The sequence below is a fragment of the Camarhynchus parvulus genome, chromosome 4 (assembly GCF_901933205.1).
Source record: "Camarhynchus parvulus chromosome 4, STF_HiC, whole genome shotgun sequence".
NCBI classification, from domain to species: domain Eukaryota; kingdom Metazoa; phylum Chordata; class Aves; order Passeriformes; family Thraupidae; genus Camarhynchus; species Camarhynchus parvulus.
The window spans coordinates 14,013,868-14,085,956 of record NC_044574.1 but is presented as its reverse complement, the minus strand read 5'-3'; the positions used below and the strand labels follow the sequence as shown (position 1 = coordinate 14,085,956).

At 38.4% G+C, this 72,089-nt stretch overlaps 1 protein-coding gene across 1 annotated transcript; it reads left to right on the top strand.

Moving 5' to 3' along the window:
- Window positions 1–14,746: 14,746 nt before the first annotated feature.
- Window positions 14,747–26,024, top strand: HS3ST1 (heparan sulfate-glucosamine 3-sulfotransferase 1). The gene is made up of 2 exons (XM_030947648.1): window positions 14,747–14,838; window positions 23,373–26,024. Exon 2 carries the CDS (start codon window positions 23,501–23,503, stop codon window positions 24,461–24,463), a length of 963 nt encoding a protein of 320 aa, XP_030803508.1. The 5' UTR covers window positions 14,747–14,838; window positions 23,373–23,500; the 3' UTR covers window positions 24,464–26,024.
- Window positions 26,025–72,089: the final 46,065 nt, after the last annotated feature.

The following is a 72,089-nucleotide window of genomic DNA, read 5'->3' as shown; positions in this document are numbered from 1 at the left end:
CTAAAAGAGATAATTCATTATTTGTGAGGAATGTAAAACACAAAAGAAAGGTCTTCAATGCAAAACAAAAAGCAATGGGAATGACAAAGGGCTATATATGACCCAAAGGAATTATGCATTGTCCAGTCTATTGTTGTATTCTTTCTCTGTCAGTCTGGTTCACATTCACCATTTTAGTCTTGGGGATTTTTTCCAGGATGCTGTTATAATTATTTTACATCAATCAAGGAAAAAAATATTAAAAAGAGGAGTGTAAGAGTAAGTAATTTATGTCATCAAATAAAATCTTTTCTGTCTCAAACGTGAAACAAACCCTTTTTGGCTGCAAGTGTCAAGGTCAGAATTACATTTTGTTTAGTTATTTACTTTCATCCTTTACACTGACAAGTGCAAAAGACAACCTTCTGAAGCAAAATGAATGCAACACTATTTATGTTCCAAAACAAAATGGAAGATAGCAATTCTTACTGCCAGAATTTCTCTGATTTGAAAAAATATATCCTAAATCTGTATTAATTTACAAGCTCTAGTGCAAGTTTTGTTAATGCTAAAATATTTTAAAATCTATTCTGAGTGGCTGATAAATTATAATCCATGTAAATTTACCATGATTATTGCTGGTCAACTTCCTGGAAATACTCTAGAATTTTTTTTTGGAAAGACTTCAAGAGGGGAAGTTATCACCATTTGCTTGTCCCATTCATTTCTCTAGCATCCTAAATTGGCCATCAGCGTACACACACAGCAGTCCAAACAGACCTTTAGTTTGAATCATTACAGATGTTCTTATGTTCTCAGTATTTAAGATAATTGCTTTAGAGAAGAAAGGATATGGCTTTCCTAATAAGTTTGTGTTTTGTTTCAAAACAGCAGTGGCAGTGCCATTCTCTTTTTTAATCTGTTTTGCATTGCTTAGCGCAATATTTTGCACTTTGAATGTAAACAGATTGCCCTTTGATGTCAGGACTAATTCCTTGCATGTTGATGGAGCAGAATATCAGAGATGAAATCAATCATATGGCTCTGAGACAAGAATCCATCTGTACCATCATGTTAATTTGAGAACATATTTGGAGCCAAGATAAAACATAACACTGCATGGAGCTAAACATCAAGCTGATCAGCAGAGACACAACAAATGCCACTGAAGTCCAAAGAAAATGAAATCAGTGAGAAAATTGAATCAAGTTGTCCAGTAGTATTTCTTTATAGCACTACAAACATGTGTGTTGCATGCATAAGCTCATACATTAGAAAAATAATAAACTGTGAAAATTTTTCAGACATACCACAGTTGAGTTTCAGTGCAAGTATTAAAGGGCATTAGATTTTGGCACTGTTTCTTTGGATCTGACATGGAAGCAACTCACCCAACCTCAGCATAAAATAATTCAAGCCTAAAAAGTTGCTCCTTCTGTCTATTGGAGTAGGGTACTTTGTTGACAAGAACTGTTGGCATATGAACTTTAGTTAATCCAATAGGATAAGGGAGTAACTTAGTCATAGAAATAGACGAGTACATTGAGTGTAAAATACATGTCAAGAATTGTGACTGTGTCTTTGTGGAAAGCCTTTGAGATGGGCTGATTGTGAGCTCCAGTACCAGAGATGTGTTGGGTGCTGAGGAAGGTTGACCAAAACTTTCTCTACCCAGTGAGAGGACTCCCTCAGTCCCCCACTGTGATTAGGATGAGACTGGACTAGGCAGAAAATATGTGAGAAAAATCACAGCATGGTAAATCTCAACAGAAACTAACTTTTAATGAATTGGTCAAATCCATAGAAATGATGTTCTCCATCTGTTTTAAAAAATAGGTAATATTCTTCATGTCACTTAACTTGTTCCGAACACTGTGTGGGAGAACACAGAAGAAATATTAAACTAAGCTAGGAGTATTTCATAACATTTTGTGGCATCTCCTCTCAGTAAATTGTACTGCCTACTGTAGTTCTTCACATAGTTGCATTTTATGCTGCATTCCTAAAAAGCCACATGACACTTGCCTTTGGGTCAAATTCATAATCACTCAACAGTAGCATGCATTCATTCAGCTACTAGCAGAAATGACAGAATGTTTTTCCAGTAGTATTCTAGTGGAAGTAATCTACAGAACTGGGGAAATAGGCATGGAGAGCTCTAAGTCAAATACAGATTCAAATACAGACAGCTGAAAAAGACAGACCTATGTATCTTCACTGAAGATTCATCAGTTCAGAAAGACAAACATTAATTGTTAGCTGGTCATCATGATTCCTTGATTGTAACTAAGGAGCTACAGATAAAGAATCAGATAATTGAAATGTGTTTCATATTTCACAGCAGTTTTGTTCTGCTTTGGCCTCTAGAGCTGAACTATTCCTTTTCCTCTTGCACCACGTGTCCAAAGCAGTACTGCCTGGATCTTGTAGGCAGCTGGGAATATCACTTTGGGAACAGGTAAAACCCACTTCGCAATTTTTTGCATGGCCTGCCTAAAGCCACAAGTGGGTGGAGCACTCTTCATCCTCTGCCATGCAATCAGCTCAGCTTGTCGAACATAAGAAATCATAAGAGTGGAAAAAAAAGTGACCTCTGTTAGGATCCAGTCTACCTAACCACAGTTCCTGAAGGTATTCTAATAAAGTATACGAAATTGTTTTATTTCATATAGTCATGAACTTGCATAATTGCATGGAAGCCTGGAGTTGAAGGAGATGCTCCCTTTGCTTTTCCTTAGATGTGGGATGACTCAACAAAACCTGAAATTCTGCTATCTTCAGCATTGTTCAAAGATGTGATACAGGAGGAACATGTCAGCATGAGGAAGACAATAGATGCAGAACATAAACTGAACACAAAATGGCTGAAAATATTTTTCTATGCCTCTTTCCAAAAGTAACCAAGGAAGTGTTTACAAGGCACCTATTATGGGGTGCCAGCAGGTCAAAGTATTATACCTAAAGGGAGGGTGAAAAGAAGACAGAACCAGGTTCTTTCCAGTGGTGACCAATGACAGGATAAATTAATACCCAGGAGGTTCCCTCTGAACATCAGGAAACACTTTTTTACTGTGAGGGTGACTGAGTACTGAACAGATTGTCCAAAGAGCTTGTGGAGTGCCCAGCCTTGCAGATACTCAAAAGACGTCTGGATATGGTCCTGGGCAACTGTCTGTATGTGGCTCTGCTTGAGCAGGGGATGGGGACCAGATGACCTCCAGAGGTTCCTTCCAAATTTAAGCATTCTATGATTCTGTGACAAATATGAAGGAAATCTATTTCTTAAACCTACGTTTGAAAAATCTTGGCTTGGTGGAGCAATTTAGAAATAATTTCCCTGCAGTCAATGAACTACATGGGAAAAAAGATCAGAACCAGACTGTATGTTGTGGTTCCATTGTATCAGACTGGTAGCCAAGTTAAAAAAAAATTGTAAAGCAATTGCTTGAATAAATGATCAATGCTATTTGCAAGGAATTTGCATGTTTTAAAGTCTACAGTTATCACTAATGCATTAAATTGGTTTCTTCCTCTAGTATTAATGGCAGTGTTGAAAGATGTGTTCTGGGAGACTAGTCACCCCACCAAGAAAAACACAGAACCTTCTCTGGTGCTCTTTCTCTCTTGTTATTCTTCTCTGGTGCTGTTTATCTCCTATGTTATTTCATAACAAAGGCACCTATTTCTATCCTAAGGAGTTGAATTCCACTAGAACTAGAAATGGCACACACCTGAGCTAAGAGATCAACATTTTCTGCACAGCAGCTGTGTAGTCACCACAGATTACTTCTGCACCACTCCAGGACTGAGCAATGCAGCCCAGAGACCACTGACATCCCAAGAGGACAGGTGGGGTATTTAACCTATGCACTGAGACAAGGATTCAGTCCCAAATGCTGATTTTATTTTCTTGACTTTTAACTAGGCTTGTCTGACCTTCTGTGTCTAAAGAATTTGAATAAACGTCTTTTCTATAGGAGCTATATACTCCCTGCACATCTGACAGCACAGTTTTACTGCAAATGTTTCCATCTCCTTTTAAAAGCAGGTCATTTGTCTAGTTGAATCAGACTTACATAAGACACAGCTTACTGGGGAAGCAAATGTGCATTAGCACTCTTTTATTAATGAGTTCTACACAATGGGACTCAACCATTCTTTCTGCTGTTCTCCTAGAGAACTGAAAACAGGCAACAGGTTTAAAGCAACTTTCTAACCAAGTTGCACCTCATTAACAGGTGCAACTTAATGGGTGCAATTAATAGGTATTTTTAGCTTTTGTAGTGAGACTGCTTAAAAGTACACTTTAATTAACTCCAGGTAATTTCTGCTTACTCTTCTCTTAATTTGATTTAGAAAAAAGATCATGTGAGCTGATGCTCACATCAGGAAGTCTTTACTTGCAACTTTTTAAGCAAATATACAAAGAGACAAAAATAGATTTTATATTTTAAAAAAAAGTCTTTCTAATAATATTTTCATTATTCAGGAATTTACATAAAATATAAATATTTATATATACAATTATTTACATATGGATATATTAGCCAGACACACTTTAGTAATGAAATATGCTACAGTACACACCAGGACCCATGGACAGAAAAAGCAACCTAGAAAATGTAAATACTAGAAAATATTCTTAGCAGAAATCAGAAATATGTAATTAGATCAATTTTTTAAAAACATCTCAGACTTTGATGAGCAATTTAAATAGGTTTTAGCTCTGTGGGTAAAAAAATCAGCCTTAATAATGACTATTTTAAGTATAGAATACTTTTCTGCTGAAAAATATCTAAGCAGGGGTTTAAGAAAGAAATATGGCAGACTAATGTGACAGAAATGGTTCCTATAATAAAGCAAGATAGGAAAGGAGGATCCTATAGTAAAGCAATAGGCCAAGCTGAGAACTGACTGTACCTGAAAAAATGTCAACGGAAAGAAAATCACAGAAATCAGGGAGGTGATAGAATGCCAAATAAGGTAGACATAGCATAGTCTGCCCAAGAGGTTTGCACTGAATAAATAACTTGTATGCAAACAACTAAAATCACAAGAATTAGCAGAAGAATGTGGCAGTTGACCAGGCTCTGGCTTTGGGCAGGCTGCACTAGATTACACAAGATTCCTCTCAACCTGAGCTGCTATTGATCTAGATGGGAATTCATGTTTATGATGGTGCCCCAAACCCAGAATATTTGTATAAAGATGACTTATAAATAAAGTTGTAATTGTTTTTATTACATAGTCCCCTTCATCAATCCATTTGGTGATTAGCAGGATGAATTATGAAGAGGTGGAACCTTGTATTCTCAAAAGTACAGTCTGGATCATAGTAAGACTTTGATAACTCAAGGCCTACCTATGATAAAAGTATTGGTCCCTCAGCACCCCTGACACCCACACTCTTCTTGTGCTTTCTCCTTCCAGCATCTCTGAGCTGTGCTGTCTCCTGCTCATTACACATCTCTGAAATTCAGCCCCTACTCTTCAGAGGAAATTATATCAGAAGCAGCAATTCCCAATATTTGGGTGTGTTTACCTCATTTGTCACCCTTCCTTTACTATGGCTCTGCTGCAACGTAAGGACAAGATTAGTTTCTTTGGATTGCAAAACTGGAGTAAAAGACATATGAAACAATTATCCTAGCACAAAACTTTTCAAACAGTAGGTCTAGAAATGTGTTAAGAGATGTAAAATTTATATTAGTCAGACATAGACACCTTTATTTCCTGGTAGCTGCTGAGGAAGGCTCATGATGAGTCTGAGCCACTGGTCATTTCTTTTCCTGAACTATGTGAGTTAAGATGCTTCTGTCTTGTCTGTATTGAAGAACAGTAGGTGGAATGAGAGGTTTCAGGTGTTTACACAAAGACACAAGCGCCTAAAAACGCAGCTGAATTTTAAAATTGCCATATCTTATCAAATACTGCCTTGGAGCAAACTGGTTACTATTCATATACAAACAGCTATTTGAATAGCCTATCTTACAATCAGTGCAATATATCTTACCCCTCTTACACTGAGGGAGAGAAGCTGGAAGGAAGAAAATACAGAGAGAGATAAAAAACAATCTATTTTTTTCTTTGGGAATTTTTTGTCCAAAAAACCACTGAATTACTTGAATTAAAATGCATTTTCCCTCTTTTTCTATAGTAATCATTACACTGAGACATATGCAACAGAGAAGCAAGAACAACAATGGCAGGGAAGGAAAAGACTTTTCAGGAAAAAGCTGCAGGTTATTCTTGTATTAAACGCTTTCACATATATATATATATATGTATATGTATATGTATACATGTATATATATAATATTCAATCATGTTAGATTTGGCTTTTAATTATAAAGTTGGGATCAACCTTCTTTTCTGTCATTGAAAGAACTGAACTGGTTCATACAGTAAGTCCCCAACGAGGATCCCAGGAACAGCTTTCTTATACAGCCAGTGCACAACCAAGGGCACTACCACCTCTAACAACCTTTACCATATTGAAATTGGTCCCAATTAGAATCAGATCAATACCTGAATTGGGCCAGAAAAACCAAGTGTTACCCTAAGAGACTGAGCAGGAAGCAGTTGTGGGTTTGGGCTCCTTTCCCATCCCATAAAGGAAGTCTGAATGGCACTAACCCTGAGCACATAATAAAAGCTCTTTCACCCATCCAGCGGGACTGCCTTTCAGTCAGCATAGCCCCATGAAAGGCACACTGCTACAGGCTTAGACAGACAAGGGTCACTCCATCTTTGTGATGATTTTGATACTTCCAAACAAAGCTTCCACCAACTACCATTCAATATTTAACAATTCCAAGGGCTGGATTCCTGCCGAATGAAGACTTGCAACCAGGGAGCCAGGATAATTTAGGAATCCCACCTGTGCAGCCAGCCCCCAGGATGCTGAGGACCTGGGGAAAAAATCAATCCAAGAAACCAGGAAGGTCTAGGCAGAATTTCACAAATAACTCTTTCCTTCAATCTCCAGCAAAACCAGTTGAAACAGTAATTTGACTACGTGATTTGGGGCAGTACTTCAGCTGAATCTATCTAAAAAGTTTTCATCTGTACTTCCAAAAAGGCCCATAAAGAATTGGTGTCAGCCCTATCCCTCAGTGTCTAGGTAACCTGGATCCATCTCTGGAGACATCAAAGAACCAGACTCAGAAAGGTAGCAAGTTTCATTAAAGCTGTATTTTCTAGTAAACAGATAAAAGATTTGCTTTTCATTGTTTCTAACAAGTGAAATAGGGAATAAATGTTCTTCCCCTATAGCTACAGAAATTTGAAACAAGTCCAAATAGCTTCTCTATTGAATTTACAAAAGCAGCAGCTCCAAGCTCATAAAAATATATCACTGTGAAGCCTACAAATACAGCTTCATTTTATTACTCTTACAACGATAATTTGGAGCAATAAATATTTTATACTGAACTTGTATTCTGTCTGCAACATGGGTCATCTAATTTCCTCAGACTTCACTCTGCATTTCAGGTTTCACAACCCAGTTGGTCTGTGCCTGGAAATCCTGATGGTGTTACTGGCAGTTACATGCAACAAAGGCAAACACAGACCAGCCCACATTACATGGGTGGCCTTTTATGAAAGCCTGGGTCATGCTTTCTTTTTCTCTATTAAATGTACTTTGCTCTGCAAGGTCAGTTGATTTCCACTGAATCACTTGCAAACGTAGGCAGCACTTTGAATCATAGTGCCACAGCTGAGTGTTCAGGTTTAGAGTCCACCACAGGAAAAAAAAAAACCAACTAACAAATTCTTTTAAAAGCAACAGTGGCCTTCAAGGAACACAGTCATACTGGATATCTTCTGTAGGTGAAAGCATTCAACCTTGAGGTCTGTCTAATAAAGGCTACAAAGCATCTGTGTGTCTGGGTATGTTCTTTTCATCTAAGGTAATCATATCCCTACTGGAGCTACCACAAGCAGCTTGAACATCTTTTTGGTGTTAAGAGCAATGACAGCTTTTTTTAGGCTTCTAGTCCATTTAGTGATGTTACATTCTATTTGAAATAAGAAAACACCCTGCAGTCAAAAGGTATTTTTCCTGTATTATAAACCAAGGGGACAGACGACCACACAGTGGGTCCCAGTCTTGGCCCTGAGCAGGTAAAAACTGCACACTGTCCACGGGAAGGATGGCTTCAAAGTGTCCCATCACTTCCTACTGCTCCTGAAAACACATGGTATGATCCACCTCCTGCTGATTGCACGAATGAAAAGTGGGCCATGGCCTTGCCTCTCTTGAATGCCTTTAAATCCAGCAGACATCCCAGAGAGCTGCAGTGCTATCTGCCTCTGTCTAGGCGTGAGCTGTGTACAGCACACATTCTGATTCCTGATTCCCTGCCCATGTCACACACTAAAGGCTGAGTAAAGGCTAACCCTCAACAATACACTGCAGTACCAGAAGAAATATGTTTGTATTTACTACCTCATGAAGGTTTTCATTTGAGTTGCAGAGTATAAATTCAACAGAAAGTTGTTTCTTCACCTAAGCAAGAATGTCAGTAGAGTACAACTCAAACTGAGCATGCAGGTCAGTTCTGGCCTATTACTATTAAGTTCTCACAAACCATGCAACTTTTGCACAACAGGGATTTGCTTCTAAAGAAAGCAATAGATATACACACACACAAAGTATCAAACCCAGTACAAACCAAACAAAAAAACCCATTCAAACAAATAAAACCAAAAAATCCATCTGGTATAATATATTCCATCAGGCAGCAGGCACAGAAAAACAAAGAGGGGTAGAACAAATGCAGAACGGTTGTTTCCATCACAGCAATGCCTTCTAAAAACTGAGAGGGAAACTGTCATTCTGAAGATCACAAATACCTGTCATTAATATCTTTCTCTTAAAATAACCCAGGGCAAATCATTCCTAATTTAGAGTAGCCTGAAGACTGAACAATGGACTAACCTTTCTTATAGAGACCTTCTGGCAATTTCTTTACATTTGCACAAGGCTGGTAGGAAAAAAAAATTCAGCTCTCAGGCTGAAGGTATAATAAACCCAAATAATACAAGAAGCTTTTTGACATTGAGAGATGTCTGAAATTGCAAGTCTGGAAGCATAATAATGCTTAAATGGGAAGGCAACCTGTTGTTTACACTACTTCCTTCCACCATCTTTAGCATTTTTTCTGGATTTGAAACTGCACAGCAGGACACAGACGCATGGATTGCTGTCACCTGCTCTGAGCAAAAGGGTCTGTGTGCTGCTAGCAATTTCCAATGGATATAATAGCATTTGACTTTTCCCTTCTGATTTCAAGTGGCTAAGTACCACTGAAAAAATGGATCCTGACTTTTTCTCACCAGCTCCCAGCCACAAGGGATTCTTCCCAGGGTAGTTTGCACAAAACTATCAAGAAAAGATTCTCTTTGCTGGTGGTTTTCTCCTGCTTTAGCAAGCTCAGCTGCCTAACTGAGTCCAGCAGCAGCAAGGTGAGGATGAGGAAAGTCATGTACCTGCCTTTTCAGCACTTGCAAGCTCTGCTGCCTTTGCAAGGCTCTGCTAGCCTTAGGATGTCACCCAGAACAGAAAGGTGGGAAATCCTGTGCAGCTGCAACCCTGCTGGACTCACACAGCTGTTTGGGAAGATGACATTGCAAAAATTATCATTTTATACCTATTCCTTTCTCTTTATATAGCAATACCTTGAAAGGGGGACCCTACATTCTCAGTCTTCATTGCTTGCAAAGCTATGACAAATCTGACATGGAACTGGAATTTAAATCTTATCCATTTTCAAGTTACCACTAATCTTTTTCTTCCTTTACTTTGTTATAACCAGCGTTCTTCAGATCATGTAAAAACCATGATTCAGAGTCTTGAATCACCAAGTGATAATCTGTTTCTTATTGCAAACAACACTACAGTTAGGGAAAGGAAAAGTATAAAAGTTTATGCTGAACTACAGAATTTTGACAGGCCTCTTTCTTACAGCAGTATAAACCTCCATGCTCAGTATTCAACTCCTGGAGATAAAGTACCAACCTGAGAATGTTTGACTAAAGAAAATGAATTAGAAGGCCATGGCATCACTGCATGCTTCACGGAGATCATTTTAAATAAAAGTCTAAACTGAGATATGAGGCAGGGCTGTAAGGAATCTTCAGACTAAGCCTTTATTTATTTCTTTGGAAGTGTTCAATATTATCACTTAATTATAATTTATCCTCTCTTTTCACTGTAAGGTTCCTCTCTGCATGCTTCACTTCCATCTTGCTTTCATAAGTTCATCTATACTGCAAGCTCTCACTCATTCTCTGTAGTTAAATCATCCCTGAAAATATTTTTAGGAGATTAGGCTTTTTAGATTTTCCTTGCACCTCCTTCAGTATTGTACCTAGACTAGTCTGGTCCTTCTCACATAGTTCCTTTCCATCTGCTACATTTTCGTTCTTTTCCTTGCATTTTATTGCTTAATCTAAGGTGTGAACTTAATTTTAAAATATACTGGACCATAGGGAGGATATATGGTAGTGGCGGCTCTCAGCCTGGACCACGATATTACATCTCCTCAATATTACTAAATGCACCATCACTGCTTCTGGGAAGCAGCACTTCCCAGCACTGGACACCTGACAAGCAAACTCAGCTGACAAAAAGTTTAGAGATTAGCCTTTTGCATTTTTGTTCAAATCTGCTACCCATCCAGAATTAGTCTCATTCCCACAGTTTCTTTCCCTATTTCAGTTGTGCCTTCTACTGTCAGCAACCAACCTGCTTTTTCCACCTCATGGACAGCTCTTCTCTTCAGAGGTAGTTCACCTGTGCAAAGGCTGGCTTATAACCTCACACTCCCAACCACAAACCTCTTTCCATACTTCCCTACCCTCTTCATTCCTTTGCTTTTCTAGTCAAAATGGTGCCTTACTCATGTCCTTACACTCTGGCCCTAAGTTAGACACATTTTCTGTAAATTTTGTTCCTGAAGTAACACACCTTTTATTTCCTGAATTTAAAATAACATTAAAATGTATACCTATTTAATTGTATTTTAAAATTCTACAGCTGAATTCCATTAGCTGACTGGATAACACCACTAATTCCTCCCTGATTTCCCTAGAGTATTCCCTGGTGACAAAATAGAAACCTGTGAGTCTGAATTCTTAAGTCATATCTGCATTACTTCAACCTGACAAACGTAAATTTTGTTGCATAACAGGCAGCTCCAACATACACCATACACAGAAAGCTCTAACTACTTCTTCAATTAAAACATTTTCATGTCTTTGCTCTTTCAGCTACTTTCCACCTCTGCATCTCCAAAACGCCTATTGTGAGAAGCACAGTGTTTGAAATAAAGTATTCAAATCCCTCTGATGCTTATGACAGCACGAATCCAATGCTCCCCAGGTTGTACTGGGAGCTGCTTCAGCCAGCTCCAGGGCTGAGCCAGCAGTAAAGCCATCTCCAGCGCTGGCTGAGAGGCACTGGGGTCTGTCCTGGGAGCCACAGTGCTTCCAGTGAGTCACCACCTTCTCCTTCCTTGCTGTGCAGCCATCCCACCTCTGCTGTCCTCCTGTCTCTAATACGGATCCTGTCCTCAGCTCAATCCCCAAATTATTCAATCTTGGCTCTGAATCATTTGCCATCTCCTCCAGCAGAGTTTTTTCCTCTAAGCAGGCTCACATTTAATTTAATCTTCGGGCAGAACAGCCTTCCTTTTGCTTGTATGGCACATGTCAGTCATTCAGGATATGCCAGAACCCCATTTTTCACATCTTCATTTTTGGACTATTGAGAGAAGCATAAATAAGTATTGGCAATGTTGCACTGATAATTTTCATTTCCTTTCTCATTCTTTTGGCTTTAAGAAGCCTCATTTCCCTTTTCTAAATTAGTCATTACTCAATTAGCAAAATAAAAATATGGCACTGTTGACTCAATGTCACTCTCTCTTACCACTTTACCCACAGCTGAGGAGAAACTACCACCATCATGTCAAATAAATCTCCTTTGAGGAAATTACAAATTTGCTTGATAAAGAGAAGTGTGAAGGCAAAATACTCTCATAAGGCATCAGATTTAGCGGCTTGGAACATCTGAATTTAAAAAGTAAGGATAACACAACAATGAAAGGTACTTGAAATAGCTTAAGAACTGCACAACCAGTAAATCTTGAAACCTTATTGGCAATTGGGATTCATTATCAAAGCATTTTAAGCATCAGTATTGTACTCACTGATGAGATCTTGTGGAAAGTGAAGAAAAGTAATTAAATCTAAACTTTCTTGAGCCTTTCTGTGAGACGCTGCAAGAGATCACTTTGTTTAGCTTATTAAAAAGGAAAAAGAATACTGAGAAATGACCTAATTAGAATAAGAAAGTATGTTTTTGGGCAAAACATATCTTTAATCTACCTGGGAAGGTGATAATATAAAACAGTGGCTTGAAGTTACCCTTAGATACCTTCAGATAAAAGGGTACACAGATGCTGTTATTATTTTGACACCAAAGATAGTTCATGATTGGAACAATAAAGAAATTATGTCTTTTTCATCTTTTGATTCTTTTATATCAAGACTGGGTATTAAACATGAAATGAGTATTATGAAATCTGATCTATAGATCACATGGAAGAAACAGTGATCCCTTATGACTGAACTATGCAGGTCTATAGCTGAACAACATTTAAGTTTTTTGGTTTTAACCTGTTTCCAAGACAATCAAAACCCACAGTCATGACATAAATATCAGGGTTAAACAGCAAGGCTAATCACAAATGAATGTATTTCTCTACTAGACTCTCAGATTTATAATAAAACATATGGAAAGGTATAAAAATACGAAGTAAAAAGACAGTATTATTGTTTTGCGTTTTTTCAGTAAATACTCTTGTGAAATACTCTATTTTTAAAAAATTAAAAGTAAAGTATTTATACATATCTCTTGGTGCTAAAGCAACTACACTGCTATGGTATAGTACACTTAAATATAGAAAACAAATGTTAAATATGCAAAACCATTAAATAAAATACATTTATAGTTATACCATCCTATTTTTCTTTAAGTACTTACATTTGTTTCTTGAAAACCTTTAACAAAATTCTACTTGGAGATACTCTTTTAAAAACATAATTGAGTACTCTTCACTCCTCAGATGTTCTGTTACATATTTAAGGCTGGAGGTAAATGGCTGTAAACAAAATAACTCCACAAACACAGCTATTTCCTCTAATCCACTTGAAATTGCTGGTGATACTTTAATAAACATATCATCTTTGTCTGCTTCCCCCAACAGAAAACAGAGTTCCATAATTGGTGGCTTTGCCTCCTGTTATATTATCAGTGCAGGCCAAGGCTGAAGGTAAAGGATATAAGAAAATTTACAACATGAATATTTGTGCATAACACTAGCGCACTAAGTTGGGTTTTGGTGCAGCGAGTAAGTGTGACCCAACATTCCCACAGCCCAGCACTCCAGGAGTAAATGAGGTGTGAGCAGGTCACAGCCCATGGTTAAAGAAGATACATCCCTGCTGAGAGGGTCAAGAAGGTGTAACCACCTGATAAACAACACTGCTCAATGGATGAGGAGATTGAAAAAAAACACTTTTTTGCCACAGCCTTCAATGGCAACCATTCTTCCCATACTTCTGTCATGGATGGACAGCAGGATGGGGACTGGGGGAACAAAGTACCTCCCACTGTAAGTACAAATCACATTTGTCACCACTTGAAGAACCTGAGCATACACAACTTTGTGGAACCTGATGAGATACATCCCAGAGTCCTGACAGAATTGTCTGAACTACATCACTTCAGGCAAAAAACCCTAAGACCTGTGTACAACCAGTGCTAACAGACTTTCTACCTACCTGTGTCAGATCTGTTAAACTACAAGGAATTTATCAAAATCAACTGAGAATTTAATTTTTTTAAATTTATTTGGGCCTATATTTTGCTCACAGTAAATTTCAAGAGTTTGTCTGTTGAAATAATGAATGCAGTATGTTAATGCCAGTTTAAACTCATTTTGTCTTAAAAAAAAAACACAGTTCAGTTTATGGTAAATAAAGATCTATTTCAATAAATTAATCCTAGGACTTAAATCCCCAGAAGGTCTTTTCTCCACTGCTCTTGAGGAACAGTATTTCAGTCGTTCCAGACATCCATACTGCTTCAAATTCATCTGTCTGAACAGAAAGCATTTCAGGAGGAAAAAAAAAATAAGAGCCATTTTGTAAAGTCCCAAGAAAGTAAACAAGAAGTAGAAAAAGTAAATACAAGTACTATAAGTCTGTTATTCATGCAACCTCGCATGGGTGGTATTTTTATAAGTACAGGAAGGAGGCAATCGAAGGACTTGGACTCCTTGATCCTTGGGCGTCCCTTCTGGACTCACTGATCCTTGTGCGTCCCTTCCAAATAAAGATATTCTAGGATTTTTATGGAGGCGAGGGCAGGTGCGTTTGCTGCGCACAGCCGTTCCTTTCCCCGCACCTGCGGCACTATTTGGGCGAAGCCCGTTTACAGCCCGTCCTGTGTTCGCAGCCACGCACACCCGGGCTCAGGGGCCGCAGCCTCGCTGCCCGCACCCGGAGCGGCGCTCGCAGCCCGCGGGCCGGGCGGGGCCTGGCCGTGACGCGGGCCGGGCGGGGCCCTACAAACGAGCCGGCGCCAGGCTCGGGCTGCGGCGCTGCCGGCCGGGCGAGGCGGGCGACAGCGGGCGCTCGCAGCCCCTCGCAGCCCCTCGCAGCCCCTCGCAGCCCCCCGCACCCCCGCACGCCGCCGCCGGGCGCGCTGCCCCGGACGCCGCCGCCACCCGCGGGCGCCCATGGAAGAGCGGGGCGAGCGCTGCCCCCCGGCCCCGCGCCCCGGCGGTGAGTGAGGCGGGTGCCGCGGAGGGGAGCGGCGCGCCGGGCCGGGCGCTGCCCTGGCCGTGTGGGAAGTTCGGGGTGGGCGAGGGTGCCGGCGGTCGTGGGTGGGCTCTGCCGCCCCCGGGGAGCGCTGGCGCTGCCGCCCGGCGCCGCCGCCCGCCCGGCACCTGCTGCCGGCAGGTGGGAGCCCCGCGGCCGCGGCAGGAGAGCGCCGCTGTGGGGCTGCGGAGCGTCTGCCCGGCCCGGCGGTACCGGAGAGCTGTCCCCAGCCTCGGCAGGGACGCGCCGACCTGCCTCAGCCCTCCGGACTCAACGGAGCCAGGCTCTGGGAGGCAGCGCTGTCGGTGGGGGTGGGAGAGAAAGCGGGGGGAGCAGCAAAGTGCTCGGCAGCGCCTGGCCAGGTGCGGCTTCTGGGCACTTTCTTCATCTTCCTTCTCTTGTGGCAAGATGACAAGCACAAGTGAGGGCAGAGTGGTGGGGCTGTGGAAGCGGGGCGCCTGCCTGACGGGAGAACACTCGCAAAAGCTCTGCTGAGCATCTTCGATCCACTCGCTCCCTCACATAATGCTGGAGCCGGCGGGATGCAGCGTGCTGAGCTGGAACCTGTGAGCTGCGTAGGGCTGGGGGCAAAGTGGTCCTTGGGGCTTGGCAGGAGGGCACAAAGCCTTAATTCGAGCTCGTTTCTGTTTTGAAGGACTGGCACCCTAGAGTAGTACAGCAAAGGCTTGGTTACTGCAGTTCTCGGTGTGCTTTCCTAGGATAAAGGTGTGTGCAGTTCAAGTCTTTTGGGGGTAAAAGGATGCTGAGAGGGAGAGGTGGTAGCCTGCAGACGGAAGAGTTTGGATTTGGTCTCATCTTCTAGCCAGACATTTAAAAGATCAGGAGGGGGCACGCAGCTGAGTACCGGCAGTTCAATCGCCTCAGCTGACTGGTAATTAAAGTACATTATTCTCCTTCCTTTCTCTGTCAGTGCAGTGGGTTAAGGGCTTTCCGAGTTTCAAGACTGTTCCTCTTTGGATTTTGGTGTGGAAAGAAAAAATACCTGTGAAGTTCTAGGAATATCGTGCTTAAATGGCATGGGGATAGAATGTCTGCAGGGAGCATCTTTCTGGCATGAGAGATCCATGCAGTGCCCACTCCACTGAGGGAGAGCCTCTGCAGTATGTATGGCAAATGGAACATAGTAGTACACGTACCGTTTGGTGAATGCCTATACATTCTCTGGCTATCAAGCTTAATTTGTAAGTATAAATATAATAACTGTTGCAATTTACATCTGCCAGCATTTGTTACACTCTCGAATAAGTGAGTTTCGCACATTGCTCAGAAGAGAGCTCCTGTCAGTCAGAGCACAGTCACTGACATCAACTTCAGCTCTTTCTTGTACATCCACCCTTTCAGGACCCACCCTCTTTTTTTCTCTTCTTTCAAAAACGCAGAGGGTTTTGATACTACATAGCCAAAATCACCTCTAGTAGGTCAGCAGGAAGATTATGCATCTGAAGCAAGGCCAGCTGTTTGTTGCAGTGGAGAGACCCTAATTTGACTGAGCAAATTCCAGCCTGAGGATTGCCAGGTTCCCGTCTGTGTCCCTCCCCTTGTCAGGATACTACCTTGGTTCTTCTGAACTAGCCATATGCTTGCACAGGCATTACAGAAAAACAGAGCGGATGGAAAACACTTTCCAATACATGCATGTATGTACAGATAAATACAACTCATGCTTTTCATTAGAGGAAATCAAAAAATGTTTCTATTAGTCTCACTAACCTAGGATCTCTCCCTTCCCTCATCCAGAAATGCCACTGACAGCGCATAAGATATCAGGGCCCAAAAATATGTCAGAGCTGATGGATTTCCATGAAAACTTTTGATAATGAGAAAAACAAAACTGCAATATGCTAAGACAGACCAAGATGGGAGATCCTGCTGGTCATCTCATTTGTCACTCCAGAGCACGAGGGTTCCCTCCAGGTCACTGTGTAGAGCTTTGCTTAGTAAATGGATTGGTTTAGCTAAGTCTAATACAGTGATGACCTCACCAGTATTCACCCTGTTCCAATGTTATTCTGAAGGCAGGAGAGTGGAAGACACAGAAGTCTACTTGGAATATGAACTAAATGACTGTTATGAGGTGTGGAGATTTTTTTGTTGTTGTTTTTATTTTTGTTGTAAATTACTGGTATTTGAAACAGGGTTTACATCCCTGTGTAAGAGGCAAGAAATTGCCTGGCAGAGGATATGAAAGTGGGATTGATTGGTCTCCTGTGTTCCCTATTTTAATACATGCAGTTAAGGTGAGCCTTTGTCCTGAGAGGGGGCAAGACAGGACAGAGCCATCTTTTCACACATGCTGTTTTCTTGGGGACAGCTTTGATGAATTAGGAAGCAACTCTATTAACTGTGCAATAGATTTCTGCTTCCTAATTAGAATGTGACCCATTTTGCTTGGAAAGTGGGGTGGGGAGTAATTTCTGGATTTTGAATTGAGCATTTGGGTTTATGGAGGGGGTAGAGGAGGCAGTGATACAGTATACCCTCTTTACAAAAAAAATTGAATCCTGACAGGTATTTTAAAAGATTGCTAGAAGGGGTTAAGGGGATTCCATATTACTATTCAGTACAAAAAATTTTGTGCATCCTGAGCTTTTCAGGTTATTTTTATTCTGGTGTAATGTCCCTTTTTTTTTTTTTTACCTGCATGAGATTCTCTGAAATCTAGGGTATTTTCTCTTCTAACACTTTTTATGATCTCTTGCCATGAAAGATTCGAATGGTCCCTTCTGGCCTTAAGAAAGAGAGCATGTTATATATAACCATAGTCTATTGTAAATTTGCTACCTTACTGCTCACACTGGAGCTGAACTCCTTTAGAAGTCATGAACTGGTGGCCTATCTAATTTGCATAAACTCTGTTTATCACAGCAGGTGCAGAAATGCAGCAGATTTCAGCCAAAAATACTTCCTACTAAGTCAGCCTTTCTCATTTTGTGAAGTTCCCCTTCCCAAAATTTAACAGCCTTTTAAAGTGTATTTCTGAAGTTTTAGTGCTGATAGACAGTATCTCATTTTAACAGCACTAAAATTATTATTAGATTTCTTAACATCTGACTATAAAAGTTAAAGCCATGGTTTAATCTTTGCTGGTTGTGCAGCAGTTTTTATGTAATTTGGGAAATGTACATATCATCTAGGCACTGGAGGACAGGTTTATACAGTTGCATGTAGTTTCATGTCTCTTCTTAATGTGCAAATGAGTTTTTTGATATTTCATGGTGTGATCGATAGTTTATAATTTTAGAGACCTTCAGTAGTATGTAGTTCTATTTCCTTTACTTACCTCTTTCCTTCCACCTATCTCTGTAGCACTCACTAATGTAGGAAAGTATTTGTAGTTTATTACTGGAAACTATAATTCAAGCATTTCATTGGCAAATGTTCTTTAAAACTTTTGTTAAAATGGGACTAAAAACCACAAGTGTATGCAGTAGGAAGCATAGGAAGAATTTCTTCATGGAGAGGGCATTGTGATACAGTTTAATAGATAAAAATAAAAAAATGCAGAATATATTTTCAAGAAAAAACTCATTTAATAAATTGAATTAAATTTAAAAATAATAATAAAAAAAACTTGCTCCCTTTCCTTTCCTGCTCTTGGCTGAGCTTTAAGTGGTAGCTGTACTGGGAATTTTTATGTTACCAGGGTACAAAGTGGCACTTGAGCTAATATAAACAACTAAGCAATACATCTTGTGGTGGACAGAGTCTACTATTAGAGGATAGGAATATACTGTTCATATCAATGAGTTCTTGAAGGATTTCAAGTACACTGTAGTTGCTATAGTTCAGTTTGTTTTAAAGCACATCACTGAATACAAATGTTCAGTTTTATCAGTCTAGGAAGTTGGTTATCTCAATTAGGGGAATTTTTTTACCAAGAGAAGAAGCCAGCATAGCAGATGTGTGAGTTGTACTGCACAGCTTGGTTTAACCAGCAATGTTAGTCTTATATTTTGGAGTAATGTGTACCCAAATATGTGCAAGGGAAAATACAGTCCACAAACTGTCCTGAGGTTGTATCACATCAGCAAAACTGAGTATTCTTTATAAGAACAGAGTGTCTCACTCAGATTTTCAGCTCTAATCTCCCTCTACAGACAAACTTCAGCAAGTGAAGTATAGTTCTCATTCAGTCTAGACTGTATTTTTAGATGGCTGTGCAGAGATCTCTCCAGTGAAGGGATTCAGTTCTGCAAGGCAATAAAGTGAGGCCATCTGAAACTTAACCTGTTTGTCCACAGTCCCTAAAGAACCAGGAAAACACAACTTCTCTTTAATGAAGGTGAAGTCATTTGCATGCTTATGGAAAGGATGTTGTCTTACCTCTCCTAGTAGTCCTGGTAGTAGCTGAGTCCCATTAGCTCTGCTGAACCTCTCAGTGTGTTGCTGTGGGCTTTTTTTGTGAGGTAGGTCTGTGTCAAATCTGTCAGCAGACTCTGCCTGATGCTCACTCACTGCCCTACAGACACTCTTTACACCTCTTCCTACCACTTGGGCAGCTAACTCAGATGTTCTTGTGAAAGTTCAGAGCTAAATCTAACCCTATCCAATTCCCAGCAAAAATGAAGTTGTCAGTCTATAAGGTAGAAGAAACTACCTTATTTTGTTAATGCACATTAAAATAAAAGTCTATATTATCTGGATGGTTTAGACACACATACAGAGGCATTAAAATACCTTTGTAGAATAGTAAGAAATACCAGAAATTACAAAATAGTGATACATGTTTCAAAGAGTACTGAAACAGGCTTAAAAGTCAATGACATATGACAGCCTCTGGCCGTCATTCTGCATTTACTGATTAAATTTTCTATTTATTTCCAAGTTACTATTACTGTTGAAGAGGTTTTAATAATAAAGTCCACATTGAGTCTGGTTAAATAAACAGGACGGCACATTTCACTAATTAATTGGGGAAAACTGAAGAAAAGATTAAGCAAAAGCAATCAGAGTTTTTGAAAAGTCTTGGTATAATCTTCAAAGCACCGTTTAACATAAACTCTGTTTCTTTTACAACTTGCTCATTTACTTGTAGCAAATACAAAAGTAATGGCTGTCAGTTAAATTTTTTGAATTTATCTGGAATACAGAGTCATCAAGTGAAGTCATGTATGCTCTGCATGACTTGTGGATGCAGTGAAGAGAATTCTTAAAGCAGAAAAGTAACTTGGCAAAGTGCCTGCTTTAAACTCCTCAGTGCATGCTTCTTATTGTTGAAAGAGTTTTTCAGACCTGCAAATTATAAGGCTATGGAATACAGATTTGAATCATTTTATATAAACCACTGTAATTCTAGACACCAAACTACAGATTGACCTAAAGCGTTAAAGAGAATGTAGGACATAAGAGCTGAATGACAACCCATTTGCATGCTGCTTTATTCCTGAAGACCACTCTTCTCACACATCGTGTATTTTATGCTGAATTTAGAGGCACATTCGTGTCCATTGTGTTGCATTTGTCTAGTAAAACAAAATAATTGATCCAGATATCAGGCCTATACAGTTTGGGAGAAACAAAAAGGAATGGAAAGAAAAGGCAGACAAAGCTTTATTACTTGCGAACAAAACAACAATAGCATATAGGTACTCTGAATGACATAGTTACTGATATGGTTTCTTGGAAGTGCATAAAATAAATGCTACCAATACACCAGAGGTGTTCTACAGTGGAGGATGTGCACCTGAACAAATAGCTGAGGAGGAACAATGAAGTTTTGTAAGTCTGAAACAAAAGATATTCCTATGTTACAATGAGATTTCATATTGGAACAGGAAACAGTTGCTTTTGTGTATTTAGAAAAAGCTGTGCCCCACAGAAGTCTTTAACAATGGGAAGACATTGAGGCAGAGCTCCACTGAGGCTCAAAAGCCTGCCTGAGGTGGGGCCTCTGGTACCACACCTGTAATATCCCACGTATTTTGATTTCAGAGATGCTGGCTAAGAGTGGAGATAGAGTGAAGAAACACCTTGCTATGCCCTTTTCTCAAAAGTTCCTACGGTATAGTCAGTCACAGCAAGACTTGAATAAAAACATTGGCAACGGACTAGTATGCAAACTATGAGTTACAAATTAAGAATCCCAATGAATTAATATATAGCATTAATTTTCTTTTTCAAAGAGAAAACAAAACACCCTAAAAATTCCCCAACAACAGCAGGAAGAAAAAAAATCAACATACCCCCCCTTTCCAATCCAGCGGTGTGCTGTCGCTATGAGACCAGCAGCTAAAATGTAATTTTTCCAGAGATAGTCTGTTAAAGAACTCAGCTGTTAGCATAGCATATTTTAACCTGACTATTAAGAAATAAGTGTTCCTACCAGAAGGGTTTAAATTCATTTCTTTCCACACAGTTCAACCTGTTCCTTGCTAGAATCCTATTATGCTTTTCCAATAAGGTGTTAAGACAACTGGTCCAGCTTACTATTTATGGAGCCAGTGACTTAAAATATACTGTGAAGTAAGTGGCTATTCCTTTAATCTGTGACCTTAAAATTCAACAGAGTTGGTGTTTTGTTGTTCTTATGTACTGAGCTGCCCATCAGTCGCTGATCCAATCTGGCTGGTGCTGTATCCTGTGCTCCCATTTCTGCTGAATATTGTGGCAGCATAGCTCAGTGAATTTACCTATATCAAATTTTCTGTCACCCAGTGTCTTCCTCTATCAACAACCACACTGTGGGGCTATTGATACTATTTCTTTTTTAAAAGTGATATAGATTAAGTTGAGAATTATTAGGAGGAATGGTTGGGACAGGGAAAGAGAGCAGAAGACTAATGATGACACATGAAATGGAGCTCTTCCAGACAGAGAAAACTTAACAATGGCCAAAAATGGAAAAAAACAAAATTCCTCTGCAGAATCGCCTCACATCAGACATCGCAGAATAGCCTGAGACAAGGTATGCCCACAAGCTCAAAGCCTGTGGGCGTACAGGGAGGCCCTCTCTTAACTTCACATCATGATACTTTGCTTCTCTTTCTTTGCAGCCTCGATTTCTGCTTCCTAACAATATTGCTGCCTTGTAGCCGTTAAAAATGGAAAAAGGGAAAGCAATGAAGTGATAATCAGTAGAAAACATCAGGAAGCAGACCTGTTCCGTTCAGGATGGAGTCATGACCTCTGTAAATGCAAAGCTATCAAACAGAACTTTAGATTGCTTAGAAACACATCATTAGTCCTTGTTGCACTGGGACTTAGGTTATTGTGGAAAAGTCATTAGTTTCTTTTCACATTCTCTGGAGAATTTCCAAAACCTAGCCCTTGCATTTCCTCAGGTTGTTCATATGTAATTTCATATTTCAGCCCTTGTTAGCTGGCACAGTATGTGCTGTTCCAGGCTTAAATTCATAATTACAGTAGCCTACTAAGGCAAAGCAGTCAGGTACTCAGCTGTCATGGCTTCTACTTCTAAGTGGAATTAGAGAATACTGAAATCCTCACCAGCCCTTCACTGAGGGTATAAACTCTTTGGAAGACATTGTAATTCAGAGAGCTGTGTACACAGCCTGCTCATACTGCAACAATCTAATAGCTCTACTATGTGTGAAACCGTTACAATTTCACTTCAAACATTGCATTAAAAATACCCTGACCTTTAAAGGGTGTTCAGTGGTGGTATTTAGTAGTCTTTTGATAAAGCCTAAACTTAGTTCTTTACATCACAGCAGCTTGCTGGCTAACTCTTGAAATGACCTTCAGAAATACCCATTGTATATTTTCTTTCCTGAGTATGGAGTTGGGAACCACAGGTATTCTAGTGTTTTGTTGATTCAGTCATACTATAGTCTATGGTTTCATTATCTTACCTCTTTGCAGGACCAGTGTGCAAGCCACCTATTTTATCCTTAGAAACAAGTAAGCACAAAGCAAAAGTTAACTTCACTTAAAAATGGCACAAAATTCAACTTTTTCTTGGTGTGCTATTTACCTAGAGCTTTTCCTAATTCCTGCCTAGGATAGCGTTGTCTTCTCATGTTGGACAGTTCTATCTACATTGCATGAGCCTTTTTCCCAGGAGGTTTGATGTCTAAGGTTGCTGTTACATGATTCTTTGAGAGGCTGTAATTCTCAGACATCCTACAAGACCCTCAGCTTTTAGGCATGCTCTTTTGGTCCCCTTCACACCTTTTCCTTTTTATGTTTTGTTTCTAAGACAAACCTATTCTTGTAGACTAAAAAAACAATTCTTTTTTGATTGTGGTTCAACTCCAAGGAAATCAGATTTTAAAAAAATAATAACTAATAATACCCTGTGTGCAAATGAAAGATTCATAATATTCATGTCTCCTGATGTCAGGAAATAATTTTCTTATGGTATTGTTGCATATGCCTGTCTTAAAAACTTTAATTACACTAAATTATCTATGAGCCTGGAGTTGGGAGAGCTAAAGTTTGTTCAGCTTTGAAAAGAAAAGGATATTTGCAGTGTGGCTGGATATAAAATAATATGCTTTTTCTTTTCCCTCTTTCAGCGAAGTTTTTGCTTGAGAAAAACACATTTGCTCAGCAAAACAAAAACCACTTTTAAGGGTTGTTCTTGGTGGAAATCGCTCTATGCCCTACCACCCGCTTGAGTGAAACCAGACTAAGAACTTCTGTCATGGCAGCTTTTCTGCTGGGGGCTGTGTTGCTTATTGTTCAACCTCAGATAGTGCCTTCCAGACCAGCTATAAATTCAAATGCTGAGGCTTCTTCTCCGTCTGTTCAGAGAGAGCTTTTAAAGAAAACATCTCAGAAAAATGACTTCAAGGAAAACATTTATTCTAATGGATCATGTCAGCAGCTGCCACAGACTATTATTATTGGAGTGAGAAAAGGTGGAACAAGAGCTTTGTTAGAGATGTTGAGTCTCCATCCAGATATTGCAGCAGCAGAAAGTGAAGTTCACTTCTTTGACTGGGAAGATCATTACAGGAATGGATTGCAGTGGTATATTAATCAAATGCCATTCTCGTATCCCCATCAGATCACCGTGGAAAAAACTCCAGCGTATTTCACATCACCTAAAGTGCCTGAAAGAGTTTATAACATGAACCAATCTATGAGGCTACTCCTTATTTTAAGAGACCCAAGTGAGAGAGTACTGTCAGATTATACCCAAGTGTTCTACAACCACATGCAGAAGCACAAGCCGTACCCATCCATTGAGCAATTCCTGATAAAAAATGGTGAACTCAATGTGGACTACAAGGCAATAAACAGAAGCTTATACTACATTCACATGCAGAACTGGCTGAAGTATTTTCCTCTTGATCATATCCACATTGTAGATGGGGATAGACTAATCAAAGATCCCTTTCCAGAAATAGAAAAGGTAGAGAGATTTCTGAAGTTATCACCGCAGATAAATGCTTCAAACTTCTATTTCAATAAAACTAAGGGGTTCTACTGCCTGAGGGACAGTGGTAGAGAGCGCTGTTTACACGAGTCCAAAGGACGAGCACACCCACAAGTGGACACCCGGTTACTCGAGAAACTGCAGGAATATTTCCATGAACCCAACAAGAAGTTTTTTGAGCTTGTGGGCAGAACATTTGACTGGCACACATTTGTGGCAAGTTAGTGGTAAGCTTCAGAACCTATGTTCCAGTGTACATTTAGAAGATTTTAAAAGGGCATTTAAGCTATTATTTATTTGTAAAATCCATAAATACTTCTGTACAGTATTAGATTCACAATTGCCATATATACTAGTTATATTTTTCTACTTGTTAAATTTGAAAGCATTTTGTATTGTTTTTCATGGTTGTTAACATTGTGTATGATGTGTCTATATGAAGAAACTAAATTATTTCATTGCAGAAGGTGCTCTCTTGAGAATGTGTTGTCTTTTTAAATAAATAAGAAATTCATTTCGACAGAACATTTCTGAATTATTTGAATACTTTGGCCTTCCTGAACTATTTTCTCTAATTGCTAATGAATATGCTAAATTTTACCTTTCAATTTTTCTTAGTTTAAGGTGTGGATTAATCATTTCTTTTCCATTTGAAAATACTGTTGTAGCTAACTAATTGTTCAATCCTGCTTTATGAAATTATTTCCTGTCAAAGTGGTGGTACTTGCACATGTTGGGAAATGCACACCCAAAGGACAATGGAAGTCTCTGTGTAATTTGATATATTAACTGCTATACTTAACGTTCATATTCACTGTTATAACAAGTGCTCCTCAATTCTTTGGCAGTACAGTGCAGGTTTCATGGCAGATTTTTAAAGATTCTGTGGGGACCAGCTCATAAAATACAGTAAGCTGTAGAAATATGGTCAACCTGAAAACTTCCAGTCTCTGAATGTATGCATACTTCATAAAGAGTATGGTTGAGAGAATTTAAGCAATATAGAGACTTTTTCAAGGCTGCTTTTGACTGTTCCTACATTTCATAGCACATTAATGCTTTACCATCACTGAAAATAAACACACCAGAAAAATTAGTTGGTCTACATTCCAGTAAGCAGCAACTTCATTCATATAAATATTTCCACATTTGTCCCCTACTTAAGGCTGCTTTCTATGAGTTTTCAGTTGCTTCATGCAACTGAAAATTGCCTATGGACTATGGTTTGTTTAATCTCCTTCCAAGAACTAGGATGCCAGGTCTTGATTAGATGTATGTTGTGGGATTAACCCAAATTCCAGGAATTTGCCTTGTTTTCCATCTGCTAAAAATGGAAGTTAGATGTTAGTACATTGGTAAAAACTGCAGTTGCTCTTATTTACAGTGGTTATGATGTCTTGTTAACCATCAGTTTCTGGAGTTAGAGTTAATCCAGTTTCCACACAAGACTTCTCACATTTCTATTTCATGATCTTAAGTTTAGTTGTTGAATGTGCAATGGCAACACCCAGTAGCTGATTGTTACAATCCTTTATAAAATTTAAATGTAGATTCATTCATTTTTTTCTGGTGAGCTAGTGCAAACTTGGGCACTATAACAAGGTATCATCTGGATGCAAATATCCCATATTATGCCTTTTGCATGAAGATTTGCAGATGCTGTCCCTCTCTCTCCCACTCCTTGTGCACCTGCCCAAGCTGTATTCAACCTCAGAGAGGTTGGCGGTGTTTTATAAAGCCTACAATGAAATGGTATTGTACTCAATAAAATATTTTCTGAATTGCATTTTTCCTTTCTGTTTTTTTTTTCTTCAGTTTCTAGTTTGGAAGACCAGAATTTAAGATTCAACGCCAGTTTAGATTTCAGCTAAATGTTGCTTAAGAGCTTAGCTGCAGCCTGTTGCTATTGATATGAAAGTTGTTTGCTGCTGGGTTGTGTCGGAATGGTTCACTGCTGACCCAGGATATACGACAAGGAGGGTGGCAATAATGTCAAATCTTACATGAGGCAGATGCCAAAAACAAGAGAATCATAGTGCCATCATGTTTCTATTAAAGTTTTAGAAGAGAGAAATTCAGGGGATTTTGTGTAAGGTGGGGCAGTATTTTTTCCTACACTTACCCCATTACCTTGGTAATGTTGTCTCTGCAGGAGCCAGCTGGACCAAAGTGATTTTGGGCCAGACAAAAAGCTTCCATTAGTGCCTTCCTGCAGTCTCAGATTAAGCTCACCAAATTCACCAAGGTTTTGCTGAGAAAGGAAAAATACTAGCAGGCATGTGACCAGGAATTGGAGGAGTACATGAAGGCAGGGCTGCAACAAGTCCATCTGCAGCAGGTTGAACAGGGCAGCAAAGGGCATCAGTGTTGAATTGGAAATGCCTGTGCAATACTGATAGCTGATGGTGGTACTGAGGATACTTTTAGGGCTTAGTGCTGCTTGATACCAGTAGTTTGCCTGTCTTTAAGCAAGTCACATGCACACATTTCCCCACACAAAATATGGCTTGTCTCTATAGAAAGAGAAGTGCAGCATGAAGCATTAGGTCACTAATACTGTTATTGTGCTAGGACCTCATAGAGCATTGTCTGCAGGATCCAGAGGTGAAGTGACCACTTCGGGGGACATTCTGAAGCAGAATATCACAGGACTCACATCCTCAACACCAAGTTCAGAGGGTCTCACAGAAAGTATATCATACCCAATGCTTACACTTTGTGCAGGGATGGCATGACTGTACAATACCTTATCCTGGAGGTAACTTTCTGTTAGCTGTGATGGTGATGAACAATAAATCATACCCACACTAATAATAGCAGTAATGTTTACCAGCCATAGGTCCAAGAGTTCAGGAGTTCGAAAACTGTTCCGTGTGTGAATGTTCTGTTTAATCAGAGCAACATTCATTTTCCATACTAGTTACTGTACTTAAATATATTTACTAGGCTGTTTCTAAAGAGATGTTAGACAATAACAAAAGCCATCAGAAGGTGAGGAGAGAATGAAAGAAGAAGGAAGAAGCACATTCCATTTGGGACTCTAGAAAAATTAATAATGACCCTTGAAGGCATGTCATATGTGTTCATAAAAGAAAAAAGTCCCTGAAATACCTTTCCAGTGTTATGCAACACAGGTATTTATTTCTGCAAAGCTCTACTAGCTCAGGTTTAAAGTACAACCACTTGGGTGTTGCTCCAGAGACCTATTTTCTCAGGGCACCTAGCCAAGCCTGTGATTACTCTTGAAAGCTAAAATAAATACAAGAGTTTATGAGAATTCAAAGCTGGGCACTCCCCTTGAGTACAAGAAGAAATGACAACCAAATAGTTATTCAGGGTCTCACTGCAGGACTGTCTTGCCCTTTGCGTCACAACACAGATTAGTGTGAGACTTTGAAAGCCAGATATTGTACCTGCAGAGGACAAAGATTAGACGTTAATGATTATCCCAGGAACAATGCTGGAAGATTATGGAAACGGAAAAGAACACCAAAGCTATTATTTCATCAAGAGTATTTCTACGTGTACTGCTGATGCTACATGATCTTGTTACATGTGCTTTGCTCTTCCTTGTATATTTTTCCTGCTGTTACAGGTGAAAAAACATCTACTGTGCTTGAATAAATCAACATTTCTTTGGAACATACCAGAAAAAAATCTATAAATTTTTAAATCTTGTTGCATTCATTGATAAGTGTGTAAAACTTAGCACTATAGAATATTTTACATGAAAACTTCTTTTTGTTTGGTTCTCAAAGCTGATAATTTTGTGTTTCCTTGTCTACTGCCATTTTCAGAGTCCGCAGAAAGCCAAGATTTCATTCCCTGTTATCATTCAAACAGATTTCAAATGCCAAAGAGAAATATGGGTTATGGAATATGGCATATGGCATATTTCCATGTATCTTCTGTTTTAGCTAGCATGGCTGACCATGTATTTAAAAAATATCGCAGATGTACTCTGTAAGTAAGAGACTGTACATCAAAACTATTTCTCGTAGGAATATTCCTTCTCCATTCTTTTTTCTGAAGTCTGTGACTTGAAAGTCCTAATTATGACCACATTGTGAATGAAATTTTTCAGAAGTATGTTATTAGATGTTTTCTAATACATTAACAAAGTAATAAAACTAAAATAAGGCAAAAGCATTAAATTAAACTAAATTAAGTGAACAAAATGCGTTGAACTTGGTACTAGGTATATACCTGCTGAAATAGTTGCAAGTATGTGCCTCTACAGCTGTAACAATATTTTCTCATTTTTATCCCAGCAACTTTTATGTATACAACTCTATCTAATGCCCAGTTATGCTCAAAATATTGTATTTTCAATATTAATTCCTTCATTTTTCAATTGATTGGAGAGGCCAGTTGTGGGTGGAAGCCCTGCAAATATCATGGGAATGGAAAAAAATTCATTAATAATTTCCTTACAAAAAATAAATGAGATTGCATTTAGGTCTTCTAGAATTTTAGCAGAGAGCAGTACTCTTTTCCTGCAACAATAGCCCATCCACAGTAAATTTTCTACTTAAATACCACACAACAGTTGATGCAGTTTTTAAGTTAATAGTGCAATAAACTCAACAGTGATGCTGCAGATTTTAAACGCCTTCTGGGAAGTATAAAATATGCAAGTCAGGGTGGGGAGCAGCTGGATGCATAGGAACATCTGATCTCATTGGTCTGAGAAAGCTTTGAAAGCTTTTTTTTTTTAATGGTAAGGAACATGAAATTTTTGGCTTGGAGATAACTTTATGTTGTCTATGAAAGCAATGTCTTCCCTTAACTTCCAAGTCAATAATCCTATCATAATTACCACCTTTATACTCAGTATTTATATTATTCTCTGCCAAAATGTATTTTAAGAGCCAAACCCCCGATAGCAGGTGCATCCCTTAGTATAAGAAAAAGAATTATAATACAACTCTGACACATGGCTTCAATTACAAAGGCACATTGCCTTGCACAAAGGAGTATTCTGAAACTGATGGCAAAATTCTTCTTTTCTTAATTTGGATAGAGATTACAGAAACAGGAACATTCGTACATTCACAGAAAACAGAACTAACATGCCCTCCCCTCCTTGGTTTACAATCAATCAGTCAGCAGTATTTCATCAATAAAGATCAGGCCAGCTTTTAAGATCCAGCACAGTTCAGTCCAGATAACTCTCAAAAGAAAGAGTTCTTGCAGAAATTCTTAACCGAACACTTTTCAGGGTATCTCCTATTTGTGTAATTTGTGTCATTTTTCTTTCCTCCCCTGTATGCTACTGTCCTGTCACATCTGTGCAATTATCTATTATATTATCACCCTATTAGAAATAGATTCATTATCTGATGGTGTTTTTATAGAATACTGTTCAAATGAATGTGAAATCACAGCATTATGGACCCCAAAAAATACTTTATATGTGTTTGCTCTGATATGTTTAAACTTTATTTGAATAAAATTCAGTTTATTTGGTCTGTGTCATTGCATTACGGGAGGAGCTATTGTCACACCATCATCGCATCTATGTAGTTATCTAACGGTAAATGATATGTTATAAATAGAAATGTATTATCAAAGTAACAAAACTTTCTTGTTGCTACAGTAGCAACTATGTTATTTGACATATTATGAGACTTTCCCCCATAATACAAATGGTATCACTGTTTCTTTGGAAGTGACAAAAGCATTTTGAGAGCCATCTCTTAATACGTGCAGGAATAGGGTCTTTGTTCCCTCTGTGACCTTATGTAAAATACAAAGTGTGGGAATGCAAATTATGTTCTATAATCAATTAACAACAGTTGGTGAAGTTTTGCTAAACCTAAAGTATCAAAAGTGTGCATGTTCTGAAAGGAAAGGAATTGGAACAATACCAATACCAGGTGTTTTTTGTTTTAATATCTTATAATTTTCTTGCCAAAATATATGTGTTCCTGTGCAAAGGGAATAATAGAGGAAGTAAAGGACACATGCTACAGAAACAGAGCACCTATTCTATTTTACAGTGACACTGGCTGGATCTGCAGCTAGGCAGCTGCATGAATAAAGGACACTGGAAGTAGATAGAAAGGGAACACTGGATACAGGTGAACATCTTGTCATAACCTCATTACTTGTGTTCATATCCTTACATATGATGAACAAGCACTCTCAACTCTCAATTCTCAAAACAACTTCTTTTCCAATTCTTGTCTGTGCCAGGGAAAAGGCATCCAAATCCATCTGGGTGTCCATTGATTCCCATGCCTTAAGGCATTTTTTACAAGTTAGCACACTATAATGCAATTAGAGTAATTCACCTCAGTTTCTAATCTTCCCCCTTTTTGTTTTTAAATTTGTACTGAGTTTTCCATCTGCTACAAATAAAAAGGTTTGATGAATAAATTATTTACAGCCTGCAGGAGGAGAAGAGTTCATATGAAACGTTTTGCAGAAAAGAGACTTGCAAAAGAGGATATTTTCTTATAGAAAAAAGAGCATCTGTGGACCAGTTGGTTTCTTGCTGACTAAGCCAACTGGATATGATACTATTTTGGCAGGTTCCTTATTCTTGTGTGGGCTTCAGTTGTATGAATTCCATAAGATATTTATTATTGAATGTAACTATATGTTGAATATCGTGCATATGATGGTTTATGATGTTGGCATTCATTTCCTAACTTAATTATTTAACATCAAATGATATTAAAATCCTAGTGCCATTTTTTGACAATAAACTTGCATTATTCTCAGACATTCATAAACTGGAAAAAAAAAGTAAAAGTTGAACTGCCTCTAATGCTCCTTTTTGCTACTCACAGAAAAACTTTTTTCTACAGTCTTATGCAAGAAAGTTAAATTTCAAGCATGGTAAGTAAAGGAAAGGATTTACTCTCCCTTAAAAAGATGGCAATGCATGAAAAATGGATTTTAGCAAGCAAATTAACTGTTCATGTCATTGTACAGAGATTGACAGCTCATGAAAATGAAAAGGAAATCCTTTCTTGTTCTCAGAGCAAGGGTAAAATGGTGTCAGAGCCTCTATGGGGACTTTTAGAGTTCTGGTGTGTTTCCTCCACCTTAGCGCAAGCATGAGAGTTTTACTGCCTCTCATCTGTCACCTCAAAAAGAGTCCTTTTCTTCTCCTGTGCTCCAGATTACCAGCTTTAAATTGGTCTGTTTAGCTGTGAGAATACTGGAAATAACAGTGTAAACAGAAAGGAGAAAGTGGCTTAGGAGAAGCAGCTCTCTACTCCACCCACATAACTGCTTGCCTTATAAACAGTTAGCTGAACCAGCTGGGAGGACAATGTGCCCAGTGCAGACAGAAGGAATACATTTCACTGGTATTGCTGCTAAACTCTTCATTGCCTCATTCAGGAGATAGCTTTGTTGTTGTTCCTGCTAAGTGAAGGACTTCAGCCTTTAAAATTGCATCCATTTCTTTGGCACACAGGACATTATGCCTTGTGTTTGATTGTCTAGTAATAAATACTTGCTGGGAATGATGCCCCTGAATTTCCTATTCCCCAAGCCAGTAATTCAGAATGTGATTTCAGCAGATACAAGCCATGGTTGAACACTCAGAGATATTGCTTATTCTGGCCAAAGCTGTTCAGAGCTGTGCCAGAACAGGAGTGAATTCAGCTGAAAAGTAACCCAAACAAAACTTGTTTTTTCAGCTGCATCAGGCCCCTGGTTCAGTTTATCACATTTCTGCAAACAGAAGCATTCCTGAGCAGACCTGAATATGAGACAGCCTTTCATTCCAACACTGCCACCAAAAACTAGCCCATTAAACTACAAAAGTCTTCAGCTATTGCAGTACCTTGAGATATTCCTGCCCTCTATTTTTACTGTCTTAGGACTGGTAGAACTTTGTGGGCAGTTATGCTTTGAATTGGATCGGGGAACTGATGTGTCTTTTTGTATATTTGTTTTAAAGCACAGGTCATGAAAAGAGGACAACACTCTGGGTGAAGACAAGGTGGTGGTAAATGACCCCCAACCTGTCTGTGAGAACACTGCAACTGTGGAAGTGCAGAATTCCCCATACCTCTTAAAATGTTCATCTTTCAATGGGTTGTGTTTTCCATTCAATTTTTGCCTTTCCATTCAATCCTTAACGTTTTGTCTGTCTGCCAACAAAGGGTAGAAGGTCTAAGATAATTCCTGTATTTGAAGGAGACACTTTTAGTACCACTCTTAGCCAATTTCACAAGGGAATTGTGCCACAATTTTGTATATTTATAACTGAATATTTGATGGCTGCAACAGACCAGAAAAATGATGACAAGAAAAAGTCTTTCCTTTTCTAAAAGAATATAAAATTATTGATCAATTTTAAACAAAATATCAGTAATTGAGAAAACCTTTATTCTAATCAGTAGGATTGTAATCTTGCTCTGCTCTCAGATGCACTGATTAAGTGTGCTGTCCTCCATACAATCATCTGTGGAAACTGAGAGAATTCTTTAGATCCATAGACATAAACTACAGTTTATTCAGAAAATGCAGAAAGGTAACCTTTGGCATTTTGAAAAGCAGCTCCCAAAAGTGCTGGATTCTTTTATGGTGGCTCTGATAGCCTCCTGAAGGCTTTGTGAATATTGTCACAGGGAAATAGCTTCCACCTTCTAAATAAACACCACCAAGCCAAAACCATGCGCACACAAAACCAAAATCCAAACCAAGGAGGCGACAACTGAAGAAAAAACACTACATTTTAAATATCTACAAACTGAAGCAATGAAAATGAAATCTCATCTTTAAAAACATTGAAAACCATCTCAGTTAGGTAGTTTCATTTTTCTGTTTATGCTATCTCCAGTGATAAACCCCCCTTAGCTTAGCAAACTTTTTCTGAAGTTTTGCTTTCTCCATAGGCAAATGTTAAAAAGAACCAAGCAGAAGGCAAAGGAGACCTACCTCAGCTCTACTTTCTGTGAAACAGTTGTAAATGTCTCACAGTAATTTAATATTATAGCAAGTTAAATAATGGAAAAAACACAAATAATCAAATAAAATACCCAAACATTAGACAAGCACTAGAATTTTACAGATGGTAAGCCAAACTTTAATATTATTTAAATTAACATGGGTTCATTAAACCCTACACACTTTGATATCATAAGATTTTTACCATTGGAAAAGATGTTAAGAAAAGAAAAAATTAAGAAAAATTATCTGTAGTGATTCCATAGTGCCTCTTCGTTTCTGAAATGGTGTAAAGGACTTTATTAAAATGAAACTAAATTCCTCCCTCTCTGGTCCCAGAAAAGAATACCAAGGTTATATAGCTATCCTTAAACCAGCCAAACAGTGTGAGGGAAAAAAAGGCATCTTTTAAATTACAAGGAGAGTTGTATAGAGCCAGATATCTTTCAAAGAACAACAAATCATGTAGAAATTATCTATAATCAAAGTATTCATGGAAACAACCCATGTCTATTAAAATCCCCAAATAAGTTCCATTCATTTTTGAGTTACTGCCCATCAGTGCAATGCTTGCTATGTACAGACATATGCTTGTCTTGTACAGACAGACTTGTTCACTCTTTTACAGAGCTAATTTAAAAACATGCCTGCTCTACATATTTTCCAGCAGGACAGTCAATAAGCTGCTAACTTGATATGTTACTTTACAATTTATCTTAAAACAGACAATTAAGTTAAATGCAGCAGAAGGATGCAGACAGTCCCAGCAGTTATGGTTCATTGATAGTGTATTCTGCAGCTCAAACTGAAGTCTTATGGTGGATCAAGCTATTTTTTCTTTTATATCCCTAGAAAATTCTACTAAATTACCCATATTTTGACACCTGTAATTCAAGTATAAGGGAGAGAATGAAAACAGATTTTTCTTCTTGCTTTCTTGGAGCTTATATAGCAGTAAAGAAGTTACCAGGTTTCTTTGCCTTTTGTAGTATATTTAGTGAATGCCTCAGGAAAAGGAAATGCCAATTTCCTTCTCTCCATTTAATACTGCAAAATAAAAGAAAAAGACTATGCAAAGTGGTTACTAAGGCAGATTCCAACTTGCTCATGCAGGCAAGATAAGCAGGCAAGATAAGGCAGGCAAGTGCAGATTAGTTTATGGGATGTGGATTATAAAGACAGTGATAGTTTCCTTGAAATCGTTAATCATTATTCATCTCCTAACAATTTATTAGCCTCCACAGACAATCAAGAGAAAGCTATACCTTGCAATCTTAGTTTGCAGGCTAAAATGCTAGTCTGAAAAGAAGAAGAAGAAGCCACCACTGCTGCCACAACCACAACCACTTTGATTCATTTCATTGAATCAAATATCTGCAGGATCGTGCTGACCTGGTAAGAGAGGTCTCTCACACAATGGCCATGGTGAGCAAAGACTTTCATAAACTGCAAAGCAAGGTCATGACTGTGCTCAGATGTCAGCTGTAATTTACATAAGAGGTGAGAGAAATGTGAAGTTGCTAAGCATTTTTCTTCATTTTTTAAATTATATAATTCATGTACATGTTCACAGAAGAAAGACAACCAGCTCTGCCTACAACACACCCAGAGGAATACTGCAGCATCTTTAACTATTTTCTCTCAATTTGGTCTAGATCAAGAGGTGGCCTCAAAAGAGCACATGATGTTACCATCAAATGGAGGTTAGCTTGGGGGGAAAAGGTGAAAGCACGAGCTTCAGAATTGGTCTCTCCCACAACAAACTGACATTTCAATTAATTCCTTTTTTGAGATGACTTTATGGACTGCATACCTCAAGAGATGTTTTCCTCAAAATCATTAGAATACAGACTTATTGAGAAATAGTGGTGCTGTTTGTACTGAGTGTATGCTAAGGTCACTTGTCTTGATTGTCATCTGAGAAAAAAACAAGATTCAGGGAAGAAAGTGTAGGTTTAGGTGAATTCTGGTGTCACTGGGAAAGGGCTATATTGCCCTACTTCTGTACATATTAGGAAAAGGAGAAGAAAATAGCAGGCAGGAAGAAAAAGGTGCTGCAGCAATGAGGTCAATGACTATTAGATTTATAGACTTACCTAAGTTAAACTAAATATAGGACTACATTCTTTTCTAATAAGCACAACAAAAAAACCAAAAATACATAAAACATAACAAATTTTAAAATGTTTATTAAAAAATATAAACTGCCAATTCAATCAAGCTTTTCAATATTTTTGAAGTGCCCATATAGATATTCACTTGCAGGAGGCAACAATGTTTCTTTAAATCATTGAGAGAAATTGGATATATCTGGCTGTAGACTGCTGTTCTGCAGAGTAACACAGGAAAAGTAAATTGCCATTCTTTAGTTAATAGTCCTATAAAATAGGCAAAGCCTTTTTCTGATTGACTTTTGTAGTTGAATATCAGAATGGAAGTTAATTTTTCACCTAAATAAATTGGCAGCAAATTGCTTAAATATTTATATACCTGGTAGTAAGATGTACCTCATGTCTTCTTTCAAAAAGTGTGCAATGCAATGTGTTATACCATTTACAGTGCTGTTTGCAAAAATTATGTTTTATTGTTGTTCTGCCTGATTGGCTGTAAAAATCATGAACAGGATTTAAACAACATCTGAATGTTTGTGACAACATTACCTAAAATATCCAGATGATGTACAACAAAAACCTTTACAGCTTCACTTGCAAAATCAGTCACATAAAGCTGATTTTTTTTTTCTGGTAAGTGTAATTTAGAACATTCTTGTATCAATGTTGTCAGGCAAAATTCCAAAACAGAATTTAAAAACCTACAAGTACCTCACCATCATCCTTTAAAACTGTTTGAGTACTTATATATGAAATAAGATTGTGATTCTGGAAAGAGAACAATGGAATTTCCCCTAAGGACTCCTATGGTGATATTTTTGGAAACAAACAGCTTTTCTTCAGATCTTGTAAATTATACCCCTTAAATAACATAATTCTAATCTTTATCATTACTGCAATTTGTCCCTGACTCCCAGCGCCTTTTAAATCACTGATACCTGAAGGAATGTAACTGAAGTTAAAGACTTCAGATGAACAACTTGCTAGAGGTATAACAGAGACTCCACTTGAATGCTAAAACTTGTATTTAATGATTTATTTATTCAGAATTCCTCAAATATTATACAGTTTTCATATAATCCCTATATTTTCAAGGACACTAAAATAGTTTTGAAGAACAAAGAGATCAGGCTAGCACGTTTTAAGCAAAACCAATATTGTCTTATTAGAATTAATATAATGGAATCCTAGAATCACGGAATGTACTGAGTTGGAAGGGATCCATCAAGACCATTGAGTCCGGCTCCTGGACCTGCACAGGACACGCCAAAAATCACACCATGGGCCTGAGAGTATTGTCCAAATGCTTCTGGAACTTAGACAGGCTGGTGTTGTGACCACTTTCCTGAGGAGCCTGTTCCAGTGCCCAAACACCCTCTGGTGAAAAACATTTTTCTGTTATCCAACCCTAAAGCTCTCCTGACACAACTTCAAGCCACTTCCTCGAGTCCTGTCACTGGTCACAAAATTGAAGAGGTCTGTACCTGCCCCTCCTCCTCCCCTCACAAGGAAGTTCTAAGTGCAGTGAGGTCTCCCCTCAGTCTCCACTTCCCCAGGCTGAACAGAACAAGTGACCTCAGCTGATCCTCATAAAGCTTTCCTTCCAGACCCTTCCACTCTGACTATACTTCCCTGAATGTAGCAACCTGGTTCAACATTTATTGCCCCTTTAAATCATCTTCAACTAAAAACTACAGGAATAGAAAAATTCCACAAGAAAATACCAAAAGGCATTTGCACCTGCTAGAAGCTGATCAGCAATATATATAATGAAATTCTATTAACACAACATAAAAGGAGTTAAAAGTTAATCCCTTATGCATCTGTGAATATAAAGCAGCAAATGATGCAGAAGAATAGTTTTGTAAGAAACATTTTTACTCAATAGAGAATGGATAAAAAAAAATAAAATTAACAGAGAGTAGATAACAAAGGTTAAATGATGTAATGTTTTCATTTTCTGTGTTACCAACACAGATAACTTTTGTACAAGGTCACTCTGGACAAAACAGACACAATCTTACTAGTCTGTGATGATCTTGACTGTCCTCAGTCTGCCTTTATTGAGGGGAAGAATCAGATTTATACAATTCTTTTCATGTAATGTTGGAGAAACAATTATGAACATCACTGCGACAGCTAATAGATATATGAGAATCTCTTTCTTTTGGATCTTCAAGAATGTAAATCAGAGATGCTAGACCTTTATTCCCTCTCTCTTCAGTGGGATTTGCAGCTTAACCTCTCCCAGGATTTTTCTGACTAACAATAAAACTTTGGACAGAACTGTTTCTTAAACATATGTACAGAGTCACAGCTATATGATTGCACCTGGGAAACAAGAACTGAAACATGAATTCTGAAACATACACAGAACTGTGTGAAACTTTTATTTTCTCATGAGCTGAACTAACCTCATTTCCAGAAGTAAAACAAAACGAAACAAAGCAAAATACCCCAACATCGCACTCAGCTCACCACACTTGATATTTTCCCATGTCTCTTGCAATCTGACTGTCAGCTTTCCATTGATTCATCCCTCATAGCCTTTCCTAATCTATTAATGCCCCCTCCCCTTTCCTAAAGTCTTTGAAGTTTCAGATCTCTGCTGAACCCAGGCATAGCCCTAGGAAGAGTACCCCATTGCAGCCTACACGGAGCCAGTTTGTATCCCAACAGCCCAGAAGCCACTCATATCTAAAATTCTTTGAAGTTATGTACCTTAGGCTGCCTTATCTCTGTCATTGTTCTACCTTCTAAGGCACTCCTTTAACAACCTTGTTGCCATTTCCCAGGATTTAACTCTTTTCATTCAGGTTGGCAACCAAACAAAATTGAACCATGAAAGAGTCAGAAACAGTCAATACTAAAGTCATAAAAAATTCTGAAAGTATATACTCCAAGCTTTGTAGCTTGAATAGAAAAAATGAATTCTGTAAATGCCTTTTTTTTTAAATTCTAAGTTGTTACTTAAATTGTAATGAAATTAAAAAGAGCAAATTTATTGTAAGTACAACATACTTCGTGACTCAGCTTTACTGACACTTTTAGCCCTTACAATATATTTTGGAAGTTGTCAAAAACCAGGCCTCCTTTGGATGAAAAATGCTTTACTTCATGGAACTCACCCCAGAATTTTGTCCCTTACCTTCCCTATCCTGCTGCCCAATGAGATTTATCCCACAGAACGGCTGCTCTGCACTGCTAATAGAAAGTTGCTCAGAGTACTCATCAGAAAACACTGCTTTTATGGAGTGCTTGCTTCTATTACTCTGGGGATGGTCCTTGCAGTTCTCCTGGAAGCAGGGTCCAGCATCTCTTCCCAAGCACAAGAGCATGCCTTTCACACAGCTGAGGAGGACTTGTTTTCTTTTAGAAAACAGCTGTGCTGTCTCAGGATTCCTATGAATACAAAGGGCAAGAATTCTTTTCATGCAACTTCAAATGGCTGGGTCTGTTCCTTTCCAGTTCATAGAAAGAAGAAAACATGGAGTTTTCTTCAGAAGAGAGGAGAACATTGGAGGGTTGGCTGACCTGGCATTCTGTAGATATTTATTGTTATTCTATTAATCACATCCTCAAGGTGCTGCTTAGGTAGTTGAGGCAGTTTCCACCTCAAAAGCAGGCACTCCTCACCTCCTCTGAGTAACCTGAGCACTTCATGAGGACCCTCTCTAGACTGAGTGGGCTCAGCACCATGCATTGCTTCTCCAGATGGAGAACCCATCAGGAGTTTTAAAAGCCTGATTGACTATAAAATCACAGTCTGTACATCCTTTAGGGCATTTTTTCTAGTATGTCTCTTCAGACCAGTGCTCTACATTAATTCACACAAAACAGTCACATGAAAATAGTGGGGCTTGATGTGAATCAATCAAGTGATTAAACAAATATTTTCACCTCTTTGTTTTATTAGTAGTTTTTATTATAGGATTTCAATATGAGGTAAAAGTTACCTGTAATAACCTTGGTAAAACAAGAATTTGGAACATATTTTCAATAAAACTTATCAAAGTGCAAGCATTAGGAAAATTCGCATAATGAAGTAAGTTTTGGCAGGAAAATATTCAGAAGTTTACTGCATGATTTCAATACAGCAAAATATGCTACTAAGACTCTAAGATTAATTTGCTATTTAGCTTAACCAGATTTGATAACCAAAAAAAGCCTCAATATACATTAAGTCCAATTTCTGATCGCTGGAGGAAAAAAGAAAAAAAAACCAAACCAAAAACAGTCAGGAATTGCCTAAGATATTATCTGGTATAATTGGTTTTAATTTAATTTTGATCCAAAATGAAAAAAACTACACAGAATTTGTTTATATTGGCCACACTTCACAAATAAATGAGGCTGGTGAAAATCTTGTTCCTGCCAAGAAAGAACCCCCCTTTGATTATTGGCATTTCAATGCAATTACAGAATTCAGGTTTAAAAATTAGACTGACTGATAAAAAGCACATTCTTCATAAATATTTAACCTTCTTCAGTATGACAGTAATTATAGTGTGGAGCTCAGTAGCTGCATATTCCATTTAAAAGATCTGTCATGCCTTCCATTCGAAATGCTTCTTTTCAAAGGTTTGCAATGCCAAGATAAAAAGAAAACTCCCCCAAGGTGGAAACTTGGACTAAAATCTCATCTTCTTAAAATTATTATTAATGGTAGATTCTAAGGATGAGAGGCTGTTTGAAATACACTGAGTTTTTTACAACCACTGCTTTCTTTTCCTGAGCAAAATATTTGATAACATTGGGTAGTCATTCAAATTTTACATGCTAAAAATATCTGGAAAAAACCTGCAAAATAATTTCAAAATTAAATCACTGATTTTCATGTTTTTGTACTGCAACACCCTTTGATCCTGCTGATATCATTTGCTTATTTTAAAAATACTTGAAATAAAGATAAAGTATTTGCTGTTCAATAAAATTATTCTATACTAAATGAAATGTTTATTTTCCATGGACTCTAGATAACCAAAGGAAACTGTTATTCATCTTTGGATAGGTATAAATACATTTTGATGAATAAAACCATATTTTCCTGTTATGGAAAGCTAGAGAATATCTTTGAAGACAATTTTGATAATGCTTAACTCAAAATTGTGAGGTTTTTAACTTGGTGAAGCTAATTCAGCAATCTGAAGTCTGACAATCTGGATGTGGGTTAAAGAGGGAAGAGAAAGTGCTAAACCTCAGCTATATTCATTAGCTAAGTAAAGATAACAGGTCTTGTCAGGAGAGGCTGATATTTGTGGATGTGCTGGCACCCAGACATTTGACCCAGGTTTTCACTTGTGGCAGGAGTGGGATGTGTAATTCTGCTCCCAGAGCAGAATCTTGGTTTGCTACTGAGCAGCTGCAGTCAGAGCACCTTAGGAACAACCTAGACTTCCCTCTTTCTTGCAAGGAGAGAGCAGGAGCATCTCCCAGGAGCTATTTTCCCATCTTCTGCCCACATGGTGTGGATAAGAAACTAGGCTAGTTTGTGTGTAGGTGGTTACAGGGAGGAGATAAATAAAGACACATATGTTTATATGGCACTTCATCTCTGCTGGAAGTCAGGGAATTTGGAGTCCAGCTTCTGCTTATGGAGCTTTGAAAAGCTTCTTGTCTGTCCTTGGAGTTGAACTCTTATTAAAGAGAAAGCTTCTCTCCAGCTTTATGACTGTACAGGTGAAGAGTAACTGGATTAGCCAAAAAAATGCAGTCAAAAATTTGAGTTTCACTTGAGATTCTCTTAAGCACTGAAAGTTTTAATGAGACATCTGTGCTTCACTTCATCTCTCTTCTACGCTTTTTTAAAAATGTGAAGAACTTGCCTCTTTCTTTTCATTCATAATGACTTTAGCCATAGTTACCTGGATACTACTAGTGACTATTATTATTCATTTACATTGCTTTGCATCTATGACAGTTAATGTCACTGCATTTTTGCCACTGTAGCATTTAGTTAGCATAAGAATTTTCTGTAACTTTTAACAGCCACCCTAAATATTTCTGGTTTAAATATGATACCATAAAAATCATAAACAAACCCTCTTATTTCTCTATTAATACTTCTTCCAGCTTTTTTAAAATTATGCTACATAGCACTTGGATCTCAGTTCTGTCTTCTATTGTCACAACCAAGTGTATACTCTACCTTTTATTTCATACCTTTTAAACAGTTGCTGACCTATAAAGGGACTTTTCTTTATTTCTTGTGGCAGATTCATTTCTTCAGCAATATTAGTTTTATCATCCCTACTGATATGCTGTTGATTTCAGAAGACCCCTAGCAGATGTGTGGATTAGGAGTTCCCCCTGTGGAGAAACTTTTCCCTCAGATAACCTCTCATCACTTCTCCATTAACTCCAGTACACAGGATACTCATCACTCACTATCAAGTGTGTTTGCCTGCTTAAGTGATGATTTCATATTTCTACATTTTCTCTGAGAGAATCCTTAACATATATTTAATATGCAAAAGGATATTGTCATTTAGATGGTTATTAAGCTAATTAGACAAAAAGACTGCATTAATCTAAACATCTGTGTAGTAAAAAAAACAGTTTAATTTACCCTTCATTTCTTCAGATCCTTTTTGTTTCCTCAGAAGGTTTAGTATTACCTTCTATTTCTTCTGTATTAAACAATGTATGATATACCACTGTCATTGACCAAATTCACTTCATTAGAACCTATTTCTCTTACTACTACTCTAAATTTCAGAGAGGGAAACAACAGTAAAGAAAGGAGAAAAGAAGTCTAGCCACCACTCAGACACAAAAAGACGCATGAAATTTAAAAAAAAAAGGGGGGGGGGATTTAAATGAAGCAGAAGTATAACTTTTTCAAAAATAAATTATTTTTTCTACTACTGAAGACTGCCATTCTCAACACTGTGCAGCAGATAGAAGTCACTTTGTAGAAACTCACTGCTCTACTTGCCAGTCCATCTCCTTTCTAGGATTACAAAATGGGAGGTATTCACCCCTCCTCCAGTTGGGGAACCAGGACCCATTCTATTGATGTGCAGCTTTCCTGGATCAAAACCTATGAACAAATAAAAACTGGAAAAATAAATAATCTCCATTCACTGTTAAAAGATCAGTTTCCCTCTAAAATTAGAATATAAGTGACAAGGTAATGCTTGAAGCAGGAATGTGGGGGAAAATTAAGTGAAAATAAACAAGCGAATTATGCATTCATAAATTTGAAAATATGAGAGGAAAAAAAGGATGCTTTCCTCAATAAGAGATGTTTATCTGAGGATGAGGCTGTCATTACTGGGACTGGGCTACCCCTCTTCCATGCACTGTGATATTTCTTCTCTAGGATCTGTCCCATTTTGACCTCTTCATGTAACCATGGCTGTCAAGTACCAAATATGATTCCCTCACATTTGCCTCCAAAAGTATGTTTGCATTCGCCTACATGCTTTCCAAATTCTTTGTACAGCTTAAGAGACATTGAAATAAAAAGATTATGGACTAGAACTTTCTTTGAAAAAATCCTAGTTATTAGGAACAGATAATTTTTATTATTTGATTTCTAGGCAGTGATCATTTTTTGATGCTTAGTTCATCTAGGTCAGCTGTTATTTAAACATTGTTAAAACGCAAGAAGCCACAATAAATGAAATTTATTTCACTGATGTTTCTCAAGTTTATGTGATCATAATCATGTAAGTATCAGCATATACAAGTTTGTAATTTAAATTTTCTTGCAGTTTTATAGTCTGAACTCCTCCATAATTCTTGCAGTGAACTGAATCTCTGAATGTTCATTATGGGAAGGTATTGGAAGACCATAAGCACTTGGTTGTCTTTGTCCTCATTCAGTAGTGAACACATCATCTAAGGTGGATATTACACAGCAGCTGAGTCTTAAGCACCAAACAGAACTGAAAAACTGTGTGAATGTTGGCCCTCACTGCTGCCATGCAGTCTGGGTATGCATGATGGTGTCCCAAGCTACCCAGAGTGCTTAAGCACCCAAGCACCACATGCTCTAGAGGGTATAGACATGCTGGGAGTACATTTACATGTTCAAGATGTGTCTATTTTTTGTGTTGAAAATAATGTGAACTTAAGGAATTTCCATGCCTATGCTGCCCTGTGCCACTTAAGCCTCTTGTCCCTACCTCTGCACTGAAGTTTACTCTCCCCTTGGGGACCTTCTCTTTTATCCTTACATGGTATGTTATGCCAATATGTATGTTGCAGGCCATTTCTATGAATTAGATCACTAAAATTACCTAATTTTTTATGTCCCCTTGGAAATATTTTTGCTATATTTTTTTCTATTTCTATCAAATATCTGGGTATTTTAAACCCAGAATATTTTCATGAATAGACTGATAAAACTGCCTTAACCAAACTCTTACAGAAATCCTATGTCAGAAAACTGCTTGTATTAAGGCCATTATTATAATTAGACAATTATTAATCTTCAAAGAAGATTCAAAGAACTTACAAGAATTTGGCAGACAAAATTCAATTTCAACTAAACCTCAGTTTTAAAGGCAGGAAAAAATCCACATGTAAATGCCAAACAGAATAATACATTCTTCAATAATTCATTGCCATATAATAAGTGAAAAGTATAACTTCATATACTTCAATAATCAGTTATCAGTGAAATTCTTGATGTATATAAAGTAAATAACTGAGTGTGTAAAAATACAAGAAAAATTCAGTTCTTGTCAACAAATATTTCTTAATCTTTATGACAAAGGTGGACACAGAGAGGGTAGAAGGGAAGGCACATAAATGGAAATATTTTAAATTACTTGATGCAATTCCAGATGATAGATATTTTCAGAAAATTCACATAGCAAGATAATAACTAGAAATAAAACTCTAATCATTGAGGAGTAAAGCAGAGAATGTGGTTGCTGTTAAGAGTCTAGAAACAGAATCAAAGAGAAAAAAAAAGAAGATGGAAAATTCAAAGAGGAGTACAAAAGATTGCACACTAGAAATAGAGGTGCGATGAGGAAAACTACATGTGAAGGATGGGGACAAAAGATGAGGGAAAGAGGCACCTTCTCCTTTCTAAAATTCTTGTTGATTTTTTTTCAAAAAACTATGTGAGGCTATAATAGAAATAGGAGGTTATGCTTTGCATTGAAAGCCACAGAAAAGGATACAAGATAAGATCTCTAGTGTTAGCATACAAAGCGTCTCAGCCCAGGTCTATAAGACTTCACAAATGAGATTTCCACTCAGCAAAACCAATGCTTGTGTGTCAAAAGAAAAATGAAAGGTTGAATCCTCTGTTATCAGGAAATAATTCAGTGCCATTGACTTCAAATAGAGATGGAGTAATTAACATCAGTACTGAATCTGGCCTGACCCATTAGTTCCCATACTAATAAGGGATTACAAAATTCTCTGCTAATTTGTGACAAGCTTAAAATAGCTCTGACTGTTGCAGCTCAAAAAGTGTAAGATGGAACAAGAGTAGTTGAAGAAAGTTCCTTTTTATGAGAAACAGCTCTTCATTCTTGCAAAAGCAACACCAGTGTTAATAATCTCACTAGAGTTCTCACATGTGTACAGTGAGTAAAAATACACTGAAAGGACCAGTCCTGTCTGCAAACTTGATGAATGCAAACGTATTCAGGAAGGAAAAAAAAATTTTAAGACCTTAACACAACAACTACATAAATTTCTCCAGTCTCACCTAACTCCCACTGGCTGAACTCATGGTGACTGGTGATGTGTGTCCTGGTACCTTGAAACTCCAGGTGTGAGAGGTTTAAACTCTGTTTAAACTTGAAAGGGGATGGATGGCCCTTCTGTCCAGAAGATTTACTTCTTTGCTTCTGGTTTGGCCAAAAGTGAGGGACCCTGACTTAGTGTCTGTCCCTGCAAATTGCTGGAAGAGTGAGCAGGGCTGAAGCACTGACAAAGCAGCTTTTAGTGATCTTCCTATTTCTGGCAGAGTTAGGAAGCTAGTCACTGGACTGTTACATCAGTGCAGAAGTGTTCCAGAAGAACAGGGTGTGGACAGAAGCAGGTAGGTTTCCAACGGAGGAGAGCACATTTGCTGGCAGGTCACCCAGTTTCTCAGCAGTGTGTCAGAAAAGCTAAACATAGCCACAATTCTGGCAAATGCAGAGTAACAACTGAAGAAGCCACAAGCAGCAGCTCTTTACAGCTCCCTGCAATGGAATTGGAAATGTTTTGGTCATGGGAATTGAGTGAAGCCAAGATGGCTGTGCTGGCTGGATGTGCCCAGGGATTTGTAAACCACCACTACTGTGGTGTCCAGAGAGCTAAAGGAGGTTCATCAATATTTTGCTTTTGAGAAATCGATATATGATTCTTTGTGGTTTTATTCCATCAGAAAGACAAGAGTTCAATACATTTCTTTCTAGGAGAAATGAGTTTCATTCATCCAAATGCAGAAAGATTTTTAAAATCTTCTGTCTCCTACTGAAGATAATTACATATTGCAATGGGCCTCAGTACGTGGGCACCCAACCATAACATTAAATATCCTGAGAATCTGTGAAACTTCAATAACTTTGCTAGTTTGGCCTGGAAATTACTTCAGAAAATTAACCTTTTATTGGAGAAAGGTCTGTAGAAAACATGGAAAGTACAAGCAGGTAAATTATTAACCTGCAGAATTTAATACATATTTTCAACTGGAAATTTTGTACAACAAAGACAAAGTTCTAGGACTGGATCAAGGTGTTGGGACTGCACATGAGGCAGAACATCAACCTCTCTTTTTAACATCTGTGTGTCTTGCAGTCTATAGTTAGCTAGGAACAGCAAGCCCTGGAAAAAAATCTAGTAAAAAAGGAGAGAAACCCCAAACCACAGGATACAATAAATTTATGAAATTGAACAAGAGTTTTTTAGAATTGCTTAGACCATTAAAGCCAAGAACAGAAAATATTTCATTCCAAATATATGATCTGCTTATTCCTCCAGTCATACATGGAACTTCTGTCTCCTTCCAGGTCTCTGGGAACTGGAATTTCAGGAGGCGCTATTTCTTTTTACCTTCATGTGAAGATCTTCCACTTTATAAAAAGGATTAAATATTTATTCTACATTGGACTAAATAAATCAGCATGTAGGTCACACACCTGAGAGTATAAAAGAGAACATAAATGACTTTTTAATACAAAATTTTATCTCTGAGAATAAAAATATTTCTGGGGAATGGAGAGGGGGAAGGAAGGAAGCTGCTGTAGACTGTACACTTCCTTCAAGAACTGGAGTTCTTTCAAGTAAATTGTCATTTTCCAAGAGAAAAAGCTTGCTGCAGATGTTCAAGTCATTCCACTACTAAGAACCCCATCTCACATCATTCCAGCTAGCTCAGAAATTTGCACTGCTGTAATGTCACTTCCCTATTCCTTTGGCAGCCCACCAAAAAACAGAGCTCTCCTTAACTATTGTTTTACCCTTAACTGTGCTGCCAGGCTTCCCTGCAGTGCTTCCAGTGGTTCCAGTGGGAGCTGCCTGCACACGCCAGCCGTGCTACAGAGAAACCCACAATGAGGCTGACAGGGGGGGCTCATAAATGTTTTAGGAGCTCCGTGTGGGAGTTTCCTAAGGTACAGTATTTCAAATACTTCCACTGTACAGGAAATCTCATAGTTCTTATTTTCTGCTCAAGGTAGGAAGAACATTAAAAAAGAGAAAGGTCCTGGGGAGTAGACATACAATCTCCTTCACTGATTTTCTTTTAAACTTCAATTTCAACTCTGAAACAGATACAACTACCCAGCCCAACAAACACATACGCAAGCTCTCCCATTACCTAAATTGGCCAAAAAATTGATTCACTAATTTTTTCCATTATATAAAAATAAATACATATTCAGAAGGTGCTTACACCTCACAGTTTACTTTCTATTATAGAATTCCCCTGGGAGCCTAGTTGGTGCAAATCTAAAATGACAGTTCCTTGAGTGTGTTTGGCGAATTCGTCAGTGACATTTTAAAAGAAATTTTACCTCATTTGTTGTCTTCTGTCAACAATTTAAAAAAAAAGAAAAAGAAAAAAAGGCATGCTGCAGACCATAGGTTTTGGAATCCAGAAACTTTGTCTAAGGAGAAGTTACCAAATAAACTACATGACAGTAACAGACACTGAGCATAGAAAAAGTATCAACATCTAGGCAAGCTGAGACAACACAAAACCACCAAACAAGATGAGAAATTTTCACCACAGTAAGAAGATTAAATGAGATTTAACATCCATGTAGAAGAGCATGCATGGATTGCCTCTGATAATGATGTTGCATGGAGGGTTTGGATTTGGTTGGTAGTTTGAAAGCATAAACCCATTTCTCTTTACATTTTGACAATTCCAAGTACTAAAATAAGAACAGTTTCATTCAAATTATGAAGAATTTATACATAATTTCTCAGGAACTATGAAGTCATGAGACGTCCTTGGCCATGAAAAGGAAGACAGTGTTCAGTACTGATAGATGTTTTCTTAATCAAATGAAGAAAAAAAGTTCAGTAAAACAAGTGGCTTTTCCTGGTTAATTATATAAAATCATTCAGAAGTCTTCTAGATCCAACATGCTGCATGCTGCCATATTTCCTGTGTTTAAATTCAATATGACCTCTGTGCATGGTGTAAACACAACATGCACATAATATTGATAAAAGGGGGCATTAAATTCAGCAGCATCACTGGGTTCCCTTACAACAGCAACATTTGAATTAGAAGGCCTCCAAAACAACCACAGCATTCTCACTGTGCAATGATTCTAAATTCAATGTGCACATCCTCAGTGCCTTTGTAACTTACCCTCAATTTCATCACCATATTTCCTGCTTGTCTCTTTTGAGTATTTACATCTGCCTGGTAAATAATCTCACTGTGAAAAAATCCATGAGCAAGGAAAAGCTGGGCATATGTAAAACATTTAACATCTTTAGCATAAAAAAATACTTACTGATGGAATTCCTCTCTGTAGCAAAAGATGTCCCTTTAAAAAAGAAAAAATGGAGAAGTGGTGTTTGCAACTTCTCCTTCCCCACAATTTCAGAGGAAAATTCCACATATTTTTCTGCGCATCATATGATCTTTCTAAACATTTGCTGTAATCTGGTGTGGTGCTTCAGGTAACTGTTGATTCTAGCTAATCCTCAACTAGGATTCAGTAACCACAACAAAATAAATATCACAGGAATAACAACAGCAAGGCAGGTTTTGCTTACTTATTCAATACCATGATGCAATCTCGGCTCACTCCTTCTCACTGATGATGAAAAGTCCCTTCTGTTCCTGCCATTTCCACAGCTTTGAATGAAACCATCCTTTGCCAATACAAGGGATCTGACATAATATTTGTAATGAGATATTAACTGTAGTATAATGGAAAAAGAACTTCTGCACTTTACAAAACTTCCCACAATTTTTAATGATTGTACATCAAAGAATATCAGGGTAGGGAGTGCAAATATGAATAAATACCTGAAAAAAGGACTGAAGAATAAAGAAATAAAGATAAAAAGAGGCAACAACACTGACAGAATTGTTAGGACATTAGTAGAAAAATATCACTTGCAATTTGTCAAGTGATTAAGCTCAGATAATATTCATTAGGGCTACTCCAACATTCTGAACAATAACATTTGCATTGGCAACAAGTTAAAGTGTATTTTCCATGAAGAGTTAGCAACAAGAATAAAGATGTTTATTTACTGAACCTTTAAGGTTCAGTAAATAAAACCCAAACTTCAGCACCTGTGTAACTGAACATGGATTGTTCCTTTTAGCATCAATGGAATTGTTTAAAGTTTCAAAATTTAGCACATACATAGTGAGATTTTGACAAGCTTGTTCAAGTTTTATACTAAAATATTGATATCGGAAATTGTGCTTATATACAGGTATGAATTTATTGTTCATTCAATTATATTTTAGTGTGTAATCAAAGTACTGCATTCAGTTATAAGTATTACAGGATAATGCTACTGCAAATTAGATACTGTCTTCCTAGTACATACTCTTTTTCTCTAATGTTACTTGCACTTTTATAATGCTCCTCTAGGTCTTAAGGCCAACAGTTTGAGGCTTCTCTGAGAAGTGGGGCAACGTGAGAGCCTTATTCAAAGGAGCTTGAAAGAAATTTTATTTCTTTTTACCAATTAATAGAAAAGGGTGGTGTTTGTTGCCAAATACATCTACACGCTTCTAAAACAAGCTAAAATCAGATCAGGCTAAGACAAGCCCAGACAAGTTATAAGATGCCACATTCCCAGACTTTGTACGAGTAATGAAAAAAATTATTTTTACTGGGCTGCATCTGTGATAAAGACAAGTAGATACTTGTGTACGGCCCAAGAGAAGGGTAGGTACACAGCCACTGTGCCTTGCAGACAGTGGACAACCTATTGAATGTCACTGTGAATATGTGAACCCTAAATGTAACAGAATTAAGTGATACACACAAATCTACTATCAGAGATGTTTTGAAAATCTGTAACCACATCAGTGTGATTATAAGTATAATCACATTTCTCTTACTTCTGACATGTGGCTGATGTCTAGAATAACAGAACCATGTCTGTTACTTCAGTGTTGTATAAATTTTTAAAGAATGTTTCTGAGTATTAAAGATGTTGAATAAGATCTCCTGAAGAATGACTTCTCCTGAAGTCAGATGGCTTTGCTAGTGGAAACTCATGTCTTTCTTAATTATTTAGAACTTTTGAAGAATTATCAGCTGAAAGTACAAAAAGGAATGAAAAAAAATCTACTTGAATATTTTAAAAGCTTAGGAGAAGATACATAGAAAATTAAACTGATGGAATCATTTTTCCCATGGGATTTTAATGACAATTTATATGCATAAAGGTTTAGTTTTTAGCACAGTAAGTGTTAACAGTTTGGGAAAGATGCAATGATGCAGTTTATTTCAAAATAGTGTCAAATAGAATAAATAACAAAGCTTGCAGAAGACAAAAATTTTCATTAATTGGATTTAGACAAGTTATAACTGAAGAAAATTTCAATGCAGAAAAAGACAATAGAGATTTAGAGTCAAATTACCTCAAAATTTGAAGGCATTTATATCATCTATGATACTGTAAAAACTTTCTCTTAGCTACCTTCCCAGATTTAGGATTGAAATTTGACCAGAACAATATCCTATATAATTTATTTTTACACCTCTCAGTGCAATATGTAGTCAAGCAGAGAAAATATACTTGACGAAATGGACTTCTGGCCTGATTTTATGAATACATTCCAGTGTATACACTGCTAATGTAAGAAATACAGAAATATTTAGGGAAAGTTTGAAGTTTCTTACTCGCATAAATTTAATAACATTTTGGTGTTTGTTGTGTTTGTATGGTTAGGTTTTGGTATCAGGAGGGACTTCTGTGAGGAGCTGACAGAAGTTTCCCCTGTGTCTGACAGAGCCAGCTGGCTCTAGGATGGACCCAGCAGTGGCCAAGGCTGAGCCCATTGGAGATATTGGCAGCTCCCCTGGGATGGCATAGTTAAGAAGAGAGAAAAGCTGCAAAAGTGAAACTCTAGAGAGCAGTGAGAATATGTGAGAGGAACAGCCCTACCAAGATCTGTGGAATTTACAGGCAACCCCAACAAGGAAGAGATGAGAATCTTGATTCCATGTTTCAGAAGGCTGATTTATTATGATATACATTATTTTAAAAGAAAATTATATACTAAAACTATACTAAAGAAAGAGAAAGGAGACATCAGAAGGCTAGCAAAGAAAGGAATGATAATAAAATCTTGTGACTGACCAGAATCCCGACACAGCTGGACCTGTGATTGGTCATTAAGTGGAAACAATTCACATGCTGGGTAAACAATTCTCCAAATCACATTCCAAAGCAGCAAAACATGGAGAAGCTGAAGCTTCCCAGCTTCTCAGGAGAAAAGATCCTGGCAAACAGATTTCTCAGAAAATATGTCTGTGACAGAGATCCTGGTCAGTGAAGAGGGAGGGGCAGGAGGTGCTCTGAATGCTGGAGCAGAGGTGTTCCTGCAGCCCATGATGAAGATCATGGTGTGTCCCTGCAGCCTCTGGAGCCCACATTGGAGCAGGTGGGTGCTTGAAGGAGGATGCGACGCCATGGAAATGTATGCTGGAGGAAGCTCCTGGCATAAGCTATGGCCACATGGAAAGAGAAGCCCATGCTGGAGCAGGTTTTGTGGTTGGACTTGTGACCATGTGGGGGACCCCCCTGGAGCAGCCTGTTCCTGAAGGACTGCACCCCATGGAACTGACCCACGCTGCAGTAGTTCCTCAAGAACTGTAGCCCGTGGAAAGGACTCATGTTGGAGAAGTCCATGGTGGACTGTCTCCTGTGGAAAGGACCCCATGGTGGAGAAGGGGAAGAGAGTGAGAAGTCCTGTCCCTGTGGAGGAAGGAGCAGCACAGACAGCCTATGATGAAGTGACCACAGCTCCTATTTCTCATCCACTGGCACCACTGAGGAGATGAGGCAGAGAATTCAGGAGCAAAGCCAACCCCAGGAAAAAAGGCAGGAATTAGAATTATTCCATTCTGCTTTGATTAGACAAAGATTAAATCATTTTTTCCCCAAGTCAAGCCTATTTTGCCCATGACAGCACCCATGACAGTGAGTGAAAACTCTTTATCTTTTTCTTGACCCAAGAGGTTTTGTGTTGCATTTTCTTTCCTCTGTCCTGTTGATGAAGGCAGTGATAGAAGGGGTCTTTGGTGAACAATTGGAGCCAGCCAAGAACAAGCTAACACATTGTTATTGGGAAAATGAATGGGAAGTTGCCAAACAAGAACAGGGGAAATTATAGAGTTGTACTGTCTCTTGCACAAATTTTAAATAATAAGCAAAATGAGGGCAAGAATTTAGTCAGAGAGATATTAAAGAGTAAACTAGAGTTGTCATGTGAACCAGGCCTCTGTGATAAAAAAGCTTGTGAGTTATGCTAAATGTTACTTATACTGGAAGTTGAGCAATAAATCCTAAAGTCATAAAAATACTGAATTTAAATATATTAAGTACAATTCAGCATTCTGTAAGCTGAATTTATTGCTGGTTGCCAAATTTCTTGAGTTATGTCAAGACCAACTCTCGACTTCAGGCTTGACTTAAAAATTCACATTTTCATGCCGTAAATGCTTGAGCAGTTCTGTAAAATCCAGGGCTAAAAATATTTGTGTGGTGTTGTTGCATCTCAGGTTTTCTGTTGCAGTTTGCATCTCAGGATTGAACTTGTTAGTGCTGTGGTCAGGAATAGAATAACATGTTGGACTGACTAACCCAGAGACTCTGATTCAGTTATTCTTGAGTAGCTGACATGAACAAACAGATGACATTTTGTCTTGAGATTACTGATACATGAATCGTGAAACACAACCTCTCAGTTACTTCAAATTTCATCTGTTGTTTTTAAAACACAGCATCTACTTCCCATTCATCTCAAAAGGTCTGCAAATAGCAAGATAACACATAATCCCTATACAGTAGACACCCCGCTGTCTAGAGCTTATCAAAGATTATTGTGTAGGGGGTTTTTTTTGGAGTTAGTTTTGTTGGGTTTTTTTAATGCTGAAATAAATCTGCAATTCATGTGAGCTTGGCTCATTAAACTTCAGTTCTGTAACAAACAACATGAACACAAAAATGGAACAAAAATTTGCCCTTGTAGAGAAGATGCTCAATTACCAGATTGTGTTATCAAGAGTGTGGACAACAGGTCCTGGGAATCAACAATTCTTGTTGAGCTGGCACTTGTGAGACTGCATCTGTAGTACTGCAATTGAGTTTTGGGTTACTTGAGATAAGAAAGATGTTGTTATGCTGCAACTAGTACAGGAGATAAGACACTAAAATAGACAGGGAGTTGGAACATGTGATTTATGAGAAGCTGAAAGAGCTGTGTTTGTTCAGCATTAGAGAGGGAAAGCTTAGGGGATATCTCCTTTCTATGCACAGCTACTGCCTAGTGCAAGGATGTAGAGAAGGTGGAGACACAATCTCTTTGCAAAGGTATGCAAAGAGTCAAGAAACACTTTCTACCTCAGTGAGAATCTTGTACTCTCAAACTGCTGTAGCAGGGCCAAAAAAGAAGATCTCTAAAATCCTAAATTGTTTTTAATACAAAAAAAGTATCATGAACTAGCTTATTTTTACTATCATTGTTACTATATTATTCTAGAATTCTCATTTTCATGTTGAGAGATGCACATCATACTTTAGCATGAAAAAATATTTATGTGGCAATGAGAGGTTTTAAGTTGCAAGTGATTAATGATTGTTGAAGAGCATCAATTTTCAAATATCAATTAGTCCAACAAAGACATAAGATCCAAAAGTGGAGAAGTTGCAGAGTCTCACTTTGAAGCAATTCTTCCCTGCTGAAATCTACTCAAAATGAGATTTGGAAAATCAGATGCCAAATAAGAACAGTCTTGTTCAAATGTTAATAACCAATTTGTATTGCTGGGATCTTGGGGATGATGAAATCCCTCAATCCTTTAAAAGTACCTTCTTACTGAGTGAGCATTTTACCATCTTGGGCTTGATTTTTTTTTAAAAAATTAAAATATACTTTAAAATGCATGCAAAGATTCAATAAAAATACTAAGCCTGATGCATAGCTTGTTTTCTCACGTGGGTCCAGAGTACTTTAAGTACTGTACAAGATGAACAGTACTATTTCCCTCTTTGAAACAAAAGAAACTGAGTTAACGATGCTAAATGATTGTACAAGACACCAATTTATCTTGGACTTAGACCTGAATTATCTGAAAATCAGTCCACTGACCAAGCCACTAATCAACATTGATTCCTGGCAGTATGTTCCAAGCATGCCAGTTCCAATCTTCATAGATTTTATATGTAAAGTAATGAGCCTTATGGGTTTTTTCACTTGGGGTAAAAAACCCCAGCAAGTGTGGTCAGTTTGTGTTCTAAGGTGCAGGCAAATTGTCCGATCATGACTCTATTTGATGTCCACTAGTGTTTATATAATCCTATTCTATTTATGTAAGCAGCCACTTCATTTCAGTTTGTCCTGTCAGCTTCCTTCAGTCCTGCTACATATCTTGGCAAGAGCTGCTGTATCCCTACAGGAATCAGTGATTACTTGTTCAAATGGAGCTGCTGCTATATTGGAGACAGTCTTCACAACAATGGGCTACTTTTCCTGTAGTTGGACTTCTTTGTTCCCCTTTATAATTAATTTGAAACTAGAACATTTCACAAAACTGTAAATGCAGAGTATTTCAGTTTCAATGGGAAGGCATCTGCAGTAAGTGTACTCCATATGGAATTAGTTTCTCTATTCAGAATGTGAATGCAGTACATGATGCCATTCAAGTAGGATTCAGATTCAGTATCATCTGCAAAAAGAAAATACATTGTATTAGCACTCAGTTTTGAAATCTTTCTTTGAAAAATATAATATCTTGTTACCACAGTTAAAATAATTAGATGTATATTAAAGGGACACTATCATATGAAAGAAGTTTTGTGATTCAGCACTCTAGTGTTTTATGTCTTGCTATTTACTGATGACATCAACACTGACTGAAGTTACCAGAAGAATAAAGTGCAAAACAGAGGAGACTGGCAGGTGTTACATTTTCCTTCTGTTTGTAGAATTGTGCTTCAAGTCCAGATCTATTAAAAAGTAAAATTAATTAATAAGGTGCCTTGCATGGCTGGAATCACTATAATACCAGAATATGCTCAATTTGGTAGATTTTTGTGGGAATCAAAATATCTGAGACATATCTTCAAATATCTTTTCTACAGGAAAAGAGAGAAGATGCAGAAGATGTAAAACTAGTATCTACCTATTGTAGATAGCATTATTGTTAGCAACAATAATGAAGCAACATACAGTAGATCAAATAGCATCCCCTGTATTCACCCTAAAAGGATTAAATTCACCTTGCTGCAGAGGATAAGAACAAAGTTAATGTAGTGTATAATCCCCACATAAGTCCAGAAAGCAGTGTTATTTCAGTTGCTTTTCAACAGGAAGGCAAAAGCAAGGATACTGCTTTTGGAAAAAATAATTTATCTCTTTGAATTGATTTAGCATGCATGCTTAGAATCAGGGTAAGCAGACAGCACTCATGAGGCATCAAAGACCTCTTAAAGGGTCAACTTCTTCCACTGACTGTGTTTGTTAAGTCCAAATAAAGAAAAAACATTTAGCCAGCTATGTAAGTACTTTGCATGGTAAACAATGTGCTTGTTTAAGATCTTGACTGTTTAAAATCATTCATGAGTAAGCTTTTGCCATCAATTCCGTATAATTTTGCCAGTTAGTTATGCTTTACTCTGTGGTCATACACACATTGATCTTTTTCAGTAACTGGCTGCGAGAAATCCAAACAAAATCTTTCATTTTCTTTTTCCTTTTATTATTTTTAAATATAGTGAGAAAAGATGTGATAAACTGTTATCTAATATCTTTACTTCAGACCATATATTGATTGAATAAATGACCCAAGATAATTGCAAAATTGGTGTTGATAGAGATGCCATCTTTTAAATAAAAAACAGAAATGGGGACTAAAACACATTAGTTGCTAAATTTTCATAAATATAAGTGCAACAGAGGTGAAGAGAACTATAAGGCAGGTGCATACACACAAAGAGATTCACAATTGCACAGTTAGTCTATGCAAGCCATTATTATGATTGCAGATGCAAATGGTAAGTCAGCTGTTTAACTGTTCATTTACTCATGTAAGTACTGTTTTCCTAAGCAATGACATTGTATATATGTAAATTGAGAAGCAATCTGATTTGTTAGTGTTGTACTCACTTTGCACAGGGGTAAATAGCTACCAAAGATGAAAGAAAATAGAAAATCATGGCTGTGAAGTTGAATGGCATTAATTATTGGTGGCGCTGCAGCTCATTCTATTGCAAAACCTCTTCCTGGTTAGATGTACATTCAATAGGAGAGATGATTATAAAGGAAAAAAATGCAGGGAAAAAAAAAGACAACTGCAACAAGAAATATTTCAAAGCTGCTGCAAAGATAAAAAATGTCTATTGCCATGCTCTAGAATTTCTCAGACAGAAAGACCTCTTCTGGGATATAAACTACTTCCATTACATTGACAGTTTTTCTTTCAGGAGCATAGGTATTGATATACACCCTGTTTATTTCATTATGAGGCTCCTAGTGAGACAGGAATATCTACCAGTCAAAAACAGCTTAAGCAGGAATGCCTCTTAATTTAAGATGAATTTTTCAGTCAAAAACTATTTTGCATGTTCAGTTATACAAAAGGTCTTGCTAAACCTGAAAGCAAGCTCAAATGCCTGGGGTACAAATAACTATAAAGACTTCAATACAACTTCAATCTCCATATTTTTAATACTGTTTCTGACTCCCTCCATGTGCTTATACCCTGGAAGTTCCTTCATAGTCATTTGATGTTTCTGTGGGCTTTCCTTCTCTCCAATGCCAATTCTAATCCAAACCCTAACTTTAGCATGAATCCTAAACCTAAACCTAGTGCAGGGGCTGAGGCTTGGCCTTAGCTCAAGACACAATACATGGCAAGAAGAAAAGGTTCTCAGGAGACCCTTGAAATCCAGTACTTGCTTTGGCAGTCACTTCCCAACCCCATTCAAGTTACAACTCTAGGCTTTTTCCTTCCCTCAGCAATAAATACAAAATTTACCTTAACTTCATCTCAGGAGGTGCAATAGAGACAGAAGCTAGAGGTGCAGCTGGAATGATACAGGGATTTGTGACATGGGCTCAAAATTAAACAGCATCCTAGGTATAGTGTTAATGTGCAGGGCTAAAGTTGGGAAAGGGAAAAGGAGCACAACTGCAGCTGGAGCAGGGAAAAACTGAGAGAAGCACTGAACTATAAAAGCAATTCTTAACTGAGAATTTCTTCCTCTATGGGGATGAAAACCTTAGTCTCAGGGTCCTCATGGCACTAGGGTAAGGATTAGGGTCAAGGTAAGGGTTGGGAGAAACTCAGCATAAAGCATGGGGCATGGGGCTGATAATGTCTCTGAGAGGAAAGAGCAGGCTCCAAAACACCTCTTTCCTGACAATTGTTCATATCAGACATTGGGCTGGCCTTTTGGAAAGGCTCTGCTCTTTTACCCATTGGTAAGTGCCTTTGATCCCTCTTGGTGTTGTGTAAGTAGACTTTGGGGGAGGCAGAATAGCATTATTATAATTTTTAATGACACAATCACCATTTTCAGTGTAGTTTAGGAAAGCATTTCAATATGAAAAGTATGTAATGAGGATGAACAGGAATTATTTAGCATAGTAACACAGGAAATATGTAAAGTGATGGGCTTTGGGACATGAAAAGAGAGAGGAAACAGTAAAAAAAAGAAAGTTTAGCTCAAGTCTCAAGAAAAGCTCTCTCTCCCTTTAAGATTAATTAATAAACTACATAGGTGAAAGTGCTCCTATCTATGATACTGAGTAAAGGATGGGTGCTAAGGTTTAGGCATTTGATAAGATATATTAGACATGGTTTAATAACTCTTTCCAAAAATTATATTCCTTTAAAAAATGAAGTTTTCACGCTCCATTTAACATTCTAAAAACAGTACATTTGAATGCTTAGACTAAAAACACAGATACCATTTTGTATGGAATAAAATTCTTTGTTTTCCAGTATTTTCCACTGCCTCTAATAGGTGATACAAAGTACTTGCCCTGTTTAATAATTCAATATTATATTTTTCTCTGATTGCCTATCCACATTTTTGAGGCTTTTAAAATAGCAAGGATTTTATTTCCCACTAGTTGAACAAATTTAAAGCTTAAAACATCAGGGACCAAAATGTTCAAATCAAATTTGGTTCTGAGAAGAGAAGGGATCAATCTCAAGGGAAATTTAAGAAGAAGGTTAATGTCATCAGGACTATTGAAAGCATTACTTTCACAATTAATTTATAAAGAAAATAAATAGTTCCTGCCTAATTTATCACTATTTTGGGTACATTTATGGGTGCTTTTCTTTGCATTCATGTGGCTTAATGCTTGCATGTACCTTGTCCACCCACTGCTTATTTAGGCTCATGTGGAAAGGTTTCAGCACTATTTCTGCAAAAGACGCCTTGCATGGCATGCATGGAATAACTTAATTTAACAAGGCCAAAAGACCATGATTCCTTTAGATACTCCTAAATGGCAGCTTTTTCTATGTTCCAGTGACTCTTTGAGACAAATTTTCTACTACAGAACCTTGGAGGTGTCTGGAGTCAGTGCAGCCAGCAAGCTGTACACTAACTGAAGCCTTAAATTCCCTGGGCCTGGATCAATGGCTGAGATTCACCTCTTCTCCCTCACACTTTTCCTACCATTTTGTTATAGCTTTTGGTTTGCATTAACTGCCCGCACAGCCCTGGGCTATAAACAGGGTGCAGCAGGCACCCTTGTTGGAGCAGGCACTTCTGGAAGGGAGTCTGTGTGTTTAATGACAACTACGTAATCACTATGGGGAAAGCACTGTGGAGGGCCCCTGCTGCACTGTGAAAGACCCAGAAGAGGATGCATATCCAGAAACAGCTCTCTTTCCCTCTTTGTCTCATTCTAGATGGCCTAGGAATGGATGGGAAGTTTTATTACCTCTTAGTCCTTTTTTGTTTTGGTTTGGTTTTTTGTTTTCTTTCACCATTCAGTTAAAGTTACAGATTCCGTGAGCAAATCCTTGTGCAACTGAATCTATTTCAACATCCTTTGTGCAAAAGATTATTTTCTTGGCTAGGGCCAAGCACATATTTATGAGTCCAAACATGCCAAGAACAATACTATATGTCAGTCACACAGTATGGTATTAAGTGTACCTTTCTTAAGTGTACTCCACTTCCTCAGCACGTTAGAGCTGACCTTCTCCTGACCTTCCTCTCTAACCTCAACAAAGCTTGCTGCTTGGAGGATTGCATGGAGTGCCAGTTCAGGTACCCTAAATACGAGGCAATTCACAAAACATGGTTATTCAAAAAACTCACTTTGTTCCTTTTGAACTCCTAATGTTCTTAGTAACCGATGGATACAGGTTAGGATCCACCCTCCTTATAAATCCAAAGCTTTTTAGATGTTGCATAGAAGCTCTGATACTTCACTCAGCCAAGACACTGTGAAACTGCAGACATCATCAGATGTTTAAATGCCTGAAGTGGGTAATGTACAGGGAAGGAAGAGGTTTTAGACAATTTTTCTTAAACTGTTCAACAGAACTTGTGCCTCTTATCCCTTCAAATAAATAGGGACATTCCTTTTTCTTCATTCAAAACTTATTTATTTTAGATTTTGCTAGAAGGTTTTTTCCTTCACTGCAGTGACTTATTGAGTGGTATCCTACTGGAGGACAGAGCAAGGGTCTTCTAAAAGCTGTTGTACCAGGAATAGTAACACTAATTTACATGATCACCTAGTTCTTGAGGCTCATCATCTTCACATACAGGAATGCATTTGTGTGCTACTGATTCCGAAAACACTCAGTTTCAAAACTCTAGAAATTTGGTTTTTGTGGATTACACTGTTAAAAAAATATATTTAAAGACACTGTAGATCACACAAACTCAGTTATTAAATAATTCAGGGACTGCATTTCCTAGGTTAGACTACTATGATTTTTCTTCTCTTCCATCACCATGGCAGAATTATATCACTGAAAGTACACAAGAGTAGAAGTTATTTCTTTTGTTGCTTTGAAACAATGAATGGGAAAGGGAGCTGAAAATTGAAGCAGCTGCTGCCAAAGTTGTGCATAAGTCTGCAGAGAATCCTTCTGCCAATTACTTTTTTGTCCTGTCTATATGACTTAAGTTCCCAAAGTGTTGCAGACTGTATCCTCCATTAGGGAGTTACTAAAATGATAGGAACTAGCAAACATCACAAAAATATTTACATTAATTTTCATCTCATTTGGGAAAATAATTTCTTTTGGCTGTGATTTACTTTCCAGTTGCAATTTATGCAAATTCTGTATGGAGACTAAGTTGAAGAAAGCTCTTGGATGTGTGAGGACAGAAAATTTCCTGTTAAGCCCAAAAGGTGCCATATTTGTACCAGAAATAGCTGGAATTTTTCAGTTACAGGACAAAAAAATATCATCTGCATGACATGGCTAATCCAAATAAAGGCCCCTGATTTATAAGGCAGAATTGGAGGTTACACTTGTCGTTGGAGTCTAAGGGATGTGTAAGCTACACATTTTGTTTGTAACTCAGGTAGGTCAGCTTCAAAATTCAGTCCTATACAGACAGCTCTGTAGCTATATTAGTTGTATTCCACCACCAAATATTTCCCAGGGCTCCAAATATGCCACCTATGCTGTCACCACAGATCTCTGCTGCCAACAGAGCTGGTTGTTCCACTTCTGACACATCCATACAAGCTGCTGTCATGTTCTCCAGCACAGCAAAACCTTTAAACATATTTTGAATATTATCAATGTTTAAAATTATGTATGTTCATTTACATGAGGAAAAATGAAGCAAAGTCAGTAATTAACTTATGTAGTATCACAGACAGGCCATAGTAGAAAAAGGTTTTAAAGCTGTAGTCTCATAAACTGAATTGTTTCATGCCACTAAAATGGCATGAGTTAGTGAGGGCAGAACTTCTACAATGCTGATGAAGAATAAGAAGAATCATGAACCAAATAGCCCAGCAGCTATGCTGTTTCTTTTGATATTATGTAAGGTACATCATATAAATGAACGAATTCTTTTCAGAAAATCCTCTTAGAACTTACAGCTTTTGTTGTTTTCTCTTGATGCAGCTTTTTGCTCTGAGTGCTGGCAGCCAAGTGAAATTTACTCACATCCCGATGGCCATGTGGAGCTGGTGCTTCAGTGAGCAGAATTTGAGTCAAGTCTTCTTTGCTGCCAGCAGTCAAAGCAGAACATACAGTATTTCCAGGGAGAATGCCACATTTGGGAATGCAAGAAAATACAGATGGCCAAAGGCAACTTGAAAGCTGGGTTATGCAGAGGAAGAAACGAAGCAAGAAGAAAACTGGAGCCTAGAGAAAGAAAGGAGAGGCAAAATCAGACAGGACATACAAGTGAAGTGAACTTCAGTCACTGTAATAGGCACAGTTCTGCACATTACAGTCCAGTTACCTTTTCTGTCAACTCTAGATGAACAAATAACTTCCAAACACAAAATGGAAAAGATATTTATCTCTATAAGTGAATAATCAATTTTCATTTTGATGCCTTAGGTGATCATTGCATCTTATTTCCATTCTATTTCACTGTGTAAATCCAGTTGTTGCTTTTTCTCAAGCTGACAATCTCTGAAAAACACACAGCAGAAGAGAGGCTCCTCCTTTAAAGTGAATTCTTGAAGTCTCCTTGGAATATCCATGTAGAAAAGGTACATTTAACTAAACACCTACATAGTAGAGCTGCTAGAACATTTTAGGAATATGGAAAGCTGACAAATCTGTTTCAACAAAGTTGTGAGCTGTAAGTTTCTGTGATTCAAGTTCTGAGGGAACAAAACAAAACCTGACCTGCCTTGCTCTAAAAAAAGCATTAAATGCCTTTTAAGTGCCATTTCCTTCTCAAAAACAAAGGAAAAAGAGGCGCTTTTTAATTCTAACATGGAATAAAAACAAATTTTGAAATCCAAGAAACTTCTATAAAACAGCACTGCTATTCCCCAGCCACTTCTCAAATTCATTGTACTAGCTGAAAAACCAGTTTCACCTTAGCAGGTTCACTGTATAATTTTTGCCCCAGTTATTGAGAGGGTAGACCCTTTCTTATTTCTTCAGTACAGAGAGGTTATCAGTTATAAAATTAATTGATTGCTTGCCAACATGCATCTAAATCCAAATATTTGTGCAATTCAACATAAATTCACCACTGCATCTAGCTGTGTGTCATTGAGCTCTGTAGTCCCATTTTAATGGAAAACTTGATGAAGCTGATGTGCATATTTTCATCTCACACATACAAATTCATCATGAGAATGATTGCCTTCAGCAAACAAAATAACACATGTGACATTACAAAAATAGACATACCTTTCTGAAAATATAGAAAGAACAAAGTGAAAGACATAATGGCCAGTGAAAAATCTGCCTGAAATTCAAGGTTCTGAAAAGCGTCTTATCTGTGTCAAAAGAAGAATGGAGAGTGAAGTGGGGGGGGAAAAATCATCATTAGAATTATACAAAAAATAATTCAATCTGACAATCTGAAAGAAAAAAAAAAAGCCTTATAGCAATCATGAAATTATAGTTTTTTGATCCTTGGAGAACTAAGGAGGGGGGGTCAGCAGAACTGCCACCTTGGACTTCCAGAGGGCAGATTTTGGCCTGTTGACTGGTTGAGAGGCTCTATCAGGAGGGAGTCCTGTAGGTTAAAGGGGTCTAGCAATTCTGGACAGTCTTCAAGAAGAAAATATTAAAGTAGCAGAATCAGCCCATCCCCTTATGCTTTGGGGTAGAAGATAGGCTGGAAGAAGATCTGGTTGATCTTCTGAATCAGAAAAAGCTCTGGTTGAATAGAGCTTTGTCTGGGACAAAAAAACATACTATATGAACTTTGGAAGAAGGGACAGAAAACTCAGGAGAACTACAGGGATGTTGTGAGGTTATCCAGGGAGAAAATTACAAGGATCAAAGCCCAAACAGAAATAAATCCAGCAACTGATGTAAAAGATAATACAAAGGTTCCTATAAATATATTGGCAACAAAAGGAAGGCTAAGGACAATCTCCATCCTTTACTGGATGCAAGGGGAAATATAATGACAAAGAATAAGGAAAACGATGCAGTACCTAATGCTTTCTTTGCCTCAGTCCTTAATAGCAAGGCCATTTGTTCTACCATATCCAGCCCTCTGCACTGGAAAACAGGGACAGGGAGCAGAATGAAACACCCATAATCCAAGGGGAAATGGTCAGTGACCTGCTTTGCCATTTAGGGCCTTCCATGGGGCTGGAAGGCAAACACCCACGAGTTCCTCATGCAGTGGCTGAAGTGCTCAGAAAGATACTTTCCATCATTTACCAGCACTCCTGGTGAACTGTGATGGTCCAAGATGACTGGAGGTCTGTAAAAGTGACAAGAGCAGAAGGAGGATCTGAGGAATTACAGCCCTGTCATCCTGACCTCAGTGCCAGGGAAGGGCCAGGAAGAGATCAGCTTAAATGCCATAACAGGGCAAAAGAGGAGATCAGGCCCAGCCACCATTGGTTTATGAAAGGCATGTCCTTCTTGATCAACTTGATCTCCTTCTATGACCAGGTGATCCATTTAGTGGATGAGGGAAAGGGTATGAATGTGTTTACCTGGAAAGTCTTTGACTCCATTTTCCTTAACATTCTTGTGTAGTAACATTCTAGTTATGACTTGGACAGCCACACTGCTTACTGGGTACTAAACTGGCTGGATGGCCAAGCTCAGAGAATGGTGATGGATGGAGCAACATCCAGCTGGTGGCCTGTCACCAGTGGTGCTCTCCAGGGCACCTCAAATATTGAGGTCAGGCCTGTTTAATATTGACAACCTGAACAAGCAGATTGAGTGCACCCTCTGTCAATTTGCAGATGGCTCTAAGTTGGGAAATGTTGATCTGATGAAGAGTGGGAAGACTCTGCAAAGTGATCTGGACAGGCTGGATTGATGGGCCAAGCCCAAGTTTATGAGGTTCAAACAGTTCAAATGCCAGGCCCTGCCCTTGGCTCACAATAACCCCAGGCAGTGCTACAGACTGGGGCAGAGTGGCTGGAAGCTGCCCAGTGGAAAAGGACCTGGGGGTGCTGGTTGACACTGACTGAACATGAGCCAGAGTGGATCCAGGTGGCCAAGAAGGCCAATGGCAACCTGATTTATATCAGGAATAATGTACCCAGCAGGACCAGGGCAGTGATTGTTCCCCTGTACTTGGCATTGGTGAGGCCACGCCTTGAATCCTGTGTCCAGTTCTGGGCCACAATTCAGGAAGCACATTGGGGCGCTGGAGCATGTCCAGAGAAGGGAACAAAGCTGGTGAAGGGTCTGGAGCACAAGTCCTATGAGGGGCAGCTGAGGGAGCTGCAGGTACTCAGGCTGGAAAAAGTAGGCTCAGGGAAGACCTTGTCCCTACCTGAAACTTGCAGTGAGGTGGGGGTCTGTCTCTTCTCCCAGGCAGCAAGTAACTGGATGAGAGAATATAGCACGGGAGGTTTAGATTGGATATTAGGAAAAATGTCTTCACAGAAAGGGTTGTCAAGCATTGGAATAGGCTGCACAGAGAAGCGGTGAAATTACCATCCTGTAAGTATTCAAAAAGTGTTTAGATGTGAAGCTTTGGAACACGGTTTAATGGTGGGCTTGACAGGGCAGGGTTAATCCTTAGTCTTAATGGTCTTAAAGGCCCCCTTCAACCTAAATAAGACCATGATTCTACAAGCCATTTGAAAAGTCGAATCTAATTGGCAAGCCATTCCCTTTTGTAAGTTGGTTGAGGATCTTTATTGTTTTTCAATACACTTTCACTGACTAAATATATTCCCATGTGCTCCTGCAAATTTCAGGCAACAGTGTCCTGGATGAATATTATTCCAGAAAGACTACTGCTACTTTGTGGTCTTTCTCTTATTGATTTTAATTTATTCCCTGGATATTTCATTAAGAGGCTGCAAGTTCTGAAAATATTAATAGAGGTTTAAATAAGACTATTTTCCTTCCATTGGTCTCTCATATCTCAGCCATTCAATCTTTTCACCTAATTTGATACACAGATGTAAATGTACTTTTAATGCATGTTGCTTTTCCAAATTTTTTTTTCTAGTGAGACTGCACATCACAGAAGCAAACACCCACAAATAAAAAGGACAATTCCTCATCTATAGCAAGTCAGCAAAACTTACTTAGGTGACAGACTTCCAACATCTAGTAATTTTGTATACACCAAAACATCATTTGTGACGCAAGAAGACAAGATGATTCTATTCTGTGTTTCACCTCTGTCTTAATACTTTCCCTCTCTACCAGCTTTCAGGGCTAAGCTGCAGTATACAATGATACCATTTGGGATAAGAAGCCACATTCTTTCTTTGACTTTTATCCTAGAAAGTGAGTAAACATGCAAAGAGTTCCAGTCTGGTACTCAGCACAGGCTACACAGCACAGCAGAGGAGCAAGCCCAGTCTCTTGAGCCAGCAAAGCAGCAGCAGTTCTGCTCAATTCCCAGCCCAGAGCTCTCAGCTGTGATATGAGCAGGCCCAAGAAAAAAAGTCCTGTCACTGCACACAGCCCATTCTAGGACCAGTGCTGGATTTGGGCACAGGGAGTGGGGTAAGGGGGGCATCTTCCTTCATTTTGAGGTATTTCTAGTACATTCGTGGATGTGCAAGAATATCTGTCAAGAACAGATCCAGTCTTAATAGGACATAAATGATGGAGAAAATTAAGCTGCTCAGTGATTTATTACTCAGCCCGTTAAAGAAAAAAGTCACATCATGTTCATAGTTTGAATTTATCTCACTTAAGAGTCCAATAACTTGCTTTGTCTGATAAATTTAAAAAAGCATCTGCTTCAGACTTCTTCTTTATGTATGTATTTTTTACCAAAACTTCTTCTGAACCCCTTGTTGCCAAGTCAGACTGAGTTTAAATCTGTTGTGATAAGCAGAATACTTCAGACTTTGACTAATTTGTGTAGCTTTTTCCTGAACTTTTTCAGGTATGATAACCTCCCTTTAAAGGTGCAAATATTAGCTTTGAAGACAGTGTTTCATTAATTAGTGGTAGCTGGCAATGTTCTGAATCAATGGTTTTCCTTTGGAGAATGCTAATTTGCTGAAACCAAGCGACTGTAGTAATGCATTTGGTGTGTCAAATCTTCCAAAAAATCTGTTTTTCCCTGTGAGGTTGTTTGCTGGCTGCTGCAGAATCAGAACCTATGGGCCTCTAATACCACCACCTCAAACATTCATATTTTTTAGAGGCAAAATGAACTGTAGCCTCAATTTCAGTCAAAACGTCCTGCTCAGTGGTAACAAATGAGACAGCTCAGTCTTATTTCCTCGAAGGAAATGAGGCTTTTCATTTTTTCAGGCTATTAGTTTTCAGCTGGAAAAAAATAAGTGCCAGTGGTTTTTTGAGATGTGTAGCTTGTTTTATTTACCTGCATAATCAGATTTGCTATCTCTCTTGCACTGGTTATGGGTGATTACTGAAAGATACTTCGTTTTCTAGCAATGTGATACCAGCTTTTAAAACTGCCCATACAATTTCTTATGCATCCCCATTTCTTCTGAGGACAAACTGGACCAACGTGCTGAGGAGATGAGAAGTTTGTTCAGCAGTTCAGCAGTTGAAATATCTTTTATTGATCTCAATCTATCTCATCAGAGGCTACACTTACCTCAGACTTAAACAGGAGATAATTTTTAATGTCCCCCTTTGAAGTAAGGACTGTATCAACCCTTTGGATGGGAATAGTGATATATCCAGTACTTCACCAGCTGGTAAATCCTCCTGATGGTTTTGATGACAAAAGGCAGGGTTCCACAGGAGTTTATCGTGATAACAACTGTTCCACAGCAGAGCACTCCTCCTCCCACTTTGCATGACTGCACCATGAGCCACCAGAATAAACTCATGCCACAAGCTGAGCTACACTTCTTCTCTGTTAAAAAAAAAACATTAGACCCAAGCAATCTCTGCTTCAGATTGCTTTAAACTTCCATTGAACCACATTTTCAGGCTGTAATTCAACCAAATTTTTTTTCTGTAACAGTGTCTCTGCTTCAACAGCTTCACCTTTTCCCCTGCTGATGGCATGCTCATACCTTATCTCAGCACTGCCCACTCAGTCATATCAGTATCTGTGCAGCTGAGCAGTGAGTCAGAGAGCTGGCCAGGTTAAGAATACCTGAGGAAATAGGTTATAACTGATCATCATCTGATACAGTTCACTCCAGCTGCAGAAATTGTACTAGGTACGAAGTAGGAAGAGAAGGAAGAGCGCCAGGAATAATTAACCTGAAGAAGGAAAGTGGACTGTGACACCACTGAATGAAGTGCTGTCAGCCTACAGCCTCTGTGAGAACAACTTTATGGGACACTCCTCCAGCTACCGAACTCTGTTTTATTTTTTCCTGCAATCAATATATATCACTAATTTAAATTACTATTTTTGACATGTATACTAACCAGAATATTTTGTATAGGTTTTCTGTGGTTCAGCTTTGTGCTAGTTTCAGCTGGGGTACAATTGTCTCCACAGTAGCTGGTATGGGGCTGTGTGTGGATCTGTGCTGAGCACAGGGTTGATAATACAGAGATGTTTTTGTTATTGCTGAGCAGGGCTCACACAGAGCCAAGGCCTTCCCTGCTTTTTGCACTGCCACACTGGTGAGGGGGCTGGGGGTGCATGGGAGGGTGGGAGGAGACACAGCCAGGACAGGTGACCCAAACTGACCAAAGGGGTGTTCCAGACCGTATCATATCATGTTCAGGATATAAAGTGGGAGGAAGAAAAAGGAAGGGGGGGATGTTTGGAGTGGTGGCCTTTGTCTTCTCAAGTCACAGATATGTGTGATGCAGCCCTGCTCTCCTGGAGATGCCTGAGCCCCTACCTGCCCATGGGAAACAGCAACATAATTCCTTGTTTTGCTTTGCTTATGTGTGGCTTTTGCTTTCCCTATTAAACTGTCTTTATCTCAATTCATGCCTTTTCCAGCTCTTACCCTTCCAGTTTTCTCCCTGATCCTGCTGGTGGGGAAGTGAGCGAGTGGCTGTATGAGGCTTGGCTGCTGACTGGGGTTAAGCCACAGCAAGGTTGTAAATGGCTCCAAGTCAAAATGTCACTGGATATTTGAAGGAAAATTCTGTCTGGGTAGGTTGAGTTATCTCTTCTGTCAACAAAACTGTATGTAGCAAAAAACCCTGGTTCTCAGTTGCCTCAATATCTGTCTAAAGACCTGGCAAGTACAGAAAAGCTAGATTTGCCCATGGTAATTAGGTGGTACCTACCCATGATAAATACATTTTATATAGCTCTATCATCTCTACTAACCTTAACCTGCCCCAGCTTGGTGATTCATGCACAATTAAATCCCCATCAGTAATTTTTCCCGTAATCAATCTGAACCTTCTCCATTTACCACAGCTAGAACCGCTTTTAGGAAAAGCCTTAGTTGGAGAGTTTGTTACTTCATTACACTTAGTGTAATTTTAGACACTGAAAGTAGAGGAAGACAATTTCATGAATTAAATACCTGCTGAATTGAGATGTCCAGAAAAGTGCCATAAAAATATCAGGGAGCTGGAACACTTATCCTGTGAAGAAAGGCTGAGAAAGTTGGGGTTTTTCAACCTGCAGAAGAGAAGGCTGAGGGGTGACCTTTTAGCAGGCATTTAGAGGGGGCTTTAAAGAAAGATGGGGGCAAACTTTCTAGCAGGGCCTGTTGTGGTAGGACAAGAAGTAATAAACTAAAATTGGGTAGATTTAGGCTAGATAAAAGAAAGAAATTTTTTATGCTGAGGGTGGCAAAACACTGGAGCAGTTTGCCCAACAAGGTGGTGGATGCCCCATCCCTGGAAACATTTAAGACCAGGCTGCTCAGGGCCCTGAGAAACTTGATCTAGTTGAAGATGTCCCTGCTCATTGCAGGGGGTTGGGCTAGATAACCTTTAAATGTCCTTTCTAACCCAAACCATTCTATGATTCTGTGATTCTATGAACTTGCAGGTTATCTCACCTTCTGTCAAAATCAGCAAGAGTTAAGAGCACTTAGCACTTGCAGACAGCTCATAAAATCAGCTCCCAAGTGATATGTCATTTCCCTTTGTTACACTATTTGTGTGAACTTGGCTGCAGCTAATAATTATGATAATCACAGAATCATTCAGGTGGAAGGGACTCAGAAGGTCTCCACTTCAACCTGTTGTTCCAAGTAGGGTAAGCCATCAGATCAGATCTGATCAGATCATAATGCTGAGTACCAAAGCAGCTCTGATATGCAGTTGATATTTTCCTGTTTCTCATAGTATTTCCAAAATTCTTTCTTTATGAATAGAATGTGAAGTGATTCCATAAGCAGTGCCTGGGTTTTAAAATGTTCCATTACACATACTCTCAATATTTAAGTATTATCTGAATGTAGAGAAAAATATCAATGAAATCAGTCATAGATTATTTTTCTCTTGTACATTTTGAGAATCAAGGTTATTCTGCCTGACGTGCATGATTTTTCATGAAGTTGTGTTGAAATACAAAAACAACATAACGTAGTGGCCAATGAACCAATTGCAAGGAAATAAAGTTTGAGGTGAAAGCTGTAAATCCCCTGAAACATGAGTTCTCTTTAAGGTTCAACTGTTCCTATCTTTCATTTGCTTGCATCCTGCTCAGCTTGAAAGAGTTTTCTGGTGGAAAAAGGAATGGACATTAAAATAATGCTAAAGAAAGATTTATGTGCTTCTCTTCAAGGCATACTTTCCTGGCATTACCCAATTCAAATTCAATTTCACTCAACTCCCACATGCTCCAGTTCACTACCCTCTTTCAATGCCTTTTCAGCACAGATGTCTTACACTGAAGCTACCTTCAATTGCTGTAGCAGTGTCAAGTCTAAAATTACAGCTCCATCCACAAATTATTTGTGTGTGGGACCATTCACTAGCCCTGTGGCCAGCTGGCACAGGACAGCCCATATTCCTGTTAAACATTATTCCAAGATGTGCAATGATGATCACTAGCTATTGATAATGGTTCCTGACCCAGGTTAACTTCTGAACAGTTGGTTCATTGCAAATATTTGAGAGCATAAAGGCTGATCTGGGTCCAAAGCTTTCTAGGGAACGTTCTGGCAATACAACAGTACATACATTTCAGTTGTGGTACAGACCTCAGGCGTGTCTGTATAATTAATTTAAACAGTGATAAGGATATGTCATAATAGCAAGAAAAAGAGTGAAGGAATAGACTGCTGTTCATGTCCCTGTTTACTTCTTTTGAGCTTTGGCTGGACATTAGCTCTGGTACACTTAGAAAAGCTGAACTCAGGACAAACCTGGCAGTTTGGTCTGCAGTGCACTCGATCTTTGTCACACCTTACCTGTCCAAACTTCCTGAATCAGGACAAAGACCTACAAAAACTATGAGGCGAGGCCAAGAGAACTGGGTTTGTTCAGCCTTGAGCAAGATAAAGGGACCTCTTAACCACCAATAAATATTGAATAGAAGGATACAGAAAGTACAGAGGCAAAATCTTTTCGAAGTACCCAGTGATAAGAAAAGACACAAAGGAAACAGGCTGGAAATTCTATTTACATGTAAGGAAAAACTCTTACAGAAGAAGTGTTTTCAAATACTAGACCAGATTGTCCACAAAGGATTCATAATTTCCATCCTTGAAGATACTACTCAGAAAATATATGGACATGGCTAGACAAGTCTGACCTAGATAAACCTGTTTCCAAAAAAGCTAGGTGACTGCCAGGGATCCTGTCCAGCCCAAATTGCCCAATTATGTTACAGTTCTAAGAAAACAAACAAAACTTTCTAGGTCCGCTCTTAACCTGTAGCTTTGGAGAAATAGCTTTTAGTATATGCTTGAGGGTTTAAAATACAAGAACAGGTATGTTGTTTTGAGAGTGAGCAAGCACAGTCCTGTAACTTAAATGAATTGGCTGGTAGGCCATTTTAGGGGGTTTAGTGTGGTCGTTTTCCTCCATGAAAACAGAATGAAGACAACAGCAAATTAAACTGCAAACTACTCGCTAGCTGTGATAGACCCTACACACGAAAGAAAATATTCATTTATCTCTAGCTCTCTTGTTCAATAAGATTGCATTTATGTGTACACAAGCTTTCTCTTCTCTATTGTTTCGACTTAGAACTGTCTGATATCTCTTTTGGAATTAGATATCTTTTGTGTATATCACATTTCTAAGATAACCTTCATATCTTTCCATCCCACCAGCTCTCCAGCTCTTTCTAAATTTACTTAGAATCCTCCACCTTTCTGTCTTTAAATCTTCATTTTTCTCCCTGATGGCATGTACCTATATTTGGGAAACAGGTTTTTGTTTGCTTATTTGTTCCTCATGATAGCTTTCAACGTAAATTGTGGATCCTGTAGTTCCTGAAATTGTCACAGTGATAGTCCAGTAGGGCCCTTTCTCCCTAAACCAAAGATCTACAGAGTGAACAACACAGTACACAGCCCAATACCTAGCCTCCCTCCAGATTTCCCTCAAAAATTCCTGATTTGGAACTCATTACTTTTAGTAATTTTTTACTCATTAAATTCCTTAGTCCCACTGCCATGAAAGTGGCATCAAATTTGAAAGTAGTCTTTGAGACAGGAAGACATATGAACACCAACTCTGGACTCTTTTTTTTATGGGCATTCATTAAAAACATTTTTAGGATGCCAGTACTGAAATTACTCTCCTCTTGCAGATACTGCAGTAATGAAGCAGCACTCTGGTGTGAGACCACACAAGAGAGGCCCTCCCCCAGGTCTGTGTTTTGTGCCAGTTTCCCATGCATTTTTCATTATCATTTATTTTTATTACCAAGCCTATCCCTAACTGCCAGTCAGTCAGCCTGCATGTAGACAGTGTGGTACTCCCACAGACAAGAAAGTCAGAAGAATTTTAAATAAGCACATTTTAAAGTGTTTACCATCTCAACCTAATTCCCAAAGTGCTACTGTGGATAGCTAGGGTGCATCCACCTACCCAATTTTGTACCCAGGAGGGAATTTCCATCAGGACAAGTGTAGATGATAAAATGGCCTTGCCATGTGTTTCCATGCATGTTTATTCATTCATGTGTTTATTGATTCGGGTCCGCACAACTGATTTTTTGTCTGCAGTTGTGAATGGGGTTTGGCTGAAAAAGCTTAGTTC

Excerpts from the sequence above, each read along its gene's own strand:
- HS3ST1 (XM_030947648.1), top strand. The coding sequence starts at position 23,501 with ATGGCAGCTTTTCTGCTGGGGGCTGTGTTGCTTATTGTTCAACCTCAG.